The 55887-nt window shown below is 31.1% G+C and overlaps 5 protein-coding genes across 5 annotated transcripts in view; 1 reads left to right on the top strand and 4 right to left on the bottom strand.

The window, feature by feature from the left end:
• The first annotated feature begins 16366 nt into the window (after positions 1-16366).
• ARF11 (auxin response factor 5) lies at positions 16367-21925 on the top strand. Its single transcript, XM_012715381.3, has 15 exons — positions 16367-16569; positions 16930-17070; positions 17177-17289; positions 17393-17491; positions 17645-17701; positions 17776-17928; positions 18014-18098; positions 18274-18364; positions 18543-18707; positions 18824-18946; positions 19047-19122; positions 19400-19535; positions 19614-20851; positions 21010-21200; positions 21573-21925. Exons 2-15 carry the CDS (start codon positions 16962-16964, stop codon positions 21688-21690), a joined length of 2754 nt encoding a protein of 917 aa, XP_012570835.1. The 5' UTR covers positions 16367-16569; positions 16930-16961; the 3' UTR covers positions 21691-21925.
• A 10831-nt stretch (positions 21926-32756) lies between these two features.
• LOC101508990 (probable methyltransferase At1g29790) lies at positions 32757-34501 on the bottom strand. Its single transcript, XM_004499177.4, has one exon. The coding sequence runs from the start codon at positions 34326-34328 to the stop codon at positions 33057-33059; it is 1272 nt and encodes a 423-aa protein (XP_004499234.1). The 5' UTR covers positions 34329-34501; the 3' UTR covers positions 32757-33056.
• Positions 34502-37460: 2959 nt separating this feature from the next.
• Positions 37461-42830, bottom strand: LOC101508671 (probable pre-mRNA-splicing factor ATP-dependent RNA helicase DEAH5). Its single transcript, XM_004499176.4, has 2 exons — positions 39405-42830; positions 37461-38328 (listed from the first exon to the last, which is right to left on the bottom strand). The coding sequence occupies exons 1-2, from the start codon at positions 42620-42622 to the stop codon at positions 37935-37937; spliced, it is 3612 nt and encodes a 1203-aa protein (XP_004499233.1). The 5' UTR covers positions 42623-42830; the 3' UTR covers positions 37461-37934.
• A 747-nt stretch (positions 42831-43577) lies between these two features.
• Positions 43578-50353, bottom strand: LOC101508355 (small RNA degrading nuclease 1-like). Its single transcript, XM_004499175.4, has 13 exons — positions 50171-50353; positions 49767-49834; positions 48167-48349; positions 48014-48097; positions 47051-47119; positions 46666-46806; positions 46406-46522; positions 46260-46326; positions 45757-45857; positions 45317-45457; positions 45101-45208; positions 44806-44910; positions 43578-44436 (listed from the first exon to the last, which is right to left on the bottom strand). The coding sequence occupies exons 2-13, from the start codon at positions 49797-49799 to the stop codon at positions 44029-44031; spliced, it is 1557 nt and encodes a 518-aa protein (XP_004499232.1). The 5' UTR covers positions 49800-49834; positions 50171-50353; the 3' UTR covers positions 43578-44028.
• A 2742-nt stretch (positions 50354-53095) lies between these two features.
• The window catches only part of LOC101492650 (protein IQ-DOMAIN 32), a 5730-nt gene continuing 2938 nt past the window's right edge, over positions 53096-55887 (bottom strand). Inside the window, exons 6-7 of the mRNA XM_073367543.1 lie at positions 54479-55885; positions 53096-53443 (exon numbers count right to left, since the gene is read on the bottom strand). Coding sequence (XP_073223644.1) covers positions 53424-53443; positions 54479-55885 — 1427 coding nt within the window. The 3' untranslated portion in view covers positions 53096-53423. The remainder of the gene's footprint in view (positions 53444-54478; positions 55886-55887) is intronic.

Raw genomic sequence — 55887 nt, 5'->3', positions numbered from 1 at the left:
ATTAATTTTAACTTAAGTATATTTATTTTTCTTTATTATTAAATATGAAAAACAATTATTACTATTTTTAAAATATGATTTTGAAATAAATATGTACTTAACAAATAAATGACAAAAGAAGAAATTTTTATTTATGTGCTTGACAAGAATGTGATCTTGCTCCTATGTATCTCCCAGTGCCATTGAGAAATCAAAGCTACGTAGTTCTTGGGTAGGAAATGCGGATGTGTTGATTTTTTTAAAAAGAAAATGGGTTTTGTTATGTAAAAAAAGAATGTTTTTGACGAGAAAGGAAAATTAATGTTTGATTGAAAAATAATATATTTTGAAATACGAGTTTTAAGACTATCAAGCTGTACAACGTGTGTCTTAAAAACTCAAAGAATAAAAAAATGTCTCATCTAATTAATATTTATAAGAATACTTTAAATTATTTTTTGGTTTATATGTGAATTTTAAAAAAAAACACCAAGTTGTATAATATGTATCTTAACAACTCAAAGATAAAAAATAATACCACACCAAATTTATACGTTGATATTATATTAATTTATATAAAAATAATAATAATAAATAAATAAATAAATAAATAAATAAAGAGAGTTTTAAAATTATTAAGTTGTACCACATGTGTCCTAACAACTCAAAGATTAAAAATATGTCACATTTAATTATTTTCTAAGAAGAATTTTATTGATTAATTTGTTTACCAAAATGAATTTTAGAACTACCAAGCTGTCACAACTTGTCTCCTAACAACTCATAAAAATTAAAAGAAAGTCACATTTTTTTAATATTTGATTATATTTTAACTGTTTTCTTTTTGAGAATTAAAATTTGATGTTGCATAATAAATAAATTTAAATAATTGTATAAAATAAAATCAGTAATAATAAAAAAAATAGCAGTGAAAGAAATATATAAACTTGTAGCTTGATCTATTAAATAAACAAAAATGTATTTTAATCAAATAATATAACCAAAATAATATACATGTGGGAGCTCATTTTAATACATCTTTTAGTTAAACAAGTGATAGAAATAAAATTCATTTTAATACTAAAAATTACACAGCTCCACCAATTTTAATTAAATAATAAAAACAAAATTCATTTTATTGTTAAATAACACAAAAATAAAACTAAAAGAAAATTTATTAAAATATTTTATCGATGAAAATAAAATAGGCTAACTAGTAGTTACATATACCCATTACTTAATTGTTAGTTACATCCAAGAAACACAATGACTTATGGCATGAAGTATGAGAATAAAGATACATGCTCATTACTAAGTAAGCTAACTACTAGCTAAGCTAATGTGTAGGAAAAGGAGTGCAGTCACGTCTATATGCTAAAAGCATGAGAAACAGTAAGGATACAACTTGTATCATGTTTTTAATAATAAAAAAAAAAACAAATAAAAGCCAAATGAAAAAGATTTTAAGCAAACCATACCACACTTCAAACAAGAAGCATTGATAGCAGAAAAACAAAAGCTTTTATTTTTTGAATCACTCAAACTCTAGTTTCAACTTTTCTTTCCAATATAAAGAAAAGCAAACATGAAGAAGGACTCGCAGTTTTAGTAACACATAGTTTGAAAAGAAAAGCAAACATGAAGAAGGGAGAAAGTACATGTCTTTCGGGATACCAGAGGCCACGGTGGGGATAGAGGCGGCGGTGCACGACGGTGTGCAGCTCGATTGAAACCTCAAAATGGTTTTCTTTTCTATTTTATTTTTCTTTTGTTTTTTGTTTCTCCCTCTCCTTCTTTGGATGTGTGTTTTTTTAGTACAGTTAATCTCATATCTCTCCTATTCTCCCCTTTTTTGAAATTTGATAGAGTGTATTTATAGAGTTTTTATGTGTTTAGTTGCTTTCTTGCTTGCCTTGGTCCTTCTCCATCAATTTCTTGTTTGATGTTTCGTTTTCTTTGCTCATCATCTGCATTTTTCTGCACCTTTGATACCTTCATAGTTTTAGCTTATTTGTTTTGATATGTTCATTGCTGAGCTTTTATTTGTTTTTTAGTTTTTTTTTTAAACTCGAAAATCTGTCTCTTTGTTCTGCATAATGTGTACAATGGCTGATTTATAAAAGTTATCTTTTTATTTCTCTAATGAGCATGACTTGTGCATCAATGGCAATCAGCATCAACATATCAGGGTTTGACAGTGAGCAAAGACAATAATAGAGAACAAAACACTGGAAAAACTAAAAACAGCTGGCTTGATTTGAATTAGTTTGACCTAATTTTTATTATAATTTAATTTGGCTTTATTTTTAATTTATAATTTGATTTGATTATAATTTGATTGTAATTGTAATCTGATTTGGCATTGTAAATTGACGAGCCTATTCATTGTAATTATTTTTATTTTCCTTTTTAATATATATTTCCTTTTTGATTTATTTTTAAATAAATTGGACTAAATTAGGGTACTACAAGTGGGAATGTACTGTTTAACCATGCTGATTTTCTTTCTATAATATATCATTTTCGACAAAGGCAATGTCTTTATCATCATATCTCAACCATTCTTATCAGTATCAACATTCTCAATTAAAAATGACTTTATTTATAGTGCATCTGGTATCCAATGATACCACACTTCAATATGCTTCGACTTTGCATAAAAGTCGGATTCTTGCTGAGACATATCGCACTCTGACTATCACAAAATAACACAAACTTGTCTTGCTTGAGACCTAACTCATGTAGGAATTTCTTCATCCATAAGAGTTCTTTGGAAGCTTTAGTTGCTGCAATGTACTCCGCTTCAGTAGTAGATAAAGCAACACACTTTTGTAACCTTGATTGCCAAGACACAACCCCGATACAAACGTCATCATATAACAAAAAGTAGATTTTCTAGAATCAATATCACCTGCCATATCTGCATTTGTGTAGCCATCCAACACAGGTTCACCACCTCCATAGCATAAACACACTTTGGAAGTGCTTCTGAGGTATATGAGAATCCACTTCACTGTTTGTCAATGATCTTTACCAAGATTAGAGAGAAATCGACTAACAACTCCAACTGCATTAGCAATATCTGACCTTATGCATACCATAGTATACATCAAACTACCGATTACGGATGCATAAGGAACCTTCTCCATATCTTCTTTATCTTTCTCACTTGTAGGACATCGATCAAAATTTAATTTAAAATGAGTATCAAGTGAAGTACTAACAGGTTTGCAATTGTTCATGTTGAATCTCTCTAAAACTTTCTCAATGTAATTGTGTTGAGACAACCACAATTTATTAGTCTTCTTGTCACAAGTAATTTTCATGCCCAAAATTTGCTTTGCAGAACCCAAGTCTTTCATTGCAAAAGACTTGTTCAAATATTTCTTTAAAGATTGAATCTTCTTAGTGTAATGACCAACAGTCAACATGTCGTCCACATATAACAAGAGAATAATATAATCATCATCAGAGAATTTGTTGACAAACACACAATGGTAAGAAGTAGTTTTACCGTACCCATGTTTCTCCATGAAATAATCAAATTTCTTGCACCATTGTCGAGGTGCTTGCTTGAGCCCATACATGTTTTTCTTCAATTTACACACAAGCTGCTCTTTACCTTTGACTTCCCAACCCTCTGGTTGCTCCATATAGATCTCTTCCTCCAAATCACCGTGAAGGAATGTAGTTTTCACATCAAGTTGTTTAACTTCTAGGTTCAAACTAGCTGTTAACCCAAGCACAACACATATAGAGGACATTTTCACCACATGTGAAAAAATTTCATCAAAGCCAATACCTTTTTTTTTATTAAAACCTTTCACAATCAATCTTGCTTTGTATCTTGGTTGAGAACTATTCTCCTATGCCTTTATCTTGTATACCCATTTGTTCTTGAGTGCTTTTCTTCTATTAGGCAATTTTACCAAATCAAATGTGTGATTTTCATGCAAGGAATTCATCTGTTCTTGCGTGACCTTCAATCACTTTTCTTTATCAACATTTGTAATAGCTTCTTGATAGCAATCTGGCTTTCCACTATCAGTGATCATCACATACTCATGTGGAGGATATTTTTGAGAAGGTTGACATTCTCTAGTAGATCTTCCCAATTCAAACTTGACTGGTGGCTCAATACTTTTTTAATTGTGCATTGATCAATAAAATTTTACAAATAAGGATGGATATTATAATATAATAATGAAAAGGTTTTAAATAATTTCACTTGGTGATACAATTCCTACCCTATACACTTGGGATTGTTTGTCTTATGTAATTATTATTGGTAATTTTTCGTTGAAATTTGAAATAACTAATTTTTCATCTCAAAATTTATATGCTTAATTTGTTATAATGATTATGTTATTTACCGGTCAATTCGTTGGCCCATAACCCATTGAGGGGTATGGTAGAAATTTCAACCACTACCTAAATTGACAAGACAAGTCAAATTGAGACATGTTGACCCATTTTATCATTGTATATATGAGTCCTTAAATAAATCTCTTCAAAGCTTAATTGGGCCATAAGTGGGCCTATATTCAAAGTCATGAGTAGGCTTACATCACTTTTTTTCTTCTAAAAGTAAATTAAGTGCTGAAGCACATGCTTCCAACACTAAACTATTACAACTTTAGGAAACAAAATTACAATCAAACTATTAAGAAGTTACTCCTTTTGCCCCATAATAAATGGTCCATTTGCAACAAAAAATATTTTCAAAATAAATTATTATTTCAATTTTAAATGTAATATTAATTATTTTTTCCACTTATATCTCTAATTAATAACTAAATACATAATTCTTATTTTAATATTTTCGACTTTATATTAATGAAAATGTGAAATATACTCGTAATTGATAAGTATAATTTAATAAAATTTATATTCTCTCACTTTCATTTATATATTTTTATTTATTTATATAAACAAATTTAAATACATTACTCATTGTAGAAAGAAGAGAGTACAAATGTACAATCAACACAATACAATACACATTTAACATAACAATTATCTTAAACTCAAGACTTGTATATCTCTTATTATTTTCCACTTATTAGCTACACTTATTGGTCCTCATCACTCTGAGGAACCTCCACCACCAATAAAATGAATGGAATGACAATGTGTTTACTTCTTTTTTGTTTTGGTCTACCAATGGTCAATGTCAATGTCATTGTTTTTCGGTATAAACGTTCAGTCCATATTAATATGAAAAGAATTGTTTCTAGTTTAATGATTGTTCATCCCCATTTTTTCTTATACAATGTTAATTATATTATTGAAAATTTCCGTAACGTAGTTTAGTCAATTTTACACTCTCAAAATTCAACTTTCAGTAAAAAGCCAAAATGTATGGAAAATAAACATGTGCCTTCTATTTTTTTGTTTAAGAAAACAAAAATACATTATAGGCTTTTTTGTTTAAGAAAACAAAAATACATTATAGGCTTTTTTGTTGTCAACAAAACGTAATGGCTTAAAACCCTTTATCGATAAATATGAGAAAATTGGACTGTATACCCCAATCTTTATCAATTTAAAATATGAAGAAAAAGATTAAAATATTCTCGTATATAGTAAAAATAACTATTTTTTTTTTCATTTCAACATTTTCAAAACATACAATTGAGTGTAAAAAAATTCTTTTTTTTAGAAATTTTTTTTCAAGTTTTTTGAAACACAACTTCAACTCTGAAAAACTTGAAAAAAGTTTTGCACTACAGAACATCACTTTCAAAAATCCTTTTTGAAGTTATCCGAAACTAGCTGGAAACTTATTTCAAATTTTTCAAAAAAAATATACTACCAGACACTTCAACGTAACATTTCCAGAAGTTACCGAAAAACTTCATTTTAACTTCGAGTTTTTCAATAATTGTTTGATTTTTTATTTAAATATTTTTTAAATTAATTTTTTATTTTAATTTATTATTATATTAGTTTTTATTTAATTAATTTGATTTTAACTAATTTTTTTTCCCAATAGATAGGACTAGAGGTAGAGACACAAAGTAGTAAGAATACATTATTGTCTATGGATGTTGTTCTAGAAAGGGTCTGTCTGACGTCATCGCATATAAGACGATGATTTATAATGGAAGATCATGAGCATACTCATATATCTATCCCTGAGGAGGATCATACGGTACAGATCAGTAGCATGAGGAGGAGGTACCAGGAGGAGGGTGAGAGTGAGTTGACACGATATCCAATAATTATTATTTGTGGTATATTAATTATTAATTATTATGGTGTATTATTTATTTATGATGTATTAATTATTTAATGGTGTATTAATTATTAATTATTTATGATGTATTATTATTTAAAAATATTTGTAGTGTATTAATTATTAATTATGGTGTATTAAAAAAATGGTGTGTATCGAAAAACTTGTCTATTTTCTGAAAATATGTTGTACCGGAAAAGTTAAAGAAAGTTTTTCGATAACACACATTTTTTTATTTTGTATCGAAAATCTTTTTTTGAATTTTCCGGTAAATACTATACTGGAAAAGTTGTAAACAATTTTCCGGAAGCACTGTGTGTACCGGAATTCTTCTAAATAGTTTTTCGAAAATTACAAAAAAAAATTTAACTACCGAAATTTTTTTTACTGACTCCAAAAATGATGAATGATAAAAAAAATTAAAATATTTTTAACATTTTCATAAATTTGTAAAGGTACAAGTATAAAAATAGGTGTATAAGATAAATTTTTCTTCTAGTTTTTGCGTCAAAGAAAACTGAAAAACTTGATGGCCTAAAACCTTTATGAATAAGGATGAATGAATGATGGATCCATGTGGTCTAACTCAAGGCCTGTGTATGATAAGGGCTTCGCCCAATAACCTTCATCTTAGGTTTTGCTTCAATAATGGGCCTAGACTGGTAAACATTATTTTCAGTCAGTCTACCCCCTCCTTAGGACCAAAAATAAAATTAGTTCTTGAATTTAATTTTCATACTAGCTGATATAAATAAATACATAAATAAACTATCAGTTTAAATTTAAAAATAAAATATAAACTTATATTTCTTTTTTTACAGAAAATTGAAAGTTTTTAATCACACTTCTTTTTGACAACAAATAAATAGTTTACATACCTTTCGTAAAAAAAATTGCATCTTCTTTTTTGTCTATATTTTTTTTCATCTTACTACCCCTACATTAAAAAAAGTTATCAATCAATGAAAAAAAAATTCTTGACAAAATCTTAAACAATAAATTTCGAAAACCCTTATTTCTATACAAATTAAAGTGTGGTAGATGACCGACAACTAAAAGTGGAAAGGTCCGAATTTTATACTCACTATGTTAAGAGTGATATTTTTTAGGTAATAAATAAATGTTAAAAGTCTAAGAAATATTTAAATTGTTCATCAATCATTCGTTTTTATGAGTCAGAGTCGAATCAAGTTTTGAGTTTAAATTAGAGTTATAGTTTATTTAAGTATTACTTGAGAATTGTTTTAAAGTTTCTAAATGTTTTCATATTTTAAGTTATTTCAAGAATTTACAAAAATAATTTATATTTATTTGTAAGCACTTTTATATTTTAAAATTGAAAACTTCGGTTTTATATACATTGTTTATAATTTTTTTCAAGATTCATAGTTAATCTTTAGGCTTTACACTTGCTAACTAAACTCTTTAAAAAGTATCCTAAAAACAATTGCCAACTAGAGTTTTAAAATTATATCAATTAACAAAAAATTATTGGACTAAAAGTATCTCAAAAAGTATGCACCGTATTTTGAAATATGCAATAAAGAAAAATCTAAATAAAAATGTTAATATCCAATTCGACATTCAATGAATGGTTCATTTGAATATTTTATGTATATAAAAAAATAAATAGAATAACATATTTATTGTTAAGCTTAATTCAAGTGACAAATTAAATTGTATACCATATCTCAGATCCAAACTTGAGACGTCGCAGTGGTTTGCGAGTTTCTTTACTATTTACTATCGAGACAAAAATAAACTGTTGGTGTATTCATTAATATTATTGATGTAAAGTGAAAGATAGTGAATTTAATAAATTTACCATTAATAACTCTTGGTGTTTTATTGTTATTATTAATGCAAAATAAAAGATAGTGAATTGATAGTGATGCATGTAATATTAATTAGAAGGTACTCCCTTTAATTACTATTATAACAACAACAAAAAAACTACTTTCACGGATATTAAAAAATATAATTAAGTACAATTAATTTTTTAAGTTTCATATAAAACACAAATTAAATTTATTAAATTGTCAATTTTAAATGTCAAACACTTAACTCTTAATATTAAATATTTTGAATTAAATGAATAGTGTATTTAAAATAATAAACATAAATAAATAAAAAATAATTAACTTTTATTTATAACAATAATAATAAAAAGTTAAAATATTATTTATTTACTTATAATAATAAACAGAGGAGTACAATTTAAAAAAATAAATAATATTACGTTATAGTTTGAAAGACTCCTTTATTTTAGATTAATTTTATTCTTATAAATAAATCACTCATTTTGGAACAAATAATATACACCAATAGTATGTTTACTTTTTAACCTCGACCTTCATTAATAAGGATGTAATATATCTCTTGGTTCAAACAAAACAAATTGGAAAATCATTATATAAAAGAACTGAAAATTATTTGTTCAAATATAAAAATCTATTTTGATGGTAAAAGTGTAGTTTGAATTTTATTTTATAAAACTAAATATTTTTAAAAAGAGTTTTGTTATTTATTAGAATCTATTGATCGAAAAGATTAATCTCTACATTCACTCAGAAAATGTCAACTCTAATCAATAAAAAGAATATGCAACCGGAGACAAATAAATGAGAGGCGAGGCGATTAAATGGATATGAATATAGTATGAGGTGACATAAACGAAATAATTAAAGAGTGAAGCATTTATTTTTGTGAAAAAAATATACTAGTAGTACTTTTTTAAGTAGCCAAAGTTAACTTTTTCTTTTCTTTTCACCGTAAAGTTCTTTTAAAATGCCACTAGAGAAACAAACTGATCCAATTCTATTAACAAGTGAAAATGAAGAACTATGATAAAATTAACAAGCATTTTAATGACATTTATTATAAAAAATTATATTAAAGATAAAACACAAATTTCATTTTTTTTTCTTCTATATTTATTTCACAAGTGTCTAAAGACATTTGACATAAATTGAATTATTTTTGAAAAAATAGATTATTGTGAGAAAGATGAAATAGAAAAAGAGAATATAATAAGTAGTATTGATTATTATGTGTTGATAAAGTAGTAGTAGTATTAGGGTGTGTAAGAATTGGGGAAGACAAAATGAAGATAGGGAGTGTCCCCTTAAATCCGAACAGAATGAAGTGATTGGATGCTCCCCACAGAGACTCAAACTCAGACCACGCCACACTTTAGGTTGAGGTTCTATCACACTCATCATCACTTTTTGTTTCCTCTCTCTATAAAGACAATAAACACTACTACTATACTATATGGACCCCCCCTCCCCCTCTTTACTCTTTCCAATTCAATATTCCCACTCAACTCAAATTTTAGTTGCTGAAAATATATATTTTAAATATAAATAAGAGTTCAAATATGATTAACTTTTCTCTTTACTTTTTAGTTTGTAGGTACATGTTTAAAATTTAGAAATTTATTTTATATTTTTTGGAATTTATTTTGATTAATTTAGGAAAAAAAAATATTTTTTAAAAATAAAAAATGAGAGAGACAATGACAATAATAAATGTCACATTTATAGTTCTTCGTTTGTTACGGGTATAAAATAATATTTTTTTTTTAAGTAATCAAAACTATTTCACATTTGTAGTCTTGTACAATACCTATCCCTCTTAGCGGTGAAATTTGGTACTAGTAGTACTCAATAACAATGAGTCAAAGTGACAAATTGTTGAGTAATATGAAAAATGCAATAATAAGCATTGCATAAATTGTAAAATAAATATTTGTAGACATCATAAGTTGCTAATTACTCCTTGGTAACGAAAAAGTAGTGATGTTGATGATTAGCTTTGCTATGAAGTTTTCGTTATTTTTATAGTTTTTCTTTGGCACATGATTATGAAGTCTGGCTTCTCTTTTTGTTGCTCCAACAAATTATCAGTCATCATTGGGACGCATGACATATTCCCAATCATTAACATCATCTTCAAATCGGAAATACTCCCTCCCTTTTAAATAATTAACGTGGTTTAAGATTTTTTTATATATATTTAAAGATATAATAAACAAAAAATAATTATTTTTATTATTTATTAATGTATTGTTTATTATTATAAATGAAAAACTAATATTTTGTATACATATTAATTGAAGAAAAAAGTAATTAAATCATAGTTTATAAATATTAATATTGTTAGATTGAACATTTTATTTTAAGTTCGAATCGAGCTCTCTTAATTGTATGAATTAATTATGATAAAATTTATTATAATTAAAATTAATTGAAATAAATATATATTTTAACAATAATACACTCATGTTAAATAGTAACATCTAAATAAAATTATAGTTTAATTAAAGAAAAAAATTAAAATTATAGTAGAAAACATATAGTTTATTTTTTTACGGTAGTTACTATTCTTATTCTTTTTAGGAGGAGTTATTGTTTATCTTTTAAAAATATAGTTACAACTATCACTTGTGCACTTTAAACAATTCAATTCACAATGACAAATAAAATAAGAATATGATTTTTCTTTTAAAATGAAAAATTGATAAAGTGATAAAATCAATAATTAATAATATATTCATAATTAATTATATATATATATATATAATTATTAATTTAATTATCAATAATTAATATTTTATTTTATTCTTTAAAATAAATTATTTACATTAATTCAAAATATAAATAAACTAAACAAAATTGCTATTTAGTACAACTAAATTTTAATTTATAAATAGATGAAACAAAATTGCTATTTAACACAACTAAATTTTAATTTAAACCACCGGTTTATGGATCCCAATCTAATAGTATCTAATTTCACAATTTCCTACTTAATTTCAGTTACAAATTAAATATCTATCTTTATGATAGATTGTTTGGTCATGAAGGCATTCAATTTTTTGGAAAAATTTATGACTATTTGAATCTTACAAAATTTAAAAGATTATTTTTCGCAACTGCATATAGAAATATTTAATTTACATAAAAAATAGTAACAAAAAGATATACGTAAAAATAAATTATTACTATCTCTTTTATTTTATTTTAAATATCTAACACAAAATATATACAAACAATAAAGTGTACAGAAATTTATTGCAAGTTCAAACTTGCACTTCGACGTATCAAATATTGCTAGAATCTTTTACCATTACTATGTATTTATGAGATAATTATTGTGAATGCTATCATTCAAGAAAAGGATATATGGCATGGTATCTAGTTACACTAAAATGGTAGAAAAAGTGAGTGTTACTTATGAGTTATGACCGTTTCTTTCAATTGAACTAAAATATAGTATAGTAGACTATCTCTACATTTAGACACCACTAACCAAACAAGGTAGGGAATATTGTATCAAGTTGGACATAGCTCTAGGTGACTCTCCCAATGGAAGAAAATAACTTAGAAGTGGCTTTGAGTAATAGGATACTTAAAAAAGTAAAGATAAACATCCATGCATTTGGACAAATCTTTTTCATTCCTTTTCTCACACAAAGAGTTTAATTTGGCAAACAATAAAATAAAAAGCTTGGGCACATGCATAGATTATCATTTGGATTAGCTCCTATGGTCAAGATTGCCGTAAACGATTAACATGCTCTCAAATTCAATTATCAATTGCACAAATTGAATTACATGTTAATCAACATAATTCTTCACGCGTAAGTCACACTTACAATTTTAAATAGACTAGTCATTAAGTATAAGGTCGTTGTCATAAAAACCTACAAAAGTACCTACATAATTAATTTTTTCTTTACTAGATTTATGGCAAATTGAAATTGTAATTTGACTCATAATCTATGTATAGGTATATGAGTGAATATGTAAATAAGACAAATACATATATAAAATTATAAAATATCAATTAAAATAATTTTTTTTGTAATTTTTTTTAAAATTATTATGATATAATATGCTAATTAAATGTAGTTTCTTTGTAGTAATTTCACTTCAATGTCATATCAAATTACAAATTCATCTGTAAAATTTGACTATTCTAAAGTCAAAATTGTCTGCAATTATAATTGTGTGTATATTAATTACATGCAAATTAATCCATGAAATATTTAATTTTTGTAGATAAATTAACATGTATTGTGACGACAATAATGTAAGTTTAATATAAATGAACCACATACTCAATTGGTATAAAAAATTTACTTAGAAGTATTTTGATTCACATAGTACATTTCATAGTTTCAATTATATATTTGTTAATTCAAAAAATTTAAAGACTAATTTAATTGACATTTATAGTTTAGAAGACTAATATATCTATTCAGATAAGTAATGAAGTTTGGATATTATCAATTTAGTTTATTTTAATTTACCCATTACCTTCTTTGTTTAAAAATAAAAGAAGTTTAAATTAAAATTTGAATGAAAATAAATAAAAATTTGAAAGAAAAAGTGACACAAAACTTGATATTCCACTTTATAAATATCTATAACTATATAAAGGTGATATATTTTTTATTTGGTGTAATCTATTTGTAATTTTTAATTTCCTTTAACATTTTTTCACTTAATTCAATGTTTAATTACCTAACTACTTACCATCAAATTCATCCACCAACAATAACATGTGCATTTACGATCGATTTGTTTACAAATTTATTTATGTGTATATATTTCTGTAAACTAAAAATCCTACTAGATTATTAATAAATGTATGAAAACATAGAAAATACATGAATGACTTATAAATTGAATTCAAAATCTAAAATAACATAGTAAAATATATTTAGCTCAATAATGGTAATAGGGATAGATAAAAAGGCATGTATTTTTTTTGATTAAATTAATGAAACATTTAATAAAACTCAAAAGATACATATAAAAAAATTAATATAATAGTATTCATTATTTTATTCAGAAATATAAGTAATATTCATTTTTAGATAAAATAATATTTTCAATTTTTTAAAACTAAAAATTATCATGTCTAATACAAAATTTGTACTTCTTTTGATTTTGTAAAGAACATTGATGTGAAACAATACCAAATTAAATTTGTATGGAGAAAGAGAAAAGAGGTCAAAAAGGGTAGGAAGGAACATCGAAAATGTGGAAAACGGCGCGTGGTAGATAGACAGCACCGTGACACGTGTCAAAATGACTTTAATTTTATTTTCACCCAATTTGTTTGTCGTGACACGCACGCGTGACGAATGGTCAAACATCAGTCACTATTGTAAATTCATTTCACACACATATTAAATAAACATTTCACATTTATCAAAAATAAAATATTGTTACTAAAATATTATTTTTATTAAATTATTTTTATCATTTAATGATATATTTAATATTATTAATAAAAATATAAAGTAAACATTACTAATTGCAGAGTAATTATAATATTAATTAAAAAGTAAAATAGGAAAAAATTTAATATTATATTAAAACTTAAAACAATTACTCATTTATGTATACTTTAAACAAATAAACTATTCATTACCAAATAGTACATTTCTTAATAGATATTTTCTCAGTCTCACAATATTATTACATTTGTCAATTTTAGAAATGAAAAAATATTTATTTTGTTTATTATTAGTGCATTTTTTATATAATACACATAATATTAATTAAAATTAAAATCCAAAATAATTTAATTTGCAATATAAACTAAAATATGAGACTTTTTTCAAAATAAAAAATTTATACACAAATAAATACTCGCTCCGGTTCGTTTTTAATTGTCCTTTTTCTCTTCTTATAAATACAAGACAATTAATAAATTTTGAAATTAGATATATTATTTTAAAAAATAAAATAAATAAAAATAATTGTTGATAAATAAATTAATTTAGCATATTGTATATATATGCATGGTCAATTATTAATAGCTATATAATATTAATAATTTATTTATTTATTTTAGTGACTTCTTATTTTATAGGAGTCAATTTTTTTATTTTATTACTTTTGATATTATTATTTTTTAATATTTTTTGGTAAATTATTAATTATTAATTATCTAATTTCATATATTTATCTTTACGGTAAATAATTATATTAATGTTTAATTAAACTTTGCAAATGAGAAATAAATTATAACTTTCTTTTGCAAATGTAATAATTTTAAAAACAAACAAATTATCAATAAATACACGTAAAAATACATATTAATCAATCAAATATAGAAAGATTGTTTTTAAAAATATTGAAAAATTTAAAAGTTGTCTTAAAAGCTAGACATTTAACTCAAAATTTATATTTTTAATTCTTTTTAACATGTGTGGTTAAATGTCTAAATGCTAGACATTTACCGAATATCATTTTTTTTTATTTAGAGCATTGAAACATACTAATTTTTTCATAAAAAAATAATTTATTTTTGAAAGAAATATATTTTAGAAAAATATTAATAAATGTACTTTTTTTTTTCTTTCAAACTTAAAAATTACAAAAAGTACTTTTTTACTTAAAACATGTAGCATGAAGCTATATTTAATAGTGGTAATAAATATTTGCCACGTTGACTAAAACATTAATGAACAATACTCTCACCTCATCATATCGCCACATATATATCTACCAATTTTTACTAGTTTTCCATTGTAGATTTTAATGTTTCATAATTGCATTATATTTTTTTCCTTTCGTGTGGTACAAAATTAAATTACTTATTTACTTTCATATGAAAAAAATAGTAAAAATGTTCAGACAATTACATTTATTACAAGTTTTCTTATTTTTTAATATAAGATTTTTTCTCGTTCATAATTAAAATACACATCTCTCATATTATTAATCATTTAATTTTTGATGATATTTTATAAGATTTAAATTTTTTGTAAAAGTCCTTGAATCGTAATTGAATTTTTTTTTAATATTATTAATTAAATATTTTGTTGTAGATTGAACTCAAAATTTTAAAGTTGTATAATTAAATTATAAATATAAAATTCTTTTAATAGTTGTGATTATCACAATATTACAAACATAAAGTAAATACATCTAAATATATGCAATGTTTTTTAATCTCCACAAAACTATATTAAAAATGTCACTAACCCTTAATTTTATAATAGAGAAATAGATTAATATTATATTTAAATTTTATTGAAAATTAATTTTTTAAATTTAATTTACATTAATATAATTAAAAATAATATAATGAGTAATTTTGAATTGTCTATTTTATGTTTAAAAGTATAATTTTTTTTATCGTAATAAAATTTATAACAAAATACCCTAATAATAAAATTTACATTATATTATAACAAAATATATATTATTTTTAGTAAATACACATTTAAAAATATATTTAAATATATAATCAAAATAAATTTTATTTTATAAAATGACGATCGTCAAAAATACTCAAAATATAAATTACATCAGAGAAGACTGAATTTTAACTAAAAATATATTTATAAAATAAAAGTTTGCTAAAAAATATATTTAAAAACGTTAATCTAATTACATACTAAAATATAAACCAATATAATGTTTAAATTACACTACTCTATTTTAACTCGATTTCAAATGATCTCTTTATTTACTTTTGTTCTCTTCTTTATATTAAAAGAGATAAAATTAAATTTTATACACAAAATTAAAATTGAATAAACAACTATTTGTATATATCTATTGAGAAATATTTATGTAAACACAAACATCTAAACATACAAATAAATATAATAAGTTAAAATAAAAAATAATTAAATGATATAACTAAAATATTTATATTAATTTTCTTATTTGCGAATACGTAAAAATATTTTTAATTTGAATTTGTGTTTACGTAAGATTTGTTCCTCTGTATCTTATCTAACGTGAGAGAGAAAATGAGATAAGAAAAACAGAAAAATAAATCCATTTTAAACAAATAGTTTTTGTTTGGAGAAAAAAGTAGTGTTGTTTTAGAAAATAAAATAACATTTGTTGCAGATGCAAGTACTTGATAGCGTGTATATAGTGTACTGTTTCTGAGTACTTTATAGACACTACTTTAGTATAGCTCTGCTTTCCTCATTTTTTAATTTAATACTATTTCTATTATTATTATTATTATATTAATGCTACTATTGTAGTACTACTATTTTGCCATTTTCTTTAATTATTTTTCTTAATAATAATAATAACTTTATATTTATATTTACCATAAAGCTGCAAAGGGTATGACTTGTTGGTAGTAGCATGCACACTGCTTCTTCTTGTTTGAAGGAAACACAATTTTTTTTTTTTTTGCATTGGTGATTGTGCCTTGAGAATTGAAAAAGAAAGAAACAGTTTCATAGTTTGTGATGTGATTATGAGTTGAGTGGTTTCACTCAAAGGTTGTTTTCTTTTCAACAAGAAAAAAATAAAAAATAAAAAATAATATACATTTCTTCTTCCACTCATTATTCTTAGGTACGCGTGCTTTGATGCAAACTTATGATGAATGATGGATTTTTTTCTTTCTTTGCTTTGTGTCAATCAAAGATCTGAACTTTGACCTTTTTTTAGCAGTTTTTGTTTCCTTTCTTCACTTTGGATTCTTTTGTTTTTTGAGACAACAAAATGAATTGAGATTCTCATGTTAAACTAGAGAGAATATTTTCCATATGGACCCTTCTTTTGTTGTTTCTTTTCTTCTTCTTTCCCTCTTATGTCAATAGTTACAACAAAATGGGGTGGTGTTGATTGCTGAAGAATATTAGTATCAACTTTGCCATTTTGTGTTTGGTTGTGATGGTCATGATGCATTTTTTTGTTGTTGTTAATTTCAAGACTTAGAAGAAACACAAGTTCTTAGGAATAGAATGGTTTCCTTAGAAGAAAAGGTTAAAAGTGTTGGTGTTGGAGTTGGAGTTGGAGGAGGAGGACTTGTTGCTGAAATGAAATTGCTTAAAGAAATGCAGGAACATTGTGGTATTTTTTATAAATTATAATTATGTGTTTTAATTTTTGTTGTTGTGAAATAAAGATGATTTTTTTATTAATAAATTTTGATTTTGTGGTGCTAATTTTTGTTCAGGGGTTAGAAAGACTTTAAATTCAGAATTATGGCATGCTTGTGCAGGACCTCTTGTGTCTTTGCCTCAAGTGGGGGGTCTTGTGTATTACTTCCCTCAAGGACATAGTGAACAGGTTAGGTGACTCAATCTTTTTAATGTTTTAGTCTATGTTTGGTTTCATTGTAAGATTGACAAAATCACGTTTGTGTTGTGTTTTTTCCATGTTATTTGAACAGGTGGCAGCTTCTACTAGAAGAACAGCAACCTCACAGATTCCAAACTACCCAAATCTTCCATCTCAGTTGTTGTGTCAAGTTCAAAATGTTACACTGCATGTGAGTCTTCTTTGTTCTGCTTGTTTACCACTTTTTCTTTCTTGCATTTTTCCTCAAGCACTCATTTCAACTTATAACCCTCTAAACAAAGTTCTATAATTTTATTTGTATCTTATGATCTTAATAATTCTTTAATGATTATGATGATGATAGGCTGACAAGGAGACAGATGAAATCTATGCACAAATGACTCTCCAACCATTGAATTCGGTAAGCTAGAATATCTTTATACATTGAAATGTTAGTGAAGATTATTTGTGATGTATTTTCCATTTTTGTGTTAGGAAAAAGAAGTGTTTCCTATATCTGAGTTTGGACTAAAGCAAAGTAAGCATCCCACTGAGTTTTTCTGCAAAACGTTGACTGCAAGTGACACAAGCACACACGGCGGCTTTTCTGTTCCACGAAGGGCGGCAGAAAAGCTATTTCCTCCGTTGGTAAGGCTATAGCACCATTTAGTTACAAACCCTATTAATGTACTAGAAATTAGAATCCTATTTGATTAGTGTGTTTTGATTTCAGGATTACACAATTCAACCTCCAACTCAAGAACTTGTTGTTCGAGATTTGCATGATAACACCTGGACATTTCGACATATATACCGAGGTGAAGATTCTTTATGAATTCAACATCTCTGTAGGAATTAATGTTGTGTTTGTGAATTACATTTCATACTAGTTAACCGCAACTTCATTTTTGGTGTCAAGTTATTATTGTTTGGTTTTCCATGTCTTATTATCTTAACCTTAAGTTGGATTTTTTTCTACATTTTTATTTATAGGTCAGCCAAAGAGACACCTTCTCACAACAGGATGGAGTTTGTTTGTGGGATCGAAAAGGCTTAAAGCAGGCGATTCTGTTCTTTTTATCAGGTAAGTTTTGTTTGCTTCATTTTTGTGAAGTAGCTTTAACTTGACAAGATAATGATTGTTGTTAATGTGTGTATATAGGTAGAATAACTTCCGATCGGTAACTTATTATTTTAAAATTTGACAAGTATCTTTACGCAATTTACTTCAAACTAAAGTGTGATGTGTCAATTGTTATAAGGGATGAGAAATCGCAATTGCGAGTTGGTGTAAGGCGTGCTAACCGTCAACAGACAACGCTGCCTTCGTCGGTACTTTCAGCTGACAGTATGCACATTGGTGTGCTAGCCGCTGCAGCTCATGCTGCTGCTAATCGAAGTCCATTCACGATTTTCTACAATCCAAGGTATATTTAATATGTTCATACCCTCACCTAACATATATATTAATTGAAGATATAATTTTTTTTGCAAATATTGTTGTAATTGTTATATTAATTTTTTTCAAGTGTATTATTTGTAGGGCATGTCCTTCAGATTTTGTTATTCCACTAGCCAAGTATAGAAAATCTGTTTATGGGACTCAACTCTCAGTTGGCATGAGATTTGGTATGATGTTTGAGACCGAGGAATCGGGTAAGCGCAGGTAATTTCACGAATGCTTGTATCATGCTATTCTGCAGAACTATTTTGCTGTGATATGTGCAAAGTGATGAAAAGTTGATACATATTTCATCTTTTTGCAGATTCATGGGTACAATTGTCGGTATCAGTGATGTGGATCCTTTGAGGTGGCCGGGTTCTAAGTGGCGAAATATTCAGGTCAATTAAAAGTTCTATTTCATTAGTCTATTATTAGGATCTATCATTCCTGATTAATTGTATGGTCCAATCTAATATTTAATTAAAACATGCTTCCTCTAGAATGAAATATAAGCAAAAATAGTAACTGAAAAGTTGATGTATCAACTTTTCATTTACCATTTTTGCTTATATTTCATTAAGGAGAGAGTACTTTATAGTGTACCTTAATCTTTAGTGAAACAGTTAGCTTAAGTTCTAGATCATCGCTCGAATAATTAAATTTATCGGTAAACAGGTGGAGTGGGATGAGCCAGGATGTGGCGACAAGCAAAATAGAGTTAGCGTATGGGAGATCGAGACTCCAGAAAGCCTTTTTATCTTTCCTTCTTTGACTTCGAGCCTAAAAAGGCCATTACAAACCGGATTTTTGGGTAAGTTTGTTAATTCGCGCCTTCCTACCCGATCAAAATGTCTTCTACTTGACGACTAGTTACGTTGGTTTGATGCAGAAAATGAGTGGGGAAATTTGTTGAGGAGACCTTTTATTAAAGTACCTGAAAGTCAAACAATGGATCTTTCAAACTCGATGCCGAATCTCTACCAAGAACAAATGATGAAGATGCTTTATAAACCTCAAGTTATCAACAACAATGGAGCCTTTTTACCTACCATGCAACAAGAATATGCTCCTATAAGACTTCCCTTGCAAGAAATGAAGTCCACACAGCTAATAGAGAATCCGAAATTTCATCTCGCGAATACAGAGAGCATACCGATAAAAAGTCAACATTCTCAATCTATCCCTGACCAAACTAATACCTTTAACATGCATTCATTGTTGAAAAGTGATCAACCTGAAAAATTGCATCATCCGGCCAAAATGGATAATCATTTGCCTTCTGGAACCGTTACTGATAAGCCTAAATTAGAATCTGAGGTCTTACCTGATAATATGTTTGACCTACCTTCTTTGGAAGGCTGCAACGTTGATAAAGTGGCTGCACCGAATCTTGTTAACTCTCAAAGCCTAACAAACCAATTTCCATATCATAATCAAAACCAAAATCCACTACTCAATCAATCTAGTAGTGCATGGCCTATGCAGCAACCTCAGTTAGAATCATCAATATCACATCCTCAAATGGTCGACATGGTCCAACCCGATTCTTCTATTGTAAACAGCATGCTCCCTCAGCTAGACATCGATGAATGGATGATGTATCCTCAAGTAGCGAATCCCTCTATGCCTTCAATGAACCAAGATGTGTGGGATCATTATGTCAAGAATTTCAAGTATTTATCTCAGCCAGATCAGTTAACAACATCTAGCATCATTCAGCAAGAAGTGTATGGATTCAATGATATATCTAGTTCAAACAACTTGAGGGATCTTTCATCCGAAAGCAATAACCAAAGTGAAATATGTGTCAATGTGGATGGGAGTAATAGTGTGAGTACCGCCATAGTTGATCCTTCTACTTCAAGCACTATTTTCGACGACTTTTGCACAATGAAGAATAAAGAGTTTCAACATCCTCAAGATTGCATGGTTGGCAACTTAAGTTCTAGTCAGGACGGTCAGTCTCAGATAACCTCCGCGAGTCTAGCTGAGTCGCACGCCTTTTCGCTCCGAGACAACTCGGGTGGTACATCTTCAAGTCATATTGATTTTGATGAAAGTAGCTTTCTTCAGAATAATAATAACTCATGGAAGCAAGTAGCTGCACCGATCCGAACCTACACAAAAGTATGTTGTGGAAAAACATGTTGCTCAAAATTTGTATTTATGATATAAACTTATTAGATCATATAGGTTTGTTTACTTTGACATGAAAATATTGTTTTGTTCGGTACGTTTCAATCATGTATATCATCATGGTATTGTTTTATTCTTTTGTATTACAGGTGCAAAAAGCAGGTTCTGTTGGAAGATCAATTGATGTAACTACTTTCAAGAACTATGAAGAGTTGATCTGCGCAATCGAATGCATGTTTGGATTGGACGGTCTGCTGAATGATACGAAAGGTTCAGGATGGAAATTAGTATATGTAGATTATGAGAGTGATGTTCTACTTGTTGGTGATGATCCTTGGGAGTAAGTTACTTACCCTTCTCTCTTGTTAAGTGTGTGATCTTTCACACTTAAGTGTATGTTTGATTCCAATTTCGGACGAGATAAAATCGATTCTAGAAGTATTAAATTGAACTTGGAGTATGTGGTTGTTCTCGTGTACAATTGATTTTGCATGCGGAATTGATTTTAACTTGAAGTTTTTGCATTTAGAATTGATATTTAGCTTCACTTTTATATGAATGTATTTGAAACAAATCACTTTACGTTTGACTCACTTTAAGTCAGAAGAACCAAACACATGCCAAGTTTCATAGCCTTATTATGCTTTAATCTTTTTTGAACAAAAGGAAAATGACTCTTTTAACCTTCTTTGAAAATGATTATCTTGTGCAGGGAATTTGTAGGGTGTGTGAGGTGTATCAGAATATTATCACCTTCAGAAGTTCAACAGATGAGTGAAGAAGGAATGAAGCTTCTAAACAGTGGAGCATTGCAAGGAATCAATGTTTGAAGAATACCATAATGTTTTGATATTAGTATTTTCTTGTAACCTTCTTGGTCATAACTGTTTTTAATTTCCATGCAATATTCCTAAAGACATTTGTTGACAAATGATCTTGTAATGTATGAACTAAAAGGACACTCATTTGGTAGGTATGGACCAAAGTAACACTCATCATAGGTTACATACCTTAACTTATAATGTAATCTTGCAAACAAGTAGAAATATTATGCTTTATGTTTTAGTACTTGTGTCGAGAGAAATTTGACGAAATATTTTTTAGTTATGATTCATTAGTTGTTATGTACCATCGATATTTAATGGTTAATCATAATTTCACGCTAAGTATTAGGGACGGATCTTAAAATTCAAAAGACGGGGTCAATTAAAAGATTATAACAAATTTTATATATAATTAAGTTAAAATAGTCATTTTTTGAAAGAAAAAAAAAATTAACTAAAATTGTAATAGCATTATCGGTGAACACCGAAGATGTTAGTTGACTATTTTTAATTGATTTTAAATTCTTTTGGAACTAATGTAATATTTCTAACAAAATAGTTAAATATATATACTAGATAATTGTTAAACAATATATATTCTCACTTTAGTATTGAGTATGGAAGAAAGTTGAATCAACAAAAATTAAAATATATAATTCAAAATTTAGATTAAATATATTTATTTTTTATTCTGTTTTTTTTTTAATATTTAAGATAGGAGGAAGTATGTAATAGTAATAAATATAATAATTATTAAATAATAGATGCAATTTTAATGAATAACTTTTAAAGAAAAATATAGATACATGTAATTATTAAATAATAGATGCAATTTTAATGAATAATTTAAAAAAAAAATATAAATGCATAATTATATTATAATTAACTCATAATTATGAGGTCTCATATATAAACCTAGGACAAGACTTAATCTTAACAATATCATCATTTGTCAATTATGTTGGATTTTGATCCTTTGATTCCTAATTTTGACATAATTCACAATTCAACAATATTCATACTTAATATGATAAATCTAATATTTCAATTGAGCAAAATTTCAGGAACACCAATTCAATCCTACACACTTGGATCAAATAGCTTGGAACACAAGAAATCAACAAAAGTTGAATTCTGAATATGTAAATCGATTGGGAAATCGATTTCATAACAAGGGTGTAAGGAAATCTTAAGTGTTTGTGAATGAGCAATCGATTAGGCAATCGATTAGCTTAATTAAAATGAAAAACTGCACAAGTCAGTAGCCTCTGATTTGGAGAGTAATCGATTGGTAAATCGATTGAACATTTCACAAATCAAACCTGATGGTAACACATCGATTGGTAAATCGATTGAATGAGTCACAGTGGCACTCCAGTGCTGAGGAAATCGATTGGCAAATCGATTGACAAAGTATCATTTGAAAAATGACCTCACCTGTGACAAATACAATCGATTGGACAATCTATTGTTAACACTTTAATTTTGATAAAGTTTGGTTGCAATCGATTGGCAAATCGATTGAACTAAACACCAGGTAAAAACTTTTCAGGAACATGACACCAAAGCGATTGACAAGTCGATTGATATCAAATAGCTGAGCCACTGTTTTGAAAACAATCGATTGGCAAATCGATTGATATTAAAACTGAATCACTATTTTGAATCACATCGATTGACAAATCGATTGACATCAAAAACCTGAGCCACTGTTTTGAAAACAATCGATTGGCAAATCGATTGAAATAAACTTGTTGAAAACACAGTGAACTCTGAAGTTTGGCAAATCGATTGAGTAATCGATTGAAAATAGTTTTATTAAAACAGTTTCCCAGAAATCGATTAGGCAATCGATTTATACAAGTCTGGACATGTTCTACTGAAAAGTGTTGTTTTAAAGAATCGATTGGTAAATCGATTAGCTTGTATAGTTTCAAGATTAAAGAAAACCAAGATCGCGATAATCGATTGGCAAATCGATTTAGCTCATTTTATAACTTTACAAAATCGATTGGGAAATCGATTTCGTAGTTGGTTTTTCAGAAACTATATAAGATGTCTTTCAATCTTTATTCTCATAACTTCTAAGAACTTTTACATAACTTTTTCATAACTTTCATAATTTCTCTTATGCTCTCAAAAACGGTTCATGGCAACAAACTAACAACTTCATAATTGTGATTACAGATCTCAATACAGTTTGTTGACAATCTAAGAGAAATGATAATGTGCTCAAGAACAATCCATGAATATCCAGATTTGTGAAGAGCAACATTCATAAAGATTGAAGACCCTTTTGTTTTACAATCTTTATTCTTTCTGTAATAAAACTTTGAACGAAATAGAACGCAAGAAAAGCCAGCTCGAAACTGGTGGCTACTTTCTTGGTTGAGAGGATTCAACAAGAAAGAGTCGCACTTTGATTCTGTGATAGGCTGCTGAGTGTCTTCAAGGATCAGAGGGTATTCAATAGGAAAGATATAATTAGAGATTGATAGGTTTCAGGGAGGAAACTGGAAAATCTTTGTAATTGATTCTTTCTATTGAAGGAGAAGAAAATCTGAAATCCGATTGGATTTTCAGGACTGGACGTAGGTTGTTGTGGAACAACCGAACCAGGATAAATCTCTGTGTCTTCTTCTCTAACTCTCTCTCTTTAATTTTCTATATTGCTAACTTTGCATGCCTCAAAATTTAATTTCCGCTGTGCGCTTGATACAGATTAATTTGGTAACGAAAACTGATATATTTTCTTTATTGCGAGGTCACTGATACCAACAATTGGTATCAGAGCCAACTTCTTGAGAGGTAAAACTTATAAGAAGATGGCCTCAACTGACGTTCTGGGAGAAGGCGCTTCGTTAGCACGACCACCAGCTTTCAACGGTACAGCCTACATGTACTGGAAGCAAAGAATGCTCATATTTCTGGAAGCAAGTGGCATAGATATCCTTGATGCTGTTGAAAACGGTCCGTACATTCCCAAGATTGCAGGAACTGACAACTCAATGATTATCAAGCCTAGAGCCGACTGGTCAGATGATGACAAGAAGAAGGTTGGTTTCAATGCGAAGGCTAAGAACATCATCACGTCCGCCCTATGTGCAGAAGAGTTCTTTAGAGTGTCCAATTGCAAGTCAGCAAAAGAGATGTGGGACATCCTCCAAGAAACTCACGAAGGTACTACTGATGTTAAGAGAGCTCGTGTGAATACGCTCATGCACGAATATGAATTATTTAGCATGAAGAAAGAAGAGTCAATCAGCGATTTGCAAACCAGATTCACACACATAGTCAACAACCTGCATGCACTAGGAAAAGATGTGGATAATGAACAGCAGATTGGAAAGATCATGAGATGTTTAACCAGAGAATGGCAGCCAAAGATAACAGCCATAGCTGAGTCTAGAGATCTTGCAAAGATGACGACAGCAACACTATTTGGAAAGTTAAGGGAACATGAAATGGAATTACAACGACTGGATGAATCCGAAATGGAAAGTAGGAAAAAGAAAGGTTTATCTCTGAAGGTTCAAGCAAATCAGTCAAAAATTGAATCCGATAGCTGCTCAAATGAATCCAGCAGTGACAATGAAGAACCAGAAATCGGACTGCTTGTCAAGAAATTTAAGAAATTTCTGAAGAAGAAAGATAACAAATTCAGAAAACCATCCAGCTCCAAGACTAGCGACAACAAGCAAATTACATGTTATGAATGTGGGAAGACTGGTCACATAAAGTCAGAATGCTACAAATTGCAGAACAAAAATAAAGCTGCAAAATCAAAAGGCAAAGAACCAGTCACCAAAACAAAGAAGGCGTATATTGCTTGGAACGATAATGATGAATCCTCTGCCTCTTCGGATGAAGAAGAAGCCAATATGTGTCTCATGGCAAATTCAGATTCAGAATCGGAAAAAGAGGTTAGTTCACAATTTAATCCAACATATGATGAACTTCAAGAAGCTTTCAATGAATTGCATGATGATTATGTGAACTCCATAAAACAGTTGTTAAGCACAAAGAAAATGCTTGAACAAGTGAATGTTGAGCATAAAGAAATTGAAAATTTATGTGAACAACTGAAAAAGGATTCACAAGAAAAATCTGCAAAGTGCATTGAACTTGAACATACAGTTACATCATTAAAATCTGATTTGTTAAAGTTTGCTAATAGTAAAGATAAACTGAATGTCATACTTAGCAATCAAAGACATGTTCATGAAAAATCTGGTTTAGGATATACACCAAACATGCATGTTAAAAGGAATAAAAATAGATATGGTATTGGTTATATGCAAACCAGAAGTGTCAAACATGGTCAGAAATCTGCCATTGCTAAGAATATGTATGATATCTTTACTAAGCCAAATCACCATTCATCCTTTAATGGCAAGTGTCATTTCTGTTGCAGAAATGGACATTTTGTGTCAAATTGCAAGTTTAAAAAATTAGCCAATAAGGGATGGAAGCAAATTTGGAAAGCAAAGAAATCTGTGTTTGACACTAACCAAACAGGACCCAATTTAGATTGGGGACCTAAAACAAAATTCTGATTTTGTTTTGCAGGTGTGCTTGACATCCACTAAGCACTCATGGTATTTGGATAGCGGATGTTCGAAGCACATGACAGGGGACAAATCCAAATTTCTGTCCTTGACATTAAAGGAAGGAGGTTTTGTCAAATATGGAGACAACAATAGAGGAAAAATTATTGGAATTGGTGATATAGGCAATGAGTCAACAACAGTGATTAAGAATGTATTATATGTTGAAGGACTCAAGCATAACTTGCTAAGCATAAGTCAGCTATGTGACAAAGGTTTTCAAGTAAGTTTTTCATCACAATCTTGCATTATTGAGCATAAAGATGACAAAAACATAAAGCTGATTGGTGACAGAATTAACAACATCTATATGTTGGATTTCAATTCTGTACCAAGTGCTGTATGTTGCTTGTTATCAAATCAAGATGAAACATGGTTGTGGCATAAACGCATTGCTCATATTCATATTAATCACTTGAATAAGCTTGTTAGCAAACAGCTAGTAATAGGACTCCCCAATAGGAAGTTTTCTAAGGATAGGTTGTGTGATTCATGTGAGAAGAGTAAACTGGTTAAGACTCCGTTTCCCTCTATAGATTTGGTTAGAACAAATAGAGTTTTACAACTAGTTCACATGGACCTTTTCGGACCTGCCCAAGTTAAGAGTTTAGGTGGGAACCTATATGGATATGTGCTGGTTGATGATTATTCTAGATTCACATGGACTTACTTTTTAGCTCATAAAAGTGATACATTCTCTGTTTTCAAAAAGTTTGCTGCTTTAGTACAAAATGAGAATGATTTGAAAATTGTTTCAATAAAAAGTGATCATGGAGGTGAATTCCAAAATGATCTTTTTCAAAATTATTGTGAATCAAATGGAATCAACCACATGTATTCAGCCCCTAGGACACCACAGCAGAATGGGGTAGTGGAGAGGAAAAATAGATCCCTAGAAGAGTTAGCTAGGACCATGCTTAAGGACTCCAACCTACCTAAGTACTTTTGGGCAGATGCAATTAGTACAGCCACTCATATTGTGAATAGAGTACTGATTAGACCCCTTCTTAAGAAAACACCCTATGAGCTTTACAAGGGTAGAAAACCAAACCTGTCTTACTTTAGGATTTTTGGTTGTAAGTGCTTTGTTTTGAACAATGGCAAGGAACACCTAGGAAAGTTTGACCCTAAGGCAGATGAAGGAATCTTTCTAGGATACTCCCAAACTAGTAAAGCCTATAGAATCTACAACAAAAGAACAAAAACCATAGAAGAGTCAGTTCATGTAAAGTTTGATGAATCTTTTACAGAAAACTTGAACAAAACTCCTTCTAAGGTTAATGATATTTTGGATGATGTTGTAGAATCTGAACCCCTAGAACAACCTATAGCTGATCCTCCAACTAGTGCAGACCCTATAGAACCTATAGAAACCAGTGAGTTACCTAAGGAATGGAGATTCAATAGAAACCACCCCTTAGACAACATCATAGGTGACATCTCTAGAGGTGTGTCAACTAGAGGAAACCTTAGAGAGTTCTGTAACCTCACAGCCTTTGTGTCTCAGATTGAACCTAAGAACATTAAGGAAGCCCTTTTAGATAGTGAGTGGATACTTGCTATGCAAGAGGAGTTAAACCAGTTTGAGAGGAACAAAGTGTGGAACTTGGTACCTAGGCCAGAGGGTAAGCATGTTATAGGAACTAGGTGGGTGTTCAGAAATAAGTTAGATGAGAATGGTGTGATAACTAGGAATAAGGCCAGATTAGTTGCAAAGGGTTATAGTCAAGAGGAGGGAATAGACTTTGATGAGACCTATGCCCCTGTAGCTAGACTAGAAGCCATAAGGATTTTGTTGGCCTATGCATGTATCATGGACTTCAATCTATATCAAATGGATGTGAAGAGTGCATTTCTTAATGGAGACCTACAAGAGGAAGTTTTTGTGAGCCAAACACCAGGTTTTGAAAATCCAGATTTTCCTAACCATGTGTATAAACTCTCAAAGGCCCTCTATGGGTTGAAACAAGCTCCAAGAGCTTGGTATGAGAAACTCAGCACTTTCCTCATTCAACAAAATTTTTCTAGAGGAAATGTTGATAAGACACTCTTTACAAAAACTATTGAAAATGACATCTTGCTGGTCCAAATTTATGTTGATGACATTATATTTGGATCAACAAATGACAAGCTTTGCAAAGAATTTGAAAACTTGATGAAAGGTAAATTTGAAATGTCAATGATGGGTGAACTATCATATTTCTTGGGATTTCAAATTAACCAAACCAAGCAAGGCATTTTCATTAGTCAATCCAAATATTGTTCTGATTTGATAAAGAAATTTAACTTTGATAAGCTTAAGTCCATTGATACACCCATGAGTCAAGGAAATTTCTTAGACCGAGATGAGTTAGGTAAGCCTGTAGATGTAACCAGATTTCGTGGTATGATTGGATCTCTGCTCTACCTTACAGCAAGCCGACCCGATATTATGTTCAGCGTTTGCATGTGTGCACGGTATCAATCGAATCCGAAGGAATCTCACCTCACTGCAGTAAAGAGAATTTTCAGATACTTAGTAGGTACTAAGAACCTTGGTTTGTGGTATCCAAAAGGTTCAACATGTACTTTGGTTGGGTATTCAGACTCAGATTTTGCTGGTTGTAAACTTGACAGAAAAAGCACTTCAGGTACATGTCATCTACTTGGTAATTCTCTAGTGTCCTGGTTTAGTAAGAAGCAAACAAGTATTGCTTTGTCTACTGCAGAAGCCGAATACATAGCAGCTGGGAGCTGTTGTGCTCAAATCTTGTGGATGAAACAGCACCTAATGGACTTCGGTGTTGATTTGGGAACAGTGCCGATCATGTGTGACAACACCAGTGCTATCAGCATAACAAAGAACCCAGTAATGCATTCAAGGACAAAACATATTGAGGTAAGGCATCACTTCATAAGAGATCATTTTCAGAATGGAGTCATCAAACTTGAATATGTGAATACTACAGAACAACTAGCAGATATCTTCACGAAAGCATTACCAAAAGAAAGCTTTTTGAACATAAGGATGAAACTAGGGATCATTGATCCTAGTGAGATATAAGTTTTTTTGTGATTTTGGTATTTATCAGTGAAGTTTTCCAGATTAATCGAGTTGGAAATCGATTACTTGATGAAAACTGTTTATAAAATCGATTTGGAAATCGATTTGGTTAGCCCAGAGTTCAGATTTTTGGAAAATATTGTGTAAAAATCCCGAGCATCGATTTGGAAATCGATTGATTCAGTGTTCAGTTTTTTAACATGTGGAACAATCGATTTGGACATCGATTTAGTAAAACGGAAAATCGATTTGGGAATCGATTAGGAATATGACCGTTGCGAATTTTTAACTAGCCGTTGGACTTCATAATTACGAAATCGATTAAGGATTCGGTGTAACGGTAACCCAATCGATTTGGCAATCGATTGACAAGGGTTAAAGTATAAAAAGGTAAAGGACAAAATCGATTTCTGCATCTCAGTTTTCCAGATTTTCCAGAAAGTTTCAATTTTTTCACTCTGTCTGCTTCATTGCTCTGCATATTCTTCAGCGTATTCATTCTATCTACCTACATTCAATCAATTATTTTGTGATTATGGCTCGTGTAAAGCAAACTCAGGCACACACACCCTCACCTTCTTCATCCTCCACTAGTGAAACTCCCTCACCACCTCAAACACTAACCAAAAGAGTTCCAATTCCCACACATTCTTTCTGTAATAAATCTTTGAACCAAAATGAACGTTGAAAATCCAGCTAGAAACTGGTGGCTACTTTCTTGGGTGAGAGGTCTCAACAAGAAAGAGTCGTACTTTGATTTTGTGTTAGGCTGACGATTGTCTACAAGGATCAAAGGGTTGATAGAAAGCCAGCTAGAAACTGGTGGCTACTTTCTTGGGTGAAGAGTGTTCAACAAGAAAGAGTCGCACTGTGATTCTGTGATAGGTTGACGAGTATCTACAAGGATCAGAGGGTATTCAATAGGAAAGAGATCATTAAGATAGATAGGTTTCAGGGAGGAAACTGGACAATCTGTAATTGATTCTTTCTATTGAAGGAGAAGAAAATCTGAAATCCGATTGGATTTTCAGGACTGGACGTAGGTTGTTGTTGACAACCGAACCAGGATAAATCTCTGTGTTTTCTTCTCTAACTCTCTCTCTTTAATTTTCTATATTGCTAACTTTGCATGCCTCAAAATTTAAATTCCGCTGTGCACTTGATACTGATAAATTTGGTAAAGAAAACTGATATATTTTCTGTTATTTCGAGGTCACTGATACCAACAAATTATACTACGATTTAATGATTATATATTAATAGATTTTTCTCTATCAAACATTCATCAATGTTGATTACTTATTAAATAAACCTTTTATTTAGATAAATATAACATACAAATACATTGATACCATTTAGAAGTTGAATATTTTCAATTAAAATCTTATAATTATGTGTGAGAATTTTAGGTGGTATTTATGGCTGCTTCTACAAACAAACAAAATGCACATACTTGAAATGAGAATAACAACTACACCATCTATTGAAGGCCGTTGGTGTTATTGTAGACATGAATGAGTTGGCTTATTTCCCTCCTTTTGATTCCAAGCCGAATAATCTATGATGACTTCTTCTCTTATATTTTAATATTTTCAAAAGTCTTTAATACATATTTAAATTGATTAATTCAAATATGTAAAATATATATTTGAATTAATCAATCTTGACTAAATTTAAAAGATTTTGAGAACATTATAAATAAGAGAAAAAACCAATTTAACATAGTGAAGTAAATCCATGTGGGCCGGCAATAGTTAAAGCCACAAGAGTTCCCATAATAAATGGGCCAAAGAGAATGCTTAATCACTTCTCATTTTGACTCATTTGTGTTTTTTGGCAGAAAAAACATCTATTTACTTTTAAATAGTTTGAAGATTTAATTAAATGTGTTTAGTCATTTTTTTTATATCTTTAGGAATATATTACGTTTTACTTTTGGTCCTACTATTTTATTTTATTTTAAATTATAGAAAATTTGTTCATTTGAAATTAAGCATGTTAAATCGTTCAACTTTTTATAGCCAAAATGTTGATGGGTACTATATTAATATAGTGGTAGTACTTCTATCCTTAATTATAATCACTCTTTAGAAAAAATTATTTTTATATGTAAACATCATTTGAAAAGAAATTATAAATAATTAGCATTGGGAATCAGTGAGAGCACTAATGGTGTTCACGTTTACAGACGTAGCCATTAGACAAGCACAATGAGAACAATAATTTATTATTATGATTATTATTGTTATTTTTTTTTAAATAACCAATATTAATAATTAATAATTAATAATTAATTTCAATTAAAGAAAAATTTCAACTCATAACCTCTTTGTCATTTACCAAACCACATTATGACTCATTGAGAAAATAGTCCTAAATATTTATTTGATTTAAGTGGTTAAAAATCTTCAATTTCAAGATCTAACATGGATTACAGTTATACATATTTAGTCAAAGATTTAAGAAAATCAATGCACATCATTATTAGTCTATAGATTATGAGAAAAACCACAACTAAGCCTCCACCTGCAATCAATTTTCTTAGCAATTAAGCATCCAAATTCTCTGTTGTCTAAATCATTAGTTGTGTTCTTGAGAGGATTTCATTGAAATTTTTCTTTTGACAAATAAAGAAGATCTCAACTCCGTAAAGAAGTTGATGATCTTGGACCCTCTGCAGCTAAATTTCGACCATTAGATTAAACAAATCCAACAACCAAGTGAGTAGTATCCTAAGTGATTAGATTAATCCAACGGTCGAGATTAAGAATGGACCGATTGCAGGGTTGCAGAGAATCCGGCATGCAAGCAAATAGCGTTGAATCCGCAATACATCCTTGTGAATGAAAAGTAGTCTCCATATTTAGTGATAACTTAAAAAGTTTTGTCAAGTCAATGTAATTGTGTAAGTCATGAAATAGTTGAATTCACGTCTTAGTGAGATCATAAGTTCTCTCAAACAGTTAAATAAATGCTTATGTCAGTAGATAAGATCAAATAAGTCAATCCAAACAAGTCAAACAAAGAGTAGCACTGAGAAGTTGCATAAAATATCCAACACTTCGTTAGCAATCATACATTCTTGTGAGTTGACTAATCAGAATATTGGTTTAGAACAAAGAGTAGGTTCAACAAGAAAATAGATTTGCAAGTGAATGATCACATTCTTGTTTGGTAGGTAACTAGGTATTATCACTTCATAGTATGCCGTGGTCGCGCCTAAAATGGCAGTAGTATCAGTCAAGAAACTAACAAACAATGACATGTAGAGTTTAAGGAGCAGGGAAGCTCGAGTGGTTTGAACTAAGGGTTCAAGGAATTGAAGGAGTTAAACGACTTGGATTCAAATCCGTATAAGGAGAAAATACTGACATAACTAATATACAAACATCTGTCTATAAAAAGATAATGACAACTTCACAAGCAGAAACATAAAAAATGTAATTCATTATTATTGTTTTCCATTTTCTAACAATTTATCAACTACTAAACACATCTAGTACAGAAATACAGAAGAACAAGATAAAGAACATAACTTAAAATACAGGAATCATATATGTCACCTCAAAATGTTGGTCTACAATTGGCAAGGCAACAATTCTTATAGGATTTGATGATATCGAAAATTATTCATTCGCACAAATTAGGCGCGAAAGAGATATAGCAGAATCAAGATTATTCACTCACTTGTTGCTATTTGTTGTATAAGCGCCTAAAAACCTTTAACCTCTAACAGGTTTCTGAAGAACAGCCGACAACACGACTTCTGATTTTCCCGACCCAACACTATCAACCTTCTCCCCGACAACCCATTTCAACTTCTTATATCCAAACCTTTCAATCAACCTTGTTAAAGTTTGTTTCTTCTCTTCACTAGCACAAAAGAAGTTATCAAGCCAAAACAAACCGCCTGCCCGCAAAACTCGGTCGATGTCAAACATTAAAAACTCCAACTTTTCAGGCTTTCCTCCAACATCCAATGCACTTGAAGCATGAATCAAATCAAACACATTGTCATAAAATGGAAACCTATGATCTAAGCTTAAGTAAATTGGAAAAAGCCCTCTTGCTGCAATGAATTCACTAAATGGTGCATCAACATTGAGACTATTGGTAATCACAGTAACATTTTTCTCAGCCATTCTAGCAGCAAAAGATCCAGAACCACCACCAATATCAAACCCTATTCTAATTCCACCACTTCCACCTAATGCTAAAACATCATCAACCAAAAAATCATTTTTACTTTTTGCTTTAACAAATCTCAAATTCTCATAACCACTAACCAAATCAAAACAACCAATGCAATCTCTACTCAATTTCTTACCTTTCAAACATTCAAAACTCTTACAATTTAAACCACTCCAATTAACACTCTTATTATTATTACCAACACTTTTCCAAAGAGAAATAGGAAAAGGAAAAAGACCAACCTTTGGAACAGTTTTAGCAAAACACCTTCTTCTAGGTAAAGGCTCACACCCTTTCAAGATCAATTTCTGAGCCAAACTCCAATCATCAGGACAATTTCCAGAAACCTTGTAACTCATAAACTGAGACAACAAGTCAGAAGCTTTATCACATGAATGACCAACAGATGCAACCATTTCAGTGATCCCAGTTCTTGAATCTTTCCATAGTGGTAGTTGGTGGCGTAAAAGAAAGATTTTTAACTCATTTGCAATGTTGGGTCTTGAAAGATCGATACTTTCGTAACCAAGAATCTCTTTCTCCATCTGGGCTAGTTTCTTTTGAGACAAATCGATCTCTCTTAGAATGAGTGAGACTTGTTCTGAGACAAGAGAGATGTTTTTGTGAACATGGTGAAGAAGATTGTTGTTGTTGTTTTTCGGAGAAGAAGTGAATGCATAAAGAGCAAAGAGATTGGTTGTGATGACACAGAAAATCATGAGAATGTTAACAGCTGAAGAACACAGTGATGCTCTTTTGAATCTAGCTGTTCCATCACCAATTTTCAGAGAAACTGAACCCATTTTGCTTCTTCCTCTTCTCAAAGTTCAGAGAAAATCACTGAATGAGTGAGATTTGAAGAGTAGCATGTGGAAGTCAAGTAGATTTGGAGCATATAAGAAAAGGTTGGTTTCAAAGAAACCCAAATCTAGATGGAACCTTGTCGGTTTCGATTGTAACTAGTGTTGTGTGTAAATGTCTTGTTTACTGAAAAAATTAATAAGTTTTAGGTACTATTTTAAGATTAAATGATAAATAAATTTATATATTATTATAATATAATATTTAATTTAATAATATTAATATTTGTTAATTATTTAGATTTTACTGATAAATCTATGGTCCTATGGTAACGTAGTAAGAGATATATCTTAACATAGAATTTTTTATGTAAATAAAAATAAAAATAACAGTTGTCATGTGTGTCTATAGTTAATGTTAGGTAGAAAAAATAGTACTAGTCCAACACTTGCAATAAAAGTGAATTATTATAGCCAGGTGAATCTTGTGTACTACTACTATATTTTTTCCATAATAAGGATTATATTTGTAAAGAAAAATATATCTTAAAAATGTCACATTTAATTTTAATGAAACTCTAATTATTTACTTAAATTATATTCTCTTAGTAATATTATATGCATTAGTCAGCTTATTATTTTTGTGTTCATAATAATAATAATAATACTAAAAAACCAACAGTTAATATTGGTAATTGTACAAAATTACACAATTTTTATTTATTATATTTTGTTAATTTTTGAAATGATTAAATACAATCATTGATAAATAAAACCTAAATAAAGGACGAGACTTTACCACTTGTCTTCAATTGATTTAAATAGATTACTTTGGGGAGTGTTTTGCGATAGTGCACCAGTGCGTTACATCAATAACCAATGCAAATAACTATGAGACTTATAGGTCAAACCTTTGTCAAATTAAAACAATAATTGACACCTTTTTAAAAGGAAGCATTTATCTACCATTGTTTTTCCTCTAAGCACTAACCAACATTTTTTTTAAAAAGTTAATAGCGAACACATTATAATTTATTTCTGAAATATAAATCACTTTAATAAATAAATTGTCTCATTTATATTTAATTATTATTATAAAAAAGTAAATATATTATTTTTCATATTATACTCTAACTAAATATTACTATCTTTTTCTAATTCACACCATTAATAAATGATAATTCTATTATTTATAAATCAAATACATTTAATTATATTTCTTAATCCGTGTCATAATGTGAGACTCGAGGGAGTATTTTATGGATCTTTTTAGCATTTGCACACATCATGTTTGTCTTTAGACGCATTGTTACTATAGCCCAATCAAATTTTCAGGTATATATTGGCTTTACACTTGGTCCCTAACAATTTAGTAATTTAAAAATTTTAAGTTTTAATAAAAATAAAAATATATTATCTAATTGAATTAATTTTATAATTTTTAAGATTCTAAATAAACAAATTTAAATAATAATACTAATATAACCAATTATATTTTAAAATAAAACTCAACAACTATACTTAGATTCCAACTATGCACAGTTTACTTTACACTATAATTTTTAACACTCTGCAATGTCACTAATTAGAGTCAGTCGTGTCAAATAAAGTTACACTTTAAAATAGCACTCCCTCAAGTCTTGATTATATGCAAAAGTAGTTTCCTAAATATAAAACCCTCTTCGTAGTTGTCCTCTAAATATAAACAACCAAACACATTGCAAGTCATTCTTCACAAGAACTAAAAGTAATGAAAATGCTATTTTTACATGTTTTCTCAACATGAAACTCAAAGTGCATCCTACTATTCCAAAATAGTAAGCAAAGTATGAAATAGAAGTTCATCACTAGCAATAAGAAGATCACCATCCCACCATTGATTTTACTCTCAAATTTAGCTTCGATGAATTAAAACCCTACAAAAACAAACAGCATTACTAATAACCAGATCCACCAGATCAAACGCCCAGTCGGAGAAGAACAAAATAACAGGTTACAAAACAATCCAGCCCTTGCCAAACACCAAATAAAAATCTTCCGAAGGGCTTCCAAGACAAAAAAAAAAAAAAAACTAGTTAGGAACAACCAAATTGGTGAATGAGTCTTGATATGAATCCATGGGAGTCTTAACACAGGAATTGTCCGAAAACACAGAAGGAAAGGAAAACAAGGGTGAAGGAGGAAGCAAACCGAGAAGGGTGGTGAGGGATGCAATTTATCCATTGTTTTTAACATTTGTAAAAGGACCTCCTGAGCTTTACTGAAAGTGCTCCAACCTTCACTAAATCAGCTGCTTTCTGAAATTAGGTCAGTTGTTATCTTTCCAACTCCTAGACAGATCTTAAACACAGTGCCCAAAACAGTGGAAAATAAATAAATTGCATTACATTTAATCACTGTGAAGATGCATAAGAGAATATGAAAAGCAAAAATACCTTCCAAAGTGTTTCAAATGAATTGCTATCAACAGCATCAAAGATTATTTCAACAGATTGCAAGGATTTGGAGCAAGAATACGACTAAAGGACAGTCAGGGAATATCTCCAACTGCTTGCTCAAGTGCTTGTTTCGGTGGAGATTCAAAGCAAAGATACACCTTAGTTGAGACAAATAACAGAGAGTCACAGACCCCCTGCTTATGCATACAGACACTTGCATGTATAACAAACTCACACAATAATATAAACTGCTTTGTCCACTTGATACACAACTCTGCAAACTCATAAGCAGCAAATTCTATCAAAATCACAAGGCAGAAGCAGAGTTTCCTTTCACCATGGTCAAATAGTAGTTAAAAGCTGACTTCGCATAATACAATGCCTAACAGGCCAACAGATAATTTTGATGAGAATTTAGGTCATCATCATGCAATCGTTGCTCAAGTATAAATAACCATGAGATTTCTAGTTTCCCATTCTATTGTTGTTATTGGCTCTGCATTGATGCCACCATTTAATACATGATACCTACAGTCTGATAATTATTGTGGAAAATAATATCCCAGAATACTAAGCAAGTAGGTAACAGCTTGATAAGTTGATAAGACATATAATTAAATAGAGCAGCTAATTGTCAAAGAGAATCATCTTGTACTAAGCACAAAGAAAACTCAAAATATAAGACATCTAAACAAAATATACTCAAAATCTAATTCATAAAATTCTCCAAGAGTAAGCAAACTCAATATATTTTTTGATGATCCAAAATCTGGCTTTCATACCAGTGAAATCAGTGAGAAATCTATTTGTAATAAATAAAACACAACTTCTGCCTAAACTTAAATGAATCGCTTAATAAATGCTGCTGTGCAAAAAAGCTCCAATAAATGATATGGAAACTTGTGTACTGAACTGACTTCGCTGCCAGATGGAAATGCTCCTGACAATCAGACAATTGGGGTGGGGCTTAACTAAAGGTCAGTCAAAAAATAAGACTGTGTATCAAAAATGAAACTTGATGTATCATAATTTGAGTTTTACTAGTAACACCAGCCAAAATGTGCGTAACATTTTAATTAACTCATAATATAAGGAGAAGATTTATATTGGAAACTAAATCCAACATAAATTGCATCCAGGACCTTGCATTAAGAGAAACTGAGAAAGCATATCATGCTCGGCGTTTACTCAAACGCCATGAATTTGGCTCATGGTATCTATCATAAAGTGGTTCAATGCGTTCTTGACGCTTCCGTTTGCTCATCTTTGTAGGATCTGCCACTTTGAAGAATCTTGGAGCCAACTCAACAAGCCATTTAGGGTCTATGACAGTGACCTCACGCATATATTCCTTAGTTGTCATTACAAGCTCATGGTATATGACCCAGTCTGGCTGTCTCTGGAACAAAGCTGAACTTGGATGGATGTATACAGGTTGATTCTCAACTAGTGTTCTGTAACCTTCCTGGGGGTCCTTTCTAGCTGCATGAAAAAAGAACCCTGCAGTGATAGCCTTCCTAATCTTGGTGAAGTTTTTTCCAGCACTGACAACATCCAATTTGTACCTGAATATCAGTGTAGATAATTTAGAATTCAATTGAATCAAACAAAAGGATATTTCACAATAAGACTAATGTCAACATAATAACTATAAACCACAACAAAATGTTGTTTACAATACATAAGGAATCCCCTATATAAGGAGACAAAATTTCCCTTTTCATTATATATAGAATAGAATATTTAAAAACAAGCGCAAAAAGGTCATGGGCTCAAGTTAAAAATAAGCTTCTTGCAAACACTTTGCAAATGCAAGGCTCATAATCTCTATAGCATTGGTACGCCAAAAATGGCCGAGTACAGGTATGCACCAGGTGTACATATGCAAAGGGTACACCCTATTGCTGCACTTTACTTTTTATAATGATTGGGAACAGGACAGAAGATACGACCAGCTGACGCTGGTTACAGCAGCTTCTGCGCAGGTACACAAGGGTGGGAGCACATGGGTTAAATCACACAAAACGAGTTGGTATACAACCATCAAACAATATTGGGTTCTCTTCTCCATTTCACCGCAATCAGTACCGGTGCAAGTCTGCGACCATACAACTCTATCTTACAATTTTTTCAATTCCCTCGCTGTACAGACCCACACTGACTCTCCATTTCAGTTTTGGACTTGGTACAGACAAACTCTAGATTTCAATACTCTCCATATAACAATTTTGTCTATTTGATTTTCAGATTACATCAATAGATGTTTTCTACACTCTCCATGTAACAATGTTTTATTTGATTATATATTTTTGGATTTCATTTGATTATATTTATCTAAAATAATATAGATTTTTTCCATATTTGATTATTACTATCTTTTATATTGCCGTACCCATGCCTTAGTTTTCCAGAAAATGTCATACCCCGTACCGTACTTATACCCTGTACCAATATCACCCCCACATGTATGCATCATAACTTATAAATTCTAATTAACCCAAAATGGGTCTCAGACCCAGCCATTACAGGAGTTTTGTAGGACAAGGATTCCCATAAATGTATAGAACTAAAATAGAAATGCAGAGAACAGAACAAAGAAACCAAAGAAGCAAAATAATAGAAAGATAGATAGATATCATACTTATCCATGATGGTAAGAAGTTGTTTCCTAACATCCTGGGCTCTTCTCAACGATCGAGACTGAACAAAGTTCTCAAAACACCAGGGTCCAGAAAAGTTTTTATTTTTCCAGGACTCGTAAACAGCAAGTAACGTAAGATGGTCACCTTCTGGCTGGAAAAACCTTGCCCTTTTCTGATCTGCTTGGGCTTGTTTTTCCCTGGGCCTGTAAAAAATATTGCCAGTTTGGATCATGGCAATTATGGTCAAAATCTCGTCACTGCAACCAAGGTCTACACTGGCAAGCAGCATCTTGGATAGTGGTGGATCCAAAGGAAATTCAGCCATTTTCCTCCCCAATTTGGTTAGAAGACCTTCTTCATCTAATGCTCCAAGACTGTAAAGCTGCTCCATGGCAGAAATAAGTGCTTGGGGTGATGGTGGATCCATAAAATCAAACGAAAGAAGATCATTTATGCCCATAGCTTTCATGCTAAGAGTAGTCATGCCAAGATTTATCCTTTGAATCTCTGGAATTGAAGTAGGAGACATCTCATTCCTATATGCACTCTCTGTATAGAGGCGATAACACTTTCCAGGTCCAGTACGGCCTGCACGTCCAGCTCTTTGTTTGGCTGACGCTTGTGATATTGGAGTTATCACCAACGAATCGAGACCTTGCTTCGGATTATAAACATTTTGCTTAGCGAAGCCCGGATCAATGACATAAAATATCCCATCAATAGTCAAAGAAGCCTCAGCAATGTTAGTAGCCACAACCACTTTCCTTTTCCCAGGAGGAGCAGGATCAAATATCCTAGATTGCATTTCACTTGGAAGGGCACTATAAACAGGTAAAATGATCAGTTCTGGGACATTCTTACCTAATCCCTTCATTCTCTCATAGAGAGACTGGCAAGCAAAATCAATCTCTTCCTGACCAGTTAAGAAGAGAAGAATGTCTCCTTCAGGTTCTGTCAAGTGGATCTGTAGGACAGTGATCAAAGCTGCATCCAGGTAATCGCTTTCTGGCTGTTTAGTATAAAGTATCTCCACAGGAAAAGTTCTCCCAGGAATTGTGAAGATGTTACAGTTAAAGAAGTAACCTGAAAATTTTTCAGCATCAAGAGTAGCAGATGTGACAATCAATCGCAACTCAGGTCTACGCTTCACCAGCTGCTTTAGCAATCCAAAAAGAACATCAGTATGAATAGTTCTCTCATGGGCTTCATCAAGCATTATAACAGAATACTGTGACAGATTCTCATCAACCAATATTTCCCTAAGAAGCATACCATCTGTCATGTACTTGATTACGGTATCGGGTCCAGTGCAATCCTCAAACCGAATGGCATAACCAACTTCCTCTCCTAATCTACATCCAAACTCTTCTGCAACTCTCTTTGCCACTGACATTGCAGCCACCCTACGTGGTTGAGTACATCCAATTTTACCTCTTGTGGTGTAACCTGCTTCAGCAAGATATTGTGTAACCTGAGTAGTCTTACCCGAACCGGTTTCACCAATCACAACCAAAACCTGATTATCATGGACAGCCTGAATCAATTCTTTTTTTAACTTGTAAATTGGCAAACTCTGCCTTTGTTCCTGAATAGAAAGTTTTGACCTTTGCCCAAAAGTAATGGTCTTCCCATAGGCATCCTTCTTCCATTCTGGCATATCATAGGCCGATAAGCCAACACCCCTCAACTCTTGGGCAAGATGCCTTTCACCTGACTCTGGCATAGGGTCTTCCCAAGGACGATTGAGATCCTTTGGGATTGAATCAAGCATGGTACGCTGCTGCTGTTCTCTTACTTCCCTGCGTTCCTTTATAAGCGCAGACTGTAGTGCAGCAGCACGACCCAGAGAGCCTTCTGGATTCTTAAAGATCTTAACAGGAGACATATCCATTGAGTATCTGCTCTGCCCTTGCAAGAAGGCTGGTTCATCCTCATTCATCTCAATCTCAAGCTCTTCCTCAGCTCCTTCTTCTTGGTACATCACTCCATCTCCCTCGTCATCATAAGTCGGATACTCCGAAACACTCAAAACCCCCGAAGCAATCAACTGTTTTGCTTCCCATCTCTCAGGAGAACTCATTCTCTTCAGCGGCCTACGCGAAGATCCAACATCATCCTCCTCCACAATCCTAATCCCAGAAAGCCCTGTCCTAGCCACCAGCCCATCCTTTGAATCCTGTGGATTAGTCCGAAAAGCCTCCTCCTCCGAACTCTTCTTCAACGGAAGAAGATCCTTCCCGCTATGCTGATCAACATCCCTCATGGAAAGACTCAACTTCGAACCAGAAACTGAAATCACCTTGACATAAACCTCTTGATCCCTTTTAACAACCTCTTTAGCATTCGCAATCTTCCTAGTAGCAATCTGAGAAACATGAACCAAACCCTCCTTCCCTCTAAAATCATCCAACTGAACAAAACACCCAGTTTCCATCACCCTAGACACTCTTCCTTTATAAACCATATACAACTCAATTTCACCAGAACCACCATCACGCCTCTTCGAATCTCTATCTCTATAACCTTTCTCGTCACCATTCTCCTCCCTTCCACCACCACCTTCATACTCTTCATACTCATCTCTCCTTCGCCTCTCATATCGATCCCTATCCCTATCCCTATCCCTTTCTCTATCCATATCTCTATCTCTATCCTTGTCTCTATCTCTATCTCTATCTCTATCTCTATCATTTTTCCTTCTATAATCCCTTTTATCGTCTCTATCTCTATCATACCTATCTTTGTGCCTATCTCTTCTATCCCTATCTCTAGAACCATCATCTTCAACCCTATCTCTTTGATATCTCTCCAATGGTTCCTTTTGCTTTTGTTTTTCCCTCGCTTCGGATTCAATCTCAATCCGGAGCTCCTTGGCACGATCCCTATCATCCGAAATCGCCAACGCCTTAAACTTGGTCTTCGACGCCGCATTCTCTTTCGGAATTTCTTTCTCCTTCTTAGGTTTTGGAGGGAGAATGGCGTGGATAATGGTGAGGAGTGTACGGACAAAGTAATCAGGCATTTCGGCGCCGTTTAGTTTGAGTTTGGAGTCAAATTCCTCGACGGTTTCAGATGAATGACCTAACTCTGTAATGAACTCGGCGAGAACCTTGTCGCCGGTACCGGTGTGGGATTCTAACTCGGTGCATACTTTGGATACTAGTGATAGGTACTCGAGTTTCTTCTTCAATCCATCTTGTGGAATTTCAGCACCCATTGTACACAGCAACGATAAATTAAGGATTGAGAAAAACCATAAATGTTAAAACCCTAACTTAACTGATACTTATCGTTCTCAGTTTTCCCCTTTTCTGGAAGAAGGTGGCTTCTTCCACTGCAGCAACTGATGATGACGGAGGCTGGATTTTTTTTTTTTTTTTTTTAAAACTTACATTAATTTTTTAAAAGAAAAAGAAAAAAGATTTAGATAATTATTTAATCTGTAAAGTGTATGTCGTGTGTTTGACATAATAAATAAATAACAATTATAATAAGAATTGGTAAGATGATCGTTCATGTTAAACAGTAGTATAAAATTAATTAACATCTTATGTACATAACCATTGCACTTCAAAAAATTATAACAAATTCAATTTAATTACTTTATCCTATAATTTAATAATGGGGAGAAATACATGGCATTATAAAAAATAAAATGGGTCTCAATTGTATTCTCTAATGCAGAACTGTTTTTCTACTTCAGTTTAATGGAATTCTATTGCTGTCAACAACAACAAAAACATTGATAGCAACCTCACATTGGAGTTGTACACAGACAGAAGTGTCAATAGACTTATGTTCACAACTAGGTTAAAATCTTAATTAATTTAAAGAATAAAATATTATCTTTTTGTTCTGAAATGATAACAGTTAATTGTTATTTCGTTAGTAGAAGAGCTGAACATTATCATTATCGTGTGTTACCTATAAGTGTTTAGAGTTTACTCATCATAATATTCTATCTGATTATTGTATTTTTTTGCTTCACTTGTGTATAATAAAATTGACGAAGAAGCAACCCTTATGAGACAAACTTTAAATTAAAATTACTTCCGTCAGACAAAATAAAAAATTATTGCTGGTGTCATCCAGAAGAAAATATGGGATGATAAAATTTAATTTGCATTAAGAGGGAATCAACTAAGATGAGAAATTGATAAGAAAATATGAGATGATAATAAAATTTAATTTGCATTAAGAGGGAATCAACTGAGGTCATTAGGTCAAAGTGAAAATTACACCACACTAATTAAAACACGCAACTTTAACCCATAAAAAAATATTCTCAAACAAGGCCAACTAAAATTGAATGTATTTAGTCAACATTACAAAACGTTTCAAACAATAATATAGTTCCACATCATAGAATCTTAAATAACACAATAGCATTATGGAGGTTGTTGATGAATAATATAGTTCCACATCGTGATCCCTCAGACCCAAAATTTCTATTCCCAATTTGAATTGGTAAAAGGGAGAACAGGTACATACCAATGTACCAAAGCTATAAGCTTCTCCAAAGCGGTTTTAAGACATTGCCAGAGTTTTATAAGAATCAATTGAGAATAGCACGTCCTTGAATTCATTGATCAAATAATCTAACACCACATACCAGTGCCAAGACTAGCGTATTTTAGGCTGTCGCTTTTTTATTTTAGCTACCATATTATGCAGTGTAGTGATTTCAAAATCCTTTTTTCTCAACTGTTCCTTCAATGATTCAATCTCCAATTCTCTTTCTTTCAATTGTTGATTCAGTGCTTCAATCTCCTTCAAGTGGGCGTCTTCAATCTCCTTTTCAATTTCAGGATCCACTTTTACTTCCTTGGAATCATCAACTGCATTCAGGGCATCCTTTTCAACTTCAGGATCCATTTTTATTTTCTTGTTCTTGGAAACATCATCTGTTCCATCCACTTGAAAATCTCTCTTGCGGTGTGCATGACTTGGCAATCTCCGAACAAATAGACTGACACTTGTGCCCGTACTCAGCCGAAATGTGACCGATTTCTGTGGACGCCCATTTGAATCCTAAAATAAAGTAATATACATTGCTAATATGAGATTGATCAAAAGGGGGGATGCAGTATACCCAAATGAGAATAAGCATGCTTTGGCAATATAAAAACACGTCAATTTATTATAAGAAACATCTAACAGAAAAAAAGTATATCCACTTTGTTCAATAGGGCATAAGGTTAAGTTATTTGGCTATCAGATTTTGGGAGGTAAATTACATAGATGCACAATCATCAAACATAAAAATTAGAACAAATTGATTCAAGTATTGTGGTGGTGAATGAAATCCACATCTATGTATTTCGTTTTCTTCAGATAATCAACAAACAAACTTGGTGATACAAAGCAGCATCACTGAACAATGGTATATCATATATTCACCTTTGTTAGGCTGCCTTGGAAACTTTCATATGCATCACCTGCCTCTTGATGGTTCTTAAAGATAGCTACAGCAGAATAGATATCTCCTTGACCATTCCTGGGAGGCTGCAGCAAGTTTTACAAAGGATCAGAACTCAAACAAGGAAAATAGCCCGGTAACTGAATGCCAACAAGAGTACCGGATGATAAATCTAAAAGACCTCAAATTTAAGAAATTCATCTATTCCAATAATTTACTGATGAACCTCTTCCTCAGAACATTGGAATACTTATAGGACATACTAATATACTATACCTTTACTTCTAGTGTGAAATCTCCAGGAATAATTTCATGTAGTGCTTCCTTGTTCACAGTAGTTGGTATTCTGTGAAGAAGCAGCTTTGTCATCTCACTCTCTGAAACCTAAAATTGGAGAACATCAAACAGTGATGAGTGATGACAATAGTTTGCAACGGCTACGAGTATAAAAACTCAGTACTGAAATGTATATAACTAGTTACAGTGACTTACTTGCTCTTGAACCAACGTCAATGGAAATGGCTTATCAACGCCGTGTTTGATCCTTGCAAGAACAAGTTTCATTGTTGCACTTGCATCATCTAGACAATCATGTGGAGCATCCTTTTGCCGAACTTCATATCCCAACACAGACTGTCACAACAATCAGTGATAAGCCATGAATCTTAGATCAATATATGGCGTATTTCTTTTTCATTTATCCTACCACCGTAATTTGCTTGTGAGTTCTTATAGTGTAATATTTTAAATTCCAAGGCACAGACAAGCACAATTGCACAGTTATCAGACTTCATTCAAAATAATAGATGTCTAACGGAAATCCCCAAAGGAATAACTGTCTGGACATAACTCATAACAACACTTCATAAAGTAGATGGCGTGTAATACAGGATCATAATCTTTGCACCAAATGTAAATGATTTGCTACTTGCCTGACATAAACTATTCAAAGACGGTCTCCTGTGAATAGATCCATCCACGGGTTTGAAGATATATGCGGTGTCAATTACTCTAACATAATCTATCTTCAGCACTGCAAACAGCTGCAATTAGTAAATAAAATGGAGCCAAGAAAAATAATACTACCTCTGGTCCAATTTATAAGAGAGAAAAAACATCAAAACCAATGTACTCATTAATTGTTTTAACTTTTTGACCATTTTTACAAATATACCCTTATTGAAAACTATGAGAAATTAAATATTCACTAATAATATTAAAAAGACAAACGTCTTAAATAAGGGTACAATAGTATTTTAAACAATAAATGTACCTTAAAAGTTGTAACTTTTTCTTATATATGTGATCAAAAAGTTCTCCAAAATTTTTCTTATAAATAGGATCGGAGGGAGTATAACACAACTCATTCACTTCATATATAGAAACTAGCAGTAGGTTCATGGACACACCCAAACAAAACGTTCATGACACTTACCACGTAGATCATTATATAAACTGTGTCCCACTAATATGTTTCCATCGATTAACTTCCTCAGTGATTTCTACGAAAGTACAACATACTTCTTCATTAGGCATTTGAAAGGATGATACAGGAAAACCACAAAATGAATCACCGAATACCTGTATATCAGCTAAGGAGCAAGTCACTGTCTTTAGATCTTCAGAAGAGACACCAGTAATCTCTGTTCTGTAGTCTATGACTGATTTGTCCGGTTTAACAAGTTTGTGTAGTTTGACCTGAAAAGTTCTGAAATTATTTATCTACACCTCAAAAAGAAGTAATTTTAAATGCAATTATACAGAAGCTCGATATTTGGGAGGTAAAGAAGAAGAGGACTGACGAGAGTGACCAAGCAAAAGGAAGAAATTCTATGTATTACCTCTAAATTGTGATCTACAACACAAACTTTGACTAAAGCTTCGGTCCCATCTTCACAGAGAACCATTTCACAATCAACAGCAAGCATTGTAGTAGATCTTACCCCCTTGGATTTTCTTTTAAGGCTTATCACTAACCATCCCTTCATTTTTCACAACAGAAAAGCAACATCGATAATGGATTAGTAATTGCCATGTTTAACTAAAGAATCCAGAGCCCAGATGTTTATAAACTGTAGCAGACCATCACTAAATAAATCAACTAAAACAAATCAAACAGTAAAAGTGTAAGGATATTAAAAATCTCAATTCTAAACAAGAACTGATTGGCATTTTGAATGCAAATAGTTTGACCACAAAATTCGAGAACAGAAAATCATAACAAACCTCGTCAATTGATGGAAATGAATAATCCAATGGATACAGTGGGTGCTGGAGAGTTTCTTGGACTAGACTCTGTACTGCCAATATCTTAAGGTTAGAGAAACATTATAGGATCATCAAAGAAAACAGAAGAATGATTAAGATTTTTAACTAATTGACTTTGAAAATCATGTAGCTACCGTCAGCAGTCACAAAATACAGTAGGAAGCATAAACAATAATTGCCAGCAGAAAGTAATATTAGAAGATGTCTTCGCTTAATCAAAGAGATTAATGCATCAGGCCATTATCAGTTATAGTCTAGTTAATTTTAGGGTTTAATTTCAAATTTGGTTGCAGCAACACAACATATTCAACTTGTAACTCAACTTTAAATGGCATGATGATTTAGACGATATAACTCACTCAGGAAAGCAACAGTTTGTTAAATTATAACAATGGAACTATTAATTTTTTAAAAAATAAAGCATAAGGTGCAGCTAAATAGTAGTGAAAAAAGTGACTAAAAATTATTATTATATTATATAATTTAAAGGAAGAAATCCATAACACATGCAGCCGGCACAACTTTAAGGGGGAATGAAATAAGTCCTCAAAAACATACAAAAAGAAAACAAAAAGCTTATCAATATTTGAGTCACACAAAACTAATAAAATCTAGAAATGCTGATTAGTGCTATAACTGGTAAAATCTATAAAATAAGGTTTTAACTGTAAAAATTGTCCGGATCATCTCAGTGTTGTCAATTGCAGATCGCAGAAAATAGCGGTTTGTTCAAACTCCACTATGACATAGTGCTGCAATAGCAGCTATTTGACAACACTTTATACTAAATATCTAATCGCGGATCAATAGCAATTTGTTCAAATTCCGCTATGCTACAGCGCTATAATGCCGCTATAGCGGCTATTTGACAACACTGCCTGATCTCCAGCAGAATAATCATTAATCATTATGAAAACATACCTGCTCGGGGGAATCATGAGATCTTTCTTTCAGCCGCTCTAAGATGTATTGATTTGAATGATGCTTCATGACGTTATTAAAAAACTGAGCACAAGAAGAAAATGGGTAAGGTTCACCTTGTAGGCTACATCTTAAGAAAAGGAGGATATTTACCTTCAAATCCTCGTCCTTTGAGAATGTCTTTAGAAATGCAGCCAAAACTTCATGGGGCTTCTTTGATGGATCACTCATACGTGCCCCAAACTGTTTATCATGACTGCTCAAGAATTCTTTCCAATCTCCCATTTTACCCTTCATGCCTCTTTTTTGTGCCAATTTTACAATATCAACCAGCACCTATGCACATGAAAGTATTAGTTTGCTGGGGTTGAGGAGAAAAATGGATGGAAAAACAAAAGACTAGCTTATGTTATCAGTCTCAGATAACGGCACAGAGCCCTAAAAATGGGATAGTGGGATGGCCATTGTTGTGAAGGCCAAAAAACAGTATATAAACTAAACATAAAATACAAACAGTATACAAAAATACTATAAAAAAAAAAAGCAAAATACACAATTAAAGGGGTAATCATACTTAATAACCAAAATCCAACATCAAAATCAAGTTCTAATAGTAATCTTAATCAACAAAACAGGGAACATAGCAGACAAAGCAGAGTCACACAAAGAATGAAAACAACAGAGCAAGAACATAATGATGTTGAACAGAGCAAGAACAGAACCAAACGATGTTGGACGGAGCAAGTAAAGAACGAAAACAACATAGCAAGAATGATGGCGACAGAGCAAGAACAAAACAGTGGAAGAACAAAAAGAGTTTCTTTTTCACGATGTTGAACCACCGCCTCCGTGGGTTTATAATATTAACAAATTCGAGCTTAAATGGGTGCAAAATGACCTATATACCCTTAATGAAGAATAAAAAGATAAAATAAAACAAAAACTGTGTTTTTGAAAAAGCCCTAGAGAGGGACCAATGGCGTGATTTGTGTCTGGGAGCGCCGCTAATGTCGAACGCATATATCCGGTCGATGGCGGCCCAGCCAGCCCCTCCACCACACCAGGATGGCAGGATCGCGCGAGGATTGACAACAGAGAGACTAACAAAGATGTGAGATTTCATTCATCAAAACCAGCAGGTGTATACATCTAAAACTCTCAGAAGGAATCAACGTAAGTGTAAGAAAAAATTAATAAATCCTTATTGACATTTATTATACTCTGGTTTTTTTCTTGAGACATCAATGTCCAAAAAAAACACTTTGAATCTAGATTTTCGACTATTACATTACCAACTAGGTAAACCCATTAAGGGAGTTAAAACTGCCATTGTCCACAAGGGTTTTGAATTGTGATTGCAGCCATTAATGCAAGTGTGCTGCGATCTCTTGAATTGCGGAAAATTGCAAACATATGTAGCTGCAATTGTGGTCATGATGCAGTTGTGATGGTTTCTAAAACCAATATATTACAGTTGCAAAAACTGCAATCTAAAATTATTTTCTCTCTTCATTGAAAAACATAAACCATCTAAAGAAATTTAAACTAAAACCGTACAAGTTGAATTTTTTCAAGCTAATAGAATCAACCAGAACATACAAAACCAAGTTTCAGAGTCTCACATCCCACCAACAGGCTATATATATTACATTTTCCGAGAAAAGCTTTAAAAAAAATACCCCAAACCAATTAGCAATATAATGGTATGCATTTTGCAACGGAACCAAAGCGGTAGAAAAACAAAGAAACTAACCTTCTTATCTGCGGTGTCTATCTTGTATTCCATACCGAGTTGCCGTAAGAATAGTTGCCCAACAAAACCTAATTATACAAGTAGAGCTTTTCAACAACCCTTAATAACGCTCTTAAGTCTCAATTTTTAAGGATAATATGGATTTTAGTTAAAAGAATAACTAAAACTTCAATCAAGTTGATAAATAAAAAAATAACTAAGTTAACCTAAATTTTCATCAAAAAATAAAATTACTGTAACCTATGTTTATCAGAAAATCATAATCAAATTGTTTATGAAGTTAAACTGAATATGTTATAATATAGAAAAATAAGAGGTAAGTAAGTATACTGAGAAGGAAGTGTAGAATACAAATAAATACGTAAGATATTGAATAATATAGAACAACGTGAAATGAAACAAACCTGAATGTATTTCTCACTGTTTACGTATTTCTCACTGTTTACGGTGGCCGGCGAGTAACTCCGGTTGCGTTTTCCGGCAAGCGGTTAGGTTTGTAAGGGCAGTTGAATTGAGTGTGACTTATTTTTGATATGAAGGCGAAGCGGGAACGGCTTGTGTTATTAGGGTTTTAATGGTTGAAATTTGATTTATCTTTCTCTTTAGCTAATCAAATATTGTAATAAAAATAACAAAAATTAAGGGTTTTAAGAAGCAAAAAATATAATTTTTTGTTATTCGAAGGACCAATGCTATAGAACTTCTCGAGTAAAAAAAAAAAGCTATAGAACTTCTTGAGTAAAAAAAAAAGCTATAGAACTTCTTGAGTAAAAAAAAAATGATATAGAATTTCTATTTCGGTAATTTTGTTCCCACATCAATTTTATATCAGTTTATTATTTATTTAAATTTAATAACTGTTGTTAATATTTCATCAAAAAATATCTTTTATTAAAAAATAAATGTAAATATAATTTTAGAGGTGACATATATATATATATATTGAAAAACTGATTTTTTTTTGTATATAATATTTTTTTGGTTTAAATATGTTTTGTTTCGATTTTATTCCCTCTAATTTTTTTTGTTTGATTAATATACCCTTGCAAATTATAACACGTTATCAGTATTTTTTTAGTAAAAAAATGGTTGTATGACTAATTTTGGATGAAGTGACAGTTGACTGTGTAATCGTTGTTGACTAGATAATATTTAATATTTAAAATAAAAATTTATTTTATTAACTCATTTAATTATTTTTAATAAAAACTTAACAACTTTTATTTTCAATCTTAATTTATGCATTTTCAAATCGCAAATTCTCATAGATCCAAACCCTAAAAATTCTAAAAAAACCAATTCCTATAAAGGAAGGAAAAAAATAAAAGAGATTTAGTAAATGTATGTATCGAGAGCGCCCCTGAAAATGTTTTTAAGTGGATTCTTATCCCTAAAACTAAATTTTTTTCTTCTTCTCAATTTCATCATTTGTTAACCTAATTGATGTTCTCGATATTAGGAATCAGATTATACCATTGCATCTATATGTTGAAACTTCATCCTTATGTTAGAAACTGATACCAAATGAGAATTTATTTGTAGAAATTAATTTTTATGGATGACAAAATAAGATTACAATAGAAACAAAATTGTTGTAGAAATTGACTTTTATAGATGGCATAATAAGATTACAATAGAAACAAAATTACACACACTATAAAGAATGCATAACTCATGCATTCATATGTAAGGTATGAATATCTTAGAATTTTTAGGGTTTGGATTAGATATCAGAATTTGTGATTTAAAGAAGAAGAAATTAGAGTTGAAAATGAAGGTTGTTGAGTTTTTATTAAAAAAAATTGGAATTGGAATTAGAATTGAAGATGAAGATTATTGATTTTTTATTATTTAATTGATTTATTAATTAATTAATTAGTTTTAAGTTTTTAATTAAATAAATTAATAAATTAAATTTTAATTTTAAATATTAAATATTAAATATTAAATATTGTCTAGTCAACAACCATTACAGAGACATCACGTGTCACTTCATTCAAAATTAGTCATGTCCCTATTTTTTTACTAAAAAAAATTCATAAATGACTTTTTTAAAACTTGTTAGAATTTGTAAGAGTATATATTAAACAAAAAAAATTACATAGACTAAAATCAAAATAAAACATATTTACATGGATCAAAAACATATTTAAATTTTTTTTTTTAAGAAATGAGTTAAGGACACTTAAAAGTATGACGATAAAAAAATAATAATGAATGTTGTATAATACTTTCTAGTCACAATAGAAAAGTCTTACATTGTTTAGTAATCAAGACTAAAGATAATTTATAGATAAGAACAAAATTGTAATGTTCATGAAAAATTCAAAACGAATTTGTAACGGAATGTGGACTCAAGTTCGAAACAATTAAAACAAAAGTCGGAACAATAAGAACAAATGTGTTGGAATCATCTAACTAAAATATCATCCGTACTATATATGAAATAAGTAACCTATCTTTAAAAGAAACTAAAAAACCGCTCAAGATCAAATAATATGAGCCATAAGACCAAATATAATTGGCAAGCTACATGATCATGTTCAATATACTGATTCTTGAGAATAAATTTAATCCGTTGGTTAATACAAATACTAAACAAAGAATTTCAATAATTGTCATTCTCGTTTATAAATGTTTCCCAAAAATCCCTAAGTACATGTATAATGCTCTCCCTAAATACATGCATAATTATTAATTATTTACGAGACTTGGAAACATCTAACACAAATATCACCATTTAAACCGTGGTAAATCCTCTTCACATTCGTGGGAATCTTACCGTGAACCAAAAGTATATGAAGTGTATGAATAGGATACGGTAGTAATTTTTACTATCTGAATGAACAATATTATTAAACCTTTTTTTTTTCTCAAATTGAACTTTCTATTTAATCAATGCTTAGATTGAATATTAAATATAAAAAGCTATGTATAATGATTGACATGATTTATTTTTTTTATGAAGAAATGATTGATATTTTAGTACATGAACTTATTATTAACCAATTTTTATCATGATTAAAATATTTTTCACGAGATTTTTTTAAAATATAAATGTTTTTCCCCAATAGTCTCCTGCATTGTATAAATAAAATAAATAAAAAGAATATTATTGTGAATTTTGTGACTTATTTGCTGATTTATTTCTATATGTAGATCGAACAATACATTATTTCCATGAACTTCCATTAAAGAGGGGGAAATGCTGAGAAAAATATGCATATTACCATAAAAAAAAAATGATTCATTTTTTCTTTACTTTTCACAAATTAGCTCTGAAATCAAAATACAAAGAAATATTCAGCTTATTAAAACCAGACAACACCTATACAAAAATATATATATAGATGCTTTCAAACAAACAAATATCTTTTAACAAACACAAGGTGAAATCACAAGCAGAATTAGCCTGGAACTTACAAATGGTACCAAACACAACAATAACAATGAGGAGAACCATAATAATAATAATGTACATATAAGCCTCTCACCCAGACACACCAACTTTCTAGTTCTAGTCTTTCTATATTTATGTCTTTCACAACCAAACTCAAGCAATAAATTTTGAGGTCAAGGAGGGGAGGCAAAGAATACAATTGTTATCAGAAGAACTACAAACCGCCGATGCGAGCACGCTTGAGCTTTCGTGTCAATTCACCTCTGCCATTTTCTCTCTGAATATAAGCATAAATCAAGTGGTGAGTGATACAACTCATAGAATAGGACTAATTGTTTATTTGTTAGCTAAGTCTAGCTTCTCCATTGGAAAGTATGGACATGTATGTATGCTTGAATGTGTGCCCCTATGCGAAGTACAATTGTACAAGATACCAAAACAAACACAAGGCGTAATGAACTTTTTGGTGCATGTTTGAATTTGAGGTGAGAATAATAGAATTGTAGTGAGCTACCATGATTTTGACATAAGCTACACTTTGAAGCTTCAAAATTATAGTGTCACTGTGATTTTGTCAAATTCACCGCTCATCCAAACATATACATAGTCTCTATAAAATTATATGACATATTACAAGAACTTTGTATACATCGAGGACCAAAAACAACTTTTTCTATATTCCAGACACTAAAACCAACAAGAATTTTTATAGGGCCTAAAACAAAAAATAATGTGTATGTTACAGGGATTAAAAAGCATTTTAGCCCTATTAATGGTAAAGCAAAGTCCAAAATATTAGGTGCTTACAGGACATAAAATATCTTGTCCAAAGTAAGCTTCCAACTTTTATTAAATTAACATGGGAATTATCGGTTATGTCTAAGAACACATCCTTAACATCTGAGCTGTTCCAATATATTTTTGCATACCTATAATAGGATTAGAAAATAAACCCCGAAATATGTTGTTTGAAACATCCAAATATATATGCAACTACATATTGGTTTTCTATAGAAGAAAAAAAATCAAGTTGTTCCTAGAAATATATTTCCCATAACAAATTATTCCTTAAATATTGCACTTTTGCCTTCAAATCTGTCTGTATAATACATTAGATTAGTCCTTAACAAATGAAATATGGCATAATTATTACTTATGATCAATTTTCATTATAACTAGGGGCAGGACCAATGCGATGTCACATATCATAAGAAAACTGCTCTAGGTAATAAGAAAATATTTGGTATTGTGAGTTTGAAACCACACCTTATAGTCATTGTCAGTATTAGAAAGGAATATAGGTAGAAATTACCAGAATGAGCATTTACGCCACTGCCCTTTGTGCCGTGCTGAGCTTGAGGTAATGACTGTTCAACACGTGGAGAACCCTGCCTACCAGTTGCACCAGGTAAGGAATGTCTCTTCTTAAGGTCATGGTCATGTACATCTGGACTTGATCTTGGAGAAGAATTTGCATTTAGCTTTGCCCTAGCGGACTCTGTAGCTTGCATGAAACGAGGAAGAGAACTATTGTTACTACTGTTATCTCTAGGTTCTTGTTCAGCATGATCAGGTTTTACTGAGCCAAAGGAATTGCGCCTCTTTCCGTTCAGCTGATCCTTAGGCAATTGTTCTCTACTGCCTCTTGAACCCGAATCGTGATTCGCATTTGCAGGAGACTTGGTACCGACCGACACTCTCGAGCCTGAATCATGATTTGCATTTGCAGGAGACTTGTTACCAACTGACACTCTCGAGCTTGAATCATGATTTGCATTTGCAGGAGACTTGTTACCGACCAACGCTCTTGAGCCTGAATCCTGATTTGCATTTGCAGGCGACTTGTTACCGACAGACAGTGCCCTACGTCTACTGCTTGATCCAGTCTTTTTGATTTTGTTCTCTTTAGGTTTCACCGAAACCTGACTCGAAGGTGTTCCTTGAGATTCAGGAATGGTAATATGGCTTCCCGGTGAAGCTTCTAGAGACAACTTGAAATCCTGCAGGACATTCTCTGTCTGTTCACTTAACAGGTCAGATGCATTTTTCTCAGGCTCTTTGGAGTTTTCAGGCATCACTGAATCAACAATATTACCACTGGAGTCATTAACATATTCTAATTGATCCGAATCAGAGATAGCTAAGTTAGAAGTCGGAGTGGCACGAGGAGTCTTGGCCAAAACACCGTGATCAATTGTGTTTTCAGGATTAACTATCCCTTCTGCTAAATCTTTGGCATCATGCTCGCTTCCTAAAGTCTCAACCTCGGATATGTCAGGCGAATCAAGAGTTGATGAAATAGAGAGTACAGTACCATATTCAGAATCACCAATTTTGGAAGGATAGAGAGCAGAATTCTCAGATGAGACAAATTCTTTTGATATATATGCAGTATCTGCAACTGAAGAGGTGTCTGCTTGTGAATCAACCGATACATCTTGACTGAACAAACTGCTTGGCCTACTAGAATTTGCCATTGAACTCAGCTCTTCAAATTTTGATTGAGCGGCGATAAATGCAGGATTACTTAACTTCCTTGATCCACCGGCAAATTTCTTTCCGTCAATCTCAAGTTGGTCAGAGGCAAATGCTTTAGTAGATTGTTCGCACTGCTCATCAATTTGAGGCTCCTGTGGAACACTTGCATTTGATTCCATTATTTCATTTTGGAAAGAATCAATTTCAGTGGAGGTTTCTTTAGCATCATTTGTAATCTTCTAT

This window comes from Cicer arietinum, chromosome 4 (assembly GCF_000331145.2).
Source record: "Cicer arietinum cultivar CDC Frontier isolate Library 1 chromosome 4, Cicar.CDCFrontier_v2.0, whole genome shotgun sequence".
Lineage (NCBI taxonomy): Eukaryota > Viridiplantae > Streptophyta > Magnoliopsida > Fabales > Fabaceae > Cicer > Cicer arietinum.
This window is presented reverse-complemented; position numbering and strand designations above follow the sequence as displayed.

What these genes read in the sequence shown, in the direction of transcription:
- ARF11 (XM_012715381.3), top strand. Translation starts at nt 16,962, where the DNA reads ATGGTTTCCTTAGAAGAAAAGGTTAAAAGTGTTGGTGTTGGAGTTGGA. An exon ending in TTCAAAATGTTACACTGCAT is followed by an intron (nt 17,492 to 17,644) that starts GTGAGTCTTCTT and finishes TGATGATGATAG; the next exon opens with GCTGACAAGGAGACAGATGA. An exon ending in ATTACAAACCGGATTTTTGG is followed by an intron (nt 19,536 to 19,613) that starts GTAAGTTTGTTA and finishes GGTTTGATGCAG; the next exon opens with AAAATGAGTGGGGAAATTTG.
- LOC101508671 (XM_004499176.4), bottom strand. Translation starts at nt 42,622, where the DNA reads ATGGGTGCTGAAATTCCACAAGATGGATTGAAGAAGAAACTCGAGTAC. An exon ending in CTTCTTACCATCATGGATAA is followed by an intron (nt 38,329 to 39,404) that starts GTATGATATCTA and finishes ACTGATATTCAG; the next exon opens with GTACAAATTGGATGTTGTCA.
- LOC101508990 (XM_004499177.4), bottom strand. Translation starts at nt 34,328, where the DNA reads ATGGGTTCAGTTTCTCTGAAAATTGGTGATGGAACAGCTAGATTCAAA.
- LOC101508355 (XM_004499175.4), bottom strand. Translation starts at nt 49,799, where the DNA reads ATGGAATACAAGATAGACACCGCAGATAAGAAG. An exon ending in TAGACACCGCAGATAAGAAG is followed by an intron (nt 48,350 to 49,766) that starts GTTAGTTTCTTT and finishes TCATGTGCATAG; the next exon opens with GTGCTGGTTGATATTGTAAA. An exon ending in GCTCCTTAGCTGATATACAG is followed by an intron (nt 46,327 to 46,405) that starts GTATTCGGTGAT and finishes GTACTTTCGTAG; the next exon opens with AAATCACTGAGGAAGTTAAT.